Below are 72,089 nucleotides of genomic sequence, written 5' to 3' on the forward strand. Positions count from 1 at the left end.
AGTAGGTGTTCCAGAAACACCCACTGGTTGGAAAAAAATAAATGAACAGACCAATGAATCAGAAACACCTAAGTGCAACCATTATATTCATCAGAAATGCCTAACTCAACCCACTGGGTTGTGTTCAAACCAATCAGATTGTAACGACTTTCCAGCTGCCAGTGTTGAGCTCTTCACACTGGGCTTGTGGGCTTACCTGTAATCTGCCCTTCAGCTCCCACTCCTCCTAGGAGGTAACTCAGGCTGAGAGAGAGGATCAGGAGAGGTTAAAAGAACAACTCTTAACATCCCCACCCTTTGTAGTGTCGTCCTAATCCTACCCTCCCTGCCTTTTAATCATGTAGGTCCCGCAGTCGCGCAGGTTTTTGTGGTCCTGGTGGGCAGCATTCAAGGCGCCAAGACTGAGGAAGTCAGCCAGCCGACCTTGCATTGAATCGGCCTCCTCCTCCACCTCTTTGTCCTGGGCCAAGGCTGGTGTATTCTGGTTCCCGTGCGCCACCTGCTGGTCTCCCAAGTCCCTGCTTCCACAGTGCCTCGGCAGTGCCATGTTGTGCCGGGAGAAAGGGAAGGAGGAGCCCTGTCACAGCAGGGGCTCCAAGCCACCCAGGAATCTATTCTAGGGTGTGAATCAGTTCATTCTTACTACACGTCATGGTGTAGTAAGTGGTGATGAGGGGGCTGAGGACGGAGGAGAGAAGTCTCTCCCCAAGGCCAAGATCTGTGTGTGGGACTGCTCAGTCCTTCTCAAAACATTCTTTAACTATGCATCCTTCGAACATCCACGAAAGGATGCTTAGAAGAAAGCAGGAGAAATCTCTGTACCCATAATGAACACATGTCTGGGATGAATGGGTCAGATCAAGTGAGAAAGGGTGATGTGGGTGTTTGGGCAAATGTCTGCCTTTCCTTCTAGCAGAAAATAAACAGAGGAGGAAGGGAGGGAGAAAAAGGACAAAAGAAGAGAAAAATATACTTTCATTTTTTAAAAATTGCTTAATATACATTTAATGATTTCTAAACACTCTCTGAGCTGAAAATGTTGAGGATTTATTTTTTACTTCTTTTATTTCTGGAGTTTTATATGAAAGTAATAAACCATAAAAATCATTGATCACAAGCTTATTCCAATTAGAAGCACTCACCAAGGCAGAAGGTGACGACCTACAGAGGCCGTGGTATTGATCTGGGGGCAGCAACTCTAGGCTCAGAGATGTGATCCAGTGGGCTTCTTTGGAAGTTCCCAGAGTTTGCATTATGACCTCTGCTAGTTTGGGTTTCAGAGCTAACATTCAGCATGAATGGTTCTGTAAAGAGTATTCTCACGTCTCCTCCCATAGATTCTTCATCTAGATCAATGTTAGGAACATTTCAGAATTTCCAGAGACATGTGCCTTCGCCTTCTGTTTTAAGAAGTATTTATTTCTTGCACACTGTGATAGCTGCCAAACATTACTTTTATGTAAAAATCCTTTCCCTCCTGAATGTCTTCCCCTGCTCTTTTCTCCTGGGCCCCAGGCTCGAAGATGTTGTATATGGAAGCCCTGTCAAAGACGATTCAAGAGTGTTTCTCATTTCTTTCTCAAAGGCCAGAAGAGCTGCTTCCTCAGCATCTCAGACCATTCTTCCCCACTCTCCTCCTGCCTGAGCCCCAGCCAAACTCTGCCCGCTGAACAATAGGTCTGAACGAAGTCTGAAGCCCCATCCCCCACAGAAGCCTCAGAAATGCTGCCGTTAAAAATCTGAAGAGGAAATCAAGATGTTGGCTCTTTTCTTGGCCCTCTGGGTTATCGTGAAGGCAAGCCATTTTCCTCTGTGTCTCAGTTTCTCTGGTTTTAAAATGAGGACACCAGTACTGAAATTGCAGTGTTGCTGATATTCTACAGTGATGGTTAATATTTACAGAGTGATGACCATGTGCTGGGCGCTGTGCTAACGAGGGTTATCTCAATTAGTTCTCATAGAACTGTGCAAGATAAATAGTCTGATTATCTCCACGTCACAGGTGAGGACAGAGGAACTACAGTGGGTTAAAGCACCTTGTTTATTGTTTCTACAGCATCCATCCTTCAATATAAATAAACACTTCCTATGTGCCAGCCAATAAGCTGGATTCTGGGAGCCCAGTACTAAATACAAACAGAATTCCTTCCTTTTCAGTTTCTCACAGGCTAGAAGGGGGACCAGAAAGGTAAACTCTCAGGTGCCAAGGTTTGAAAGAAGTACACGTCACATGGAGCCGGGACTGGTGAATGGCCTCTTACGGGAAGTCCTCAGCAGAGAGAGAAGAGGAACCGTAGAATCCTGGTGACTACAGGGGACCTCTAAAGACATCTACGCCCATTTTCCATTTTCAGATGACAACTCTGAGATCCTGTATTGGGGGTGCTGACCTGCCCCAGTGCATACAACCATATCACCTACAGAAGGGGCCCTTGCCTGGGGAGCAATCAGGAAAAGCTGGATGCATATTTGTGAAATTCAAGTGAGTGGTAGGTACCTCTCTCACTATTTCTGCAAATAATTCAGATCTCAAAGGCTTTTCAATACTTAATGAAAGGATTTCCTCACCTAGTTTGACTCCTGCTTGAGTTCCGATTGACTTACTGATTGAATTCCTTCTAACGACCAGACTTTTCTATCTTCCAACTCAGCTTTGTGTGGAGGGTCATCTAAGTGCCTTAAGGTGTCGTGTCGTCCTCATCAAGGACCAGAAACAGGTTTGGAGAAGTCTGGGGGACACTCATCTGTGGCCTGGTCTGGGAAGCTTGGTGGTTAGGCCATGGCGGCAGGGAGGTAATGACCATCATGCATCTTCTGGGGACGAGACAACTCTAGATACTTCAAGTGTGTGCCCTCATTTAAGATGGACGAGGACTAGGCAAAGTGGCTGTTGTGATCCTTCATTTGAGGCTCCAAGGAGAGGAAAAATTTGCACAGAGGACCCAGTTGGTGACTGGCAGAGTCAGGACTGGGAACCAGGTCAGCTGGATCTCAGAGCCTGGGATCATTTCCTACCTGACACGCCTCTCTCTGCCCAGGCCATGGCATTTCCAAATGAGTCCCCAACAGATGCCAGATTTATGAGCAAAGACGGATTGACGATATAGCATGTTCCCATGACAGGAAGAACAATTCCAATTGCACGTCTTAATGACAGTGCCTCTGTGGTGTCATCTCTGTATCCAAGGACAACATAACCCCCCCAGTAGACAACAGTTACAGGAACCTACTTGGTGCTGGGCTGGGCACTCTATATACAAGATCTCGTTTCATCTTGTTATTCTGTCTCTCTCGTACATGGTTAAGTAAGTGCCCCAAAGACACAAGTAAAACTAAGTCATTCAACCCCAGAATTCAAGTTGAATGACTGTACCCCTGGCCATTGTTGTCCCTGCCTCTTCATGAAGAAAAAAACATCAGTGGGCCCATTATCCCAAAAATGCCACCATGAGGCAGCCAATCTCCATACCTTGCGGATTTTTCTATTTCTAATTTCCAGGTCCTGCTTCAGTTACCTATATGGATGGTAACAGCCTGATGCACCGGTATGAATAAAACAGATCCCCCATCCCTAAGCAGTCCTGAGCGCTGTGATGAACTCCAGGTAAATGAGGAGAGCTGGAGCATTTTGAAGTGGAGCCTATGAAACTGATTGGGTTTATAATCAGAAGAGAGAAAGCACAGGCTTTAGGAAGGCTCTCTTCTCACGGGCCCTTCCCATGACAATGTGCTCTCATCAGTTCCTAACGGAAAAGGTACAGATGCTGGAGTTCAAGTCCTGGCTCCACCCCTGGCCAGCTGAGCGACCCGGGTCAGCTAACTCCGTCTCCTTGAGCCTCAGTCTCCCCACTGTGCACAGCGGGCATAGGATAGTAGTACCTACTGGATGGGCGGGGACGGAGCAAACTACCCATGTGAAGGGCCTGGCATTGTGCCTGACACCCAGAAAATGATCAAATACACGTTCATTAAAAAATAAAGCAGTAGCAAGTTTCCAGGGCTGGCCAGGAGTCCTTGATCACCAGGCTGGGAGTGTCCACCCAGTGCCACCTCCTGCGCCTATGCTGGTACTGGGGGTCCCTGTGTCCATGCTGGGGCAGGTGGCTTTCCTCACATCTTCAAAATTGGGGAAATAAAGCCTGGAAGCCGACTGAGCGCTGCCTTTTTCCAGCATCAGCTTTGTCAGGCCCCCTGCTTCTGATTGAGAATCTCATTTCTCAGCTCTCAGTCAGGTGGTCTGCGGGGTGAGGGAGACGAGGGAGCCGGAAAAGCAGCAGCCCTGGTCTCAGGGTTGACGGCTTCCAATCCCACAGGGGTTCAACTACCTTCAGATTTATGGGCCCATAACCGTCCAGAACTGCCTTCTGCCTGAGTCCGGTGCCGCCTCGGGGCCCAGGGGGCTCCTGGCTGATGCTGTTTGTGAACCTCTTTGTCTCTCTAATGCCGTGTTCCCTAAATCTGCAGTATTACAATGATGAGAAAGGGCGGAGGAGGGTGATTCATGCCCTGGTTACACTGACAATGAAGTTCATCGAAATCAAATTTCTCCCAAGCATGCCAACAACATCCCGGCTGGTGCCTGTCTCAGCTCTAGGGCTGGGTTTGTTTGGTTTCTACAATGATTTTTCTTTTTAATGTCATTATTTTTATTATTTTCGCCTAATGTTTTTATAATGTGCTTACTGCGGAGGTTGCTCCGGGCCGCCAGCTTTCTGGGGTTGGGGATGGGGGATGAGGATGGGCGGTTTGTTAACTCCCAAAGCTGTTCTTTTGCACATCCCTCCAACCACCAGAAGGAACAGAGTCCCAGCCCTCTCCCCTTCCCCAGCCCTGTCCTGACAGGGAACCCAACACCAAACACGGAATCTTCTGCACACTGAGTCAAACCCCAGGATTAACTAGTGAACCCATCCGACCCTCCCCTTCACCTACCCACCTTCCATTCTTCCACTTAAATATCTCTGGATGCTTCTTTCTTTGTATGTCATGGCTTCTAGCCCCATCTTCCACCCTCCCACCCTGGAAAGCCACTCCCTCCCCTGTTTGCCAACATTCCTCTTAAAATGGGACACTGAGAAAGGCAGAATAAAGGCAGCACATCTGTATCATGGAATAGTAAGCATTATTTTTTTAATACTTTAGCTCTTTATAGATTAACCCAGAGAGGTGTCGATGTCATATCCTTAACTGAAAGAAAGTTGGAGAGTAATGAGTTTTGCAGGATCCACTTTATAAAAAAAAAAAAAATCCTTTGAAAATCTTACACACATATGGGTTTGTTTTGATATATCAGTGTGAGTAACAGTGTGGAAGGATGCGCCCCAGGCTATTAGCATGAGGTACTTGGTTTAGGGGATGTTGGAAGGAGAAATAGTGGTTTTCCAAGTACAACTAATCGTGTTTCATTAGCTGCAGCTAACCCTTGTTACTCCTGTAATTTCTGAAGAGGAATTTGGCAAAAGAATTTTCAATCAATCAACAAGTGATATAGACTTTGATTTTTAGTTTAAATGTGACAGACATCCAGAGTCCTGTGCAGGGCTCATTGGAGAGGACAGTGACTGTGCATCTATTCCTGCAGCCTAATTTGCATCCTCTTTGTGGTTAATTCATACCGGGGCTGCAGTCCTTAGTTGTTCTTGTTAGAATTGCTACAAAGATGGATCCCTTCCTTCCATCCTATAAACTTTTGAAGCAGGTTTTTTTTTTTTCATAAGTGCAGGACCTTAAATTTCTTCTTATTAAATTTTTCGTGTTGGTTTTGCCCTTTTGTTCCACTTGTCAAGATCTTTTAAAAATCTGATCTTCTTAGCTAGCCTCCTAGCCATTCTGCCCCGCTTCAGGCCACTGAGGGTTTGATCAACAGGTCTTTTATGTCTTAGTCCAAGTCCCTGATGAAAATGTCCAACAGGACAGAGCCCAGGGCACAGTCTTGCACTTGCCCATTTTAGATGAATAAATACAAATATTTTGTATTTGTCTATCAATGATTTCCGTTCATTGTGTGCAAGGCTCCTAATAGAGAGATCTGTACGGGGCAGATCAATAACCATCACTGCCATCTGACTTGGTGATGATAACAACAAACACTAATCACAGTCCAACTTGAGCCAACGTGAGAGCGCCGCAGTGTGAGTCAGAGCCGTGGAACAGATGGCTCTGTGTCCACATCTGCTCTGAGGCGTCCAGATGGGAGTAGGAGGTGGGCTGGGGGGCGGGGGTGGGGGAGCAGACTGTGGGGCAGGGGTGAGGGAGGAGGGAGCAGGCAGGTGAGGGCAGCCAGGGGAGGGCTTCGGGGACCAGGCTCCCAAATCAGTCTCCACGATTGTGTGTTTAATGTGCGAGCAGCACGCAACAGCTGCCGACGGCTCCCATCCGTGACAGTACAACTGTATGACTTAGGGAGCCGTGTCTTCTGCTTTTTGGTTAATGGACCTTGGACGTGCCTACTCAAATCACTTCTTCGCAGGCCTTACGGGTCTTTGTCACCAGTGTGTGGTCATGTTTCTCTTCTCCGCATGGTTGTTTCCTCGGTGCTGGAACTGAGCAAGAGGCCCATACTGCCCTGTCCCTCCCCGAGACCCCTCTGCAGCCTTCCAGAAGCTGCCATACTCCTGACCAGTACATTGCCTTATACAAAGGATAAGCCTTCTGCGTGATAGAAGGTGCGAATTCAAGCCGTCCTTGTTGGTGATGTAGATTGGAGCAACGTTTAAGCCTCTCTGTGTCTCAGTGTCGCTGACTAAAAAAAAGGAATTTCATGACTGCAGCTTTTTTCTCAGACTAAATGAGATAGTATGTGACAGGCAGGCAGATGCTAAATAAGCAGGAGCTGCATCTGAGGCTGGAACCTGCAGAAGACACAGGCATGACTCACTCCAAACTTCTGGCTTCAACTCTTTGCAAGCAAGGGTAGGGCTAGCATCCTCAGTGTTCTGTCATCACTCCTTTTGGCCTCCTGAGGATGTGCTGAGAACTCTGTGCAGGAATCTCACCGCTGCACTGCTTTTACTTCATTCACCCAGCATTTACTGACTATCAACTCTGCAAACACTGGACCAGGCCCAAGGCATACAAAGATGACTGAGGCAAGACCCTGGCACTCAAGTAACTCAATCTAGTGCCCAGGATCCACAATAATAAATGTTCCTAGACCCAGTACACACACACACACACACACACACACACACACACACACACACACACACACCACACACACACACACCCCCCAGCAGCAGCAGAAGCAGCAACAGCAAAAGTCTACATACTAGACCCTTATTGAATGAAATATACTTGATATTTTCTGTTCTATTTCATTTAAAAAATTGATTTCACCACCTACTAATGATATATTGACACACAGTTTTAAAAACTCCACTCTGGAGCGGGATAGATGTGCGAGGTTCTGTTATCAGTGTTTCCTAGACCGCGGTGGGAAGGCCAAGTGAGGAGGGCCTGGGGGAAGACCCAGGCCCCAGGCTTGCAGACGACTCGGAGGTGCACAGGGCCCTTGGTGTTTCTGAAGAGGCAACAGTGTGGGCAAAGGCACAGAGGAATGAAAGCAGGAGTGCTCAGGGAATTCCGACAAGATCTGAATAGGTAGAACATGGGAAGCTTTGGGGAAAATGGGAGAAACACAAAGCTGTAGAGAAATTCTTCAATAAGCAAAGGTTAAGGGACCACTGATTGAACCCTCAGGGGAAAAGATTTCTACTGCGAAGCAAGAAACCCAATCCAGCACATAGTCAAGGCTCTGGGAGATGAGATTTCAGGGGAAGAAGAAAGTGGATACATTTTTGAAAGTGAAATAGATCACAAAATATTCATGCCCTGTATTTAAAATGTAAAGTGTCTTGGGTGTTGCTGATTGTTTGGCAGGATGAGGTCATGGCGTTCCGGTGAGTGCTGGGCTGAGTGGAGGTGCCTGCTGTGTGCTGGAGCACCCACCTTGGGACTGGGGCACCCCGAGGTCCTTTTAGCAGAAGGCGTGTCTGCATCGCTGACAGCAATTTCATCAGCCCAGTCAAGTTTGTCCTAAGGAGCTTTGCGGCCTGCTAAAGCGTTTGGACATTCATCTGGCCAAGGAGGCCACTGGAAGATTCAACACAAGAGCGTACCTAAAAATCGGGAGAAGAATCAGTATTGCTGTCGTCGCAGATGGATTGGAAGGAAGGATTGGCTGGGGGCAGGTCAACCAGATGAACTTACTAGTTCACGAGCTAGTGATGGGAGCTTGAAAGAGAACAGAGTCGAGGAGTATGAAAAGGAGAAGATGACTTAGGAAATGGAAATTTGGGGACTCAACATGATTCAGGGACTGATTCACCATATGGCATGCGAGAAGGAGAATCCCAGGATGATGCAAGTACTAACTTGGGTGGCTGGGAGGATGGTGGAACTCCCCGAAGAGCAGATGTGGGGTATCTGGGGAAGAAACAGGAGGATCGGGACAGTACAAAGACACTACGGGGGACACAGGTTGGAGTCCTATGCATTACCATAGCCGGAGAAAGAATTATCTCCTACCGATAGGCCCATATATCCAGGAATTGTGAAGCTCCCCTCCCTCCTGGACACCCTAAGGTCAGAGTCAGAGCCAGGAGGAAGGGCAGGTGTCTGCTGGCCATTGTGCATAGAATAACACCAGATGCAGTGAGGATTCTTGGGGGCTTCCAAGCAATTTCTCTCTCTAGGTGATCACGGACCTAGGTGAATATAGGAGAAGAGCAGAAGGAAGCATGTGTCAGCTGCGCCTCCGGAAAAATCTCCTTATCACTGGAGACCCAGGTAGGCAGGATCTAGAGACCATTCAGCTTCTCCCCAGACCCAGAGTTGGAAGGATGACATCTGCAGTGGGTTTGAATCATGTTTCCCAAAAAGATACAACCAAGTCCTAACCCCCTGTACCTGTGAATGAGACTTTATTTGGATACAGGGTCTTTGCAAGAGGCAATTAAGGAGAGATGAGACCGTCCCAGACTTAGGGTGCCAGCCCAAATCCAATGACGAGAGTCCTTATCAGGGAAGGGAAAGGGGGGGTAAGACACACAGACACAGAGACACGGAGAGAAGCCAGCCAGGAGAAGACAGAGGCAGAGATTGGGGTGATGCATCAGCGAGCCGAGATGGGTGCCAGCTGCCCCAGATGCCAGCAGGGAGGCAGGGAACTGACTCTCCCTCTGAGCCTCAGGCTGGAACCAACCCTGTCTGCACCCTGATTTGAGGTTTCTGGTCACCAGAACTGTAAAATAATAAATGTCTGTTGTTGTTAGCCACATGTTGGTGATAATTTGTTAGCCTGGGCTCCAGGCAACCAAGATAATGTCCCAATTAGTACTTTCAAGACACTTGGGTGAAGGCTGCCCGGTGACCATCCCAAAAGTGCTTATTATTCTCTGGGAGCTTGCCTCTTCTCTCCTGTCCATGTCCCCGGCAGAGACACACCTCCTCACCCCTGGGTCTCTGTTTTCCACCTTTACTTTGCTCTTTTTCCAGAACAACAGCTCTTCTTCCCAGCTCAGATGCTATTCTGAGCTCAGGGGAACAGCCAATTAAGCTGGCCTTCGCGGAAGCCCTGTGGTGCACCAGACGCAGATCCCAAGAGTGACAAGGAAAGAACAAACATGATTTTCTTCGGCATTTGGTGAGAAGTTCGGAGAGACTTAGCCTGTATTCCTTCATTCCTACCTTCACCATTGGGCTCCTGAAGAGGTAAAAGGGATGCTATCAATCTTAAACCCTAACCTGTTTGCTCTGCACTCGAGCTGCCAGCCAGGTTCTCCTTTCTCTGGAAAAGTCTCGTAGGAAGAGGACCAAGACCCAAAGCCTTTCCTGTCCGGTCTTCAGTTTGCACTATCTGCCTCCCAGTTCCTTCCTCGGCAATCATTCTTAGAGTTCAAAAAACGGCTTCTCATCAAGGAAAAGTTGGAGACCTCAGCTCTGTTCTAAGGCTTGGCCTCAGCCTGTGGGTCAGGGAGGTCGCACGTCCTTAAGAAATCACAGCATTCTCATTTCTACTTGAAAACCTAACACTCCCCGAAGAGCAACTATCTCCTCCGATTGTCCAAGTTCATGGACTGGCCCTGATAGTATCACACTGAAGCTGCAAATTTTGATGAGCACTGAAATTAAAATCATCTTTCTTCCTGGAAATTAAAAAAAAAAAAATGAATAAAAGAACTGAACCAAATCCCCAGGCGACCCTGGCCCAGTCATTTAACCTCTGCTTGGCCCAGTTTGCTGATATATGCATTAAATGGGAATCGTGAAAAGACATCTTATGAATGAATTAATTAATGATTGAAAGACGTTTTAAAAGTGCTATGCAAATGTTGAGCATTTTCGTAGGGCCCGTGGGAATCTAAGACAAAGCAGGGAGCCAAACTCCAAATTGAGGATTATAACCAAGGAGCAAATGTAAGCACTCTGGAATGTGAAAGCACTATTAATATTGGTTACAATGATGTATTCGTTTTTTTTTTTTTTCCCTAATCCAGATCAAGGGGTGAGAAATTGTTAAAATGTGGATTCAGTTTTAAAACCCATGCGAGCCCGGACGCTCTCCAAGTGGTTACACATCAGCAAACACCTGCACATTAAAACAAAATCAAAAGCTCAAAGGAAACTGGGGCTGGAGACGAAGCAGGTGCATAAAACAAAGGCTGTCAGCATATGTGTGAGCACAAACAATGCATTGTGCCTGCAGAAGTCAGATGATTGGCATTTGCAGATGTCCGCATATATGGTTCAAATACTGCAAAAATAAAAACCTCTTGAACCCACCTAATTTTAATATTCTACTCATTAAAGGAAAACCTCTCTCAAACCACAAGCCTATGGAAGCCCTCCAGGCAAAGAGGCTTAGTTTTGTTTTCTTTTCCTCAATAAATGGACCCCTGGCTTCCTGGGGGCCCGGGGGCAGCCAGTGATCCTTATAATTATAAACAAAATGGGGCATTAATTCATCCCTTTGAAAAAATTCATTCAAGTTAAGCTATGGAGATGGGGCTGTAATGTCTTCAAAGGGACTATGAAGTCATCTTCGCAACAACCACCAGAAAAATCAAGAAACAGCCCAAACAAGTTTTTCTATTTAAACCACTTCTGGCTTCAGTAATTGGAGAAGAATGGTTTTGCCTGATGGAAAAAGCAGCTTTTAGTGTCCAGGCCTGACTTAACTTCTACTTGCATGCCTGCGTGGCACTCGACAGCTACCAGCACTGTGTGTCCCTTGGTTTACCAGGCCAGAGCAGGGTCCTCTAAACTACGCATCTTCACGATCCGTGGGGAAGCCACAGTAACCGTGGGGCTCGAGATGGCAGACTGAACGGGGAGACCGGAAAAGCAAGACACACCGGAAAATCTTTCTGCTTTTCAAAATATTTTCTCCTTAAATGAGAAAAAAATATTTGGTCTTTATTTTCCTGTGCTGCTTTTGTTGATACTGCTGGTCCAATTCAATAACCAATTACAGCCAAAGAGGCACTCAGGATCGTCTGGGCAAATGATGGTCCTCTAGTAATAGTAACTGCTTGAGCTCATGTGGTCCTTGAAGGAGCCACAGCTGCTGTTTCCACATCTCTATCATTAATTACAGGACGAAAAATGTTAAGTGCTCAAAAATTCTGTGAAACGCATTTCTAGGCATTGATTTTGAAAGAGTATTGGGATCATAATGGTAGCCAACCCAGGTGGTCTTTGGGCACAGGGGTTCAGCTGTATATGTTTGGGCCTCACTGGACCTTGTTAAGTACCAAATGTCAGTTTGTAGGATTCTGCTTCTTTGGTAAGTATGTAAGTAGATAACAAAAAAGACAGCTCTCTAATAAAAATTTGCTTTTATGTTCTTTCCCAATCTGTTCCTAATCTCCTGAGTTGGCAGAAATGTGAATAGCAGAGTCTCCTGAAAGGTTAGAATAATTAAGGGAAATTTCACCAGAAAGAAAAGAAGTTTTTAAACCTTGCACTAAACCCCAATTGTCTTATATTCCAGAATACCCAAGAAGTGAAACCCTGCATGGTGGCTATCTTGGGAAATCCTAGATTCTAACTTTTCTCCCATGTGCCCATGTCTTCCAAAGCAACTTCCTTCTAACGTGTTCCCTTGATGATCACTTTTTGAGAAACCCCATTCTCTACACAGGGGATCCCCCTTTCCTGCAGCAGTACATCCCAGGTCTGAGATAATCAGTCTGGATTAAGAACCAGGGGCCTTGAGACTAACAGAGCCCAACGGCCTCGGCACTTCACATCCCAAGGTGTGTGTTGGGACTCTGACTCAAGCCCTGCAGCAGAATGTAGCATAGATGTGGGTTCCCCTTTGAGAGGTGAGCTGAAGATACACCTTCCCCTGCTGTTAGCAGGTAACTTTCAGATCTGTCTTTGTCTGTCTCTGCCTCTCTTCCACACAAACACACATACACACACACACACACACACACACACACACCTAAAAGACAGCATTCATTCTCAGAAAATGTAAGACTCTAAGCCAATGGTGAAGAAGAGGAATATTTTCCTAATTTAATCTTCATTCACAATGCAGGCAGACTCGTATTACTATTCAGAGAAGTGTTAATTACTTTCCTTTATCTTTCCCTCTGTAGCCCTTTCCCTCATTTATAAACTATATCCTATTGGGCTTTCCTGGGATCAGAAACTGACTCATCAGGAAGCCAGAGATCTTTTAAAGATACTTAGCTACACAAAGACCCTGTGAATGTTCCATCCATTCATTCATTCAGCAGATACTCATCCACTTTCTATAGGCACCTTGCTAGACATCTGGAAAAGAATGGCCAACAAAACTCCACACAGCCCTTGTCCTGTGTAGAGTAGGACTTATAGGGGCATGGCATCCTCTTCCCCATCCTCCGGGCAGAAAAGAGTGGAGACCTTTCTTTCCATTCCATGTGTTAGAAGCCCATGTAGAAAGCACTCCCTAAATGAGTTATCATTCAATCACTGATGTAGACCAGGCTGCCTTCTAGCCAGAGTGCTACTGGTACAGAATTGCTATAACACAAGACAGTGAGCTGACCAAGCCTGGAAGGGCCATTCAGATTTTTTCTGATTCTATAGTCAAATGATCAGAGGGTCACAGCCCAGAGCCTAGAGCTGATCTAGCTCGACCTCACATACCTCCATGTCACAGAGGAAGAGACTGAGGGACGAAGATGTGAAGGGCCTTGTCTCAAGTGAAACAGTTATTAGCAGAAGGGGTGGGGGGGGCCTGCCTGCTGGTTCTCAGCTCTCTCCACCACACCCCACTGCCTTACAAGGAAAATCTGCCTTCTGGAAGGGTGACTCCCCGCTGCTCTGCTGAAGCTGCCAGTCACCACTAGCCAATCCAAGAGTAACTCAATGTTCCCTCTGTTGACTTCTCTCTAACTCTACTGATATTCAGAAACAGAATTTAATAGGGGGGAGGGTATAGCTCAGTGGTAGAGTGCATGCCTACCATGTACATGGTCCTGGTCAACGCCCAGTACTTCCATTAAAAAATAAATAAACCTAATTATCTCCCCCACCAAAAAAAAGAGACAGAATTTAATAAATCTGGCACCAACAGTCTCTCGGTGCACCATAGGAGGGGACCAGCATTTCTCTTCCAGGGGAAAATGTGAAAATGTATAAAAGGTGACCGAATGATAGGCAGCAAGAAACAGTCACTTTTATTATAAAATTGGGGGACATCTACATGTTTTGATCATTACATTGAAAACCAGATCCATGCAAAGGTTCACTAAGAAGAAATCACAGAAAAGTAGCAAGAAGACAGTGTCAGGAGGTTTTCAGAAAAGGTGTTTTTTAATCTTTTATTCATTAGCAGGTGAGGGCAATGACAGATAAATTGTACCCTGCCATAAGATTTATATCGTCCAAGGTTACAGAAGCTGACACTCTGATTTTTCTGCATGTACCACATACTTCATTCATTAAAATTAGAAGACACAGTAAACGTCTGAATGTTTACATTCTTTTACTGATTTATACAACTGGTGCCTGCATCCTGAAATACGTAAAATGGAAATTAGGTATAAGCGACATAATTAGCATCACTGCTCCATCATTCAAAAAACGATTTTGGGAAAGGAAAATAGGACAGGTTTGAAAGTGTCCTCCAATTGCGGTTTTGTAGTTCTAGTCTCATTTCTTCATCCCTGATCTCCAAAACCTAATCTTCCGGGGTGAGCGGGGTTAAGATCACACTCCCTTGGAACGTATGTGTGCACGTTTTTAAGTTTTTATTAGGTTCTCTTTTATTACCTTTATGTTCACATCCCTGGTGGGCACACTCCATTTTTAATAAGCTGGAAAATCCTGTCAAGAGATTGTTCAGTGGTCGCATTTATCTAGCAGGCCAGTCACCGAGCCAAGAGGTTGGCCTCCGGGCTCGGTGAGGACGCTGGAGAGAGCCTCAAGCTGGCTCAGCCTCCCCATTTTAAATGACAGCCTTTTCATTCTGCTGCTCATCCAGAATCAAAGGGATTTCAAAGCTCATTCACCTCCATGGAAGAAGGGGGCCAAGGGAAGAGGGCACATTCTGCTTCTTCATAGCAGGGAAACGGAAGACTTGGCTGAGTCTTTATTTTATGAGTCATTATTATTGTTGTTGTTGTTATACTTTTTGCTTATGAATATGGAGGGGTTTTTGGCTTTTTTTTAATGGAGGTACTGGGGATTGAACACAGGACCTGGTTCATGCTAAGCACACACTCTGCCTCTGAGCTATATCCACCCTCTGCTGGAGTTTTGTTAATAAAAACAAATAGGTCTCTCAGCCAGGAAGCCAGCAAAGCCTGGTAATACGTTTCCTGCTGGAAAGGCACTCTGGGCTCCATGCTGCATCCCATTCTCTCTCTCTCTTTCCTGCAGAACCATCTGGGGTCGAGAGGACACACAGGGTTCAGGGGGCCTCACAGGAACCCTGAACAATCCCAGTCATTAGTGTGTCTGCCACTAGAAAGGCAGAAAGGCAGAGACGTTTCCAATGCAGGAAATAATTTACAAGACACACAAAACTGCTAAGCTAGAGAGATATCAACCCCATTTCCAAAGATTAAGGGGAGAAGAGGTGACCTTTGGGACAATGCCAATTTGGCTAAATACGTGCCTGTGCATGTGTGTTGAAACGCATCCTCACATCTGAAAAAGACACTAACTTTGGGTCTCCTTCCCCCCAGCACTGTGCTGCTAACAACAGGACCATGTCAGCTTTTTCCACACTGGCTGGGGGATACCAGGATTTGGAAGAATTTGCAAATGTTGGCCAAGAGGTTTTGAAGGGAGTTAGATAACGTAGGTAACCATAAATTCAGAAGCATATTAGCAAGTCTGGAACAAATTGCAGGCTCTCCTCAAAGTCCATGTAGGCTTCAGGGTCTGGCAGCTTTGATGGCTTACTTAAGAATCTCAGCCCACCGCTGCTCTGAATAGCCATGGGGAAGAGAACTCTACCACAAACACAGATACATGCTTTCACCAATGCCACATGGGCCAGTCCTACTTAAGATGATAGACCATTCTCAGCTAAAATTATACAACCATCTGGTCAGCCCAATTCCTGGACTTAACTCGTGTTAAGGTTTAAGGTAGCATTTGGGTTCCTAAACCAACACTCACTCATCTTCCTCTCCACTGCTGTGGAGATGCCAGAACAGACATCTGAACAAGAATCCAAGCATCCCACATGAACTTCCAGGGATAAAGGGGGGTGGCAATTGGGATGAAAAGGAGGGACACAAAACAGCAGTTCTCCCTCACAAGATACAGGCCATGCTTCTTGCTCCCCACCCCTCCTGAGAAGCTCCCTCAGTGCATGGTAGTCTCAGTTCATAGACCAGCATCAAGGTACCACTTGCAAACACCTGTTGAGCCCAAGTTTCCTGAAGCAGAGTGATGACAAATGACCCATAAATAACTAGTTAGGCTGCTCCCCAACGCTGTGTGAGTTTGCCTGTAATCCCAGCACCGTCTGTGTCGTAGGCAGGCTTGTCAAACACAACTTCCATCATTCCACCGCTCTCCATCGACTCCTTTCCTTCCAAAAGGCTTTTCCAACCAAGGGAGTGCACTTTCCAGTCTTCAGCATCTCCTGACATCTTTTTTAAAACAACTTAAATGAGGTATTGTTTGCATGCCATCACATTCACCTGTTCTAAATGTAAAATGCATTGATTTTTAGTAAATTTTCTGAGTTGGGCACCCATCGCCACAATCCGTATATAGAGCATTTCCAGCACTCCAGTAAGATCCCTTATGCCTACTTTCCCCTCACATCTTAATGATATTGTTTGACAAGTAACGGAGAGTAAGACTAAGACACAGAGGAAGGGAGGGAAAGAGTGCACTTTAGGGGGGGTGAAACAACTCCCGAGGGAGATGTGATGGGAAATGCAGAAGGAAGGCTTCAGACAACCTCAGAAGACAACCCTAGAATGCTATGTCAGAGGTGGCAAGTTCTTCACCTTTGCTCCTCAACAAAAAGCGGTCAGATTATAAAAACATATTCTTAACACATGATCCAGCACTCATGTTCCTTGGTATTCACCCAAAGGAGTTGAAAACCTATGTCCACACAAAAACCTGCCCATGGGTGTTTATAGCCAAAACTTGGAAGCAACCAAGACACCCTTCAGTAGGTGAATGGATTAATAAACTGTGGTACATCCAGACAATGGAATAGTATTCAGCACTTTAAAAAAAAGAGCTGTCAAGCCCTGAAATGACATGGAGAAAACACACGACTAAATAAAAGAAGCCAATCTGAAACGGTTGTATACTGTACAATTCCAACTATATGATATTCTGGAAAAGGCAACACTATGGAGACAGTAAAAAGTCAGTAGTTCAGGGTTGGAGGGAGGGGAGGGGTAAATAGGTATGGAACAGAAGATTTTTAGGACACTGTAAATACCCTGTATGATACTATAAAAGTAGATACATGTTATTAGTGATTTGTTCAAACCCATAGAATATACAGCACCAAGAGTGAACCCCAATGTCAATTATAGACTCTGAGTAATTCTGGTGTGTCAACATAGGTTCATCAGCTGTAACAAATGTACCTCGCTGGTGGGGCTGCTGATAATGGGGGAGGCCATGCTTGCATGGAGGCAGGGGTTATAGGGGAAATCTCTGTACCTTCCTTTCACTTTTACTGTGAACATAAATCTGTTCTAAAAAATAGTCTTAGAAAAAGGCTGTCAGAATACATGGTCCCACTAAATGCAGTACAACTGGGAGCAAAGCATAGAAGACCCCTTTTCCCAGAATGCCCAATACCTAATCCAGCACCTTGCTCAGGGTTGATACTTAATAAATGTTTGCTAAATTGAAGTGAGTTGGAGATAGGAGGAATTGGAGGGGGAAATGCCTTCTCATGGATAGTTATCACCCAGCATCCTTTCCCACTTTCTAATGGCCCTCCAGTGTCATTTTTGGTAGTCACCTCATCCCACCATGCTTCATCTTAGAGAGACGGTAATTCTAGGGATCCAGGAAGCCATGAGATTGGACTTTCTTTATTCTCACTCCAACATATCCAGGGACAAATGTGCCATTTGGACTCTCTTTAAACCAATGATTCAAGGTCAGCAGGAAGGGCCATGCATCGTCCACGGCCACCGTAGTCCTGACCTCACTCAGTTCAACCTGCTGTGATTCCTGATTCCTGGCTGCCAGAGATGACTTGCTCCTGCTAGTCACAAGCCCAGGTGCCCACCTCCTGCTGATTCTGTCTGTCCTTCCAGTAATTCCTTTTTATCACACAGAATTAGTTTCTGTTGCTTGCAACCAAAGAGCCCTAACCACTTCAAGCCCTTTAAAAGCAATGCCAATGGTACAGGTGAGAGGTTATAAGGGCCTAAACTGGGTAACAGCGTAGCTTCCACAATAAGGAAGGTCAGGGGTAACTATTTTGTGACTAAAGAGATATTTCCAGGCATGAAAGGTCAAAGTTGACCCCAACATTTTACGCTTCATGTGTTTCTATCATGAAGTTTTGCCCATCATTTGAATTTTCACCTAGGTGGGCCGAGAAAAGTGATTGCACGTTTCTCATAAACAGATCAACAGTGCAAATTATTTTAAGCCCTAACATATGAAGATGAATAATTTTCACATGCTTTTCACTTTACGGAGAGAACAACCAACACGGCTCGTCAGGCAGTTGGTCTCACTGCTCAACCTCATGCACGTGCCGTCTGGGCAAGTGAGTCAGTCTCCTCCAAGCTCTGCTTCCTGTTGAATGGAAGAGCCAAGGTTGTGAGTCACCCCTGCTCAGAGCCAAGAGTCTCTGATTCGGTATTATTTTCTGCCTTACCACACAAGGTTCAAAATGTCCAACCTCTTTCCCTTAGCATCAGTGCCCAGTCACAGTCTAGAAGTGGCTGCATTAAAATGTCTAGAGTGGCTTCATTAAAAATGGTCGTTGTCAGAAATCATTGATCCTGTCTGTACTCCTCCAAAATAAAAATGTAAATAAATAGAAAAGAAAAAGAAAAAGCAACCAAGAGACAGCGAAGTGCTGAGGGATACAATATAACATGTTCATGCTAAATGCCAGCTTTAGTGGTTCAATGCCCAGTTGATTATGGTGAAGGCACTAGGCAGAAGACGAAATGGGGACTGAATAAATGTGCTGCCGCATGAAAACGATTTATGAATTTCCAGGCTGTTTGCCACTGAATAAAAGCTATAATCATTGGACAGATACACGCTTTGTTAGTGCTACTTCAGACTGACTCTTTACCAAATTGCTCCAATCCTTTCAGGTGAGGGAATCACAGAGCACCTTTGAGGGGAATCACGGCTTTATGCACGAGAGGTGAAAGGCCAGCAAAAATAACAGAGCAATTGCCCATTACCAAAGGGCGACGGGGTGGAAGACTTGTAGAGCACTTCAGTCGGAAGGGATCTCTGAGGTCACAGAGTCCAATGCCCCCACCCAGGACTGCAGCCTGCCAGTTAGAGCCCACGCATCAGATAATTTCCAGTGGTGCCGTATCATGTACAAATGCTATGGTGATTCTCCTCGTATCTCAAAGACTGGGAATCTGATCCAAGAGCAGGAACAGATTAGTAGAGTTTATTCAGCATCTGCATGAATCTTCTCACTGCCCTCTTCAGAATGGCAATACGTCATCACAGTTCAGTTTCCTGAGGTCACAAAGATAAGACAACATCTACTTTGATTTCAAACAGAATGCTTTATAGATAAAAGAAGCCTCCTCTATAAAATAAAACAGCTTTTCAAATAGCCTCTCACCACAGTTAGTAATAATTTATGCTTGGTGAACAGGAAAATATGCTGAATTTATTCATTTGACTGTGCACCGCCTGTCGAAAGGGCAAGCTGATAAAGAAAGAGTGGGGGTGGGTAACATCGTATCTGCAAATCTGATATAAAAGATTTTTGTAATTCCTCCTGATTTCAAAAGGAGAAGAAAATTAACCCTCAGAATGAGAGAACAAAAATTTCTGATTATTGCCAAAGCCATGGCATCTGGCATTTTACCACATAGATCGTTCTAGAGGCTGTTTTTTCTTTTGTCCTCCAATATAAATTTTTGCTACACTTTTGAGCCCACATAAAAAAATCATGTCACAACAGACAGTCTCTGGTCATGACCCTGGAGTCCAGCCCAGTTTCCCTGGCCCTGCCCGGCCCTGCCCCACTTTCAGAAGCTCCTCTAATAGCTGGAGAGCAGTTTACTCTCGTCCTCTGCCAACCAGCCCCCTGGCTTTAACCGGGGCATATTTATTTTCATTCTTAATTATTTCTGAAGTAACACAATTTTTTTGCATGATTTCAGGGTCTGTTTTAGAGCATTTTGTGTTTTCAAACTCTTATTTTGAACTAGAAGATGGTTTTTATTTGCCCAGGTGGCCTTCGCCTGTTCTCTCAGCTGAGAAGCTGTTGAAACTCCTTACCTTTAAGTAATTGTTCAGAGGACATCTGTGGTTTTACGCTTCGTGTGGCAGACAGGGCATTAGGTAAGCCTGAAATTTACAAAATTAGCCTAAATTAAAGCACAGATAACTGGAAGTCTTTTTTTTTTTTTTTCAATTAAAGTGTAGTTGATTTATAATGTTGTGCTAGTTTCAGGTATATAGCAGAGTGATTCAGTCATACGTACATGTTCATATTCTTTTTCATTATAGGCTATTACAAGCTGTTGAATATAGTTCCCTGCGCCATACAGTAGGGCCTTATTGTTTGTTTCTCTTATGTATAGTAGTGTGTGTCTGCTAATCCCAAACTCCTAACTTATCCTTCCCCCATCTTTTCACCTTTGGTGACCATAAGTTTATTTTCTATGTCTGTGATGGAAGTCTTAACTCATACTCCCTCTCATCTTATGCCAACATGTCAAACAGTAAAATCTTTATCATAAATTAAAAGTATAGCATCAAGTTTGGGGCATTTTGAAGGGGAAAAAAGTTGTAAAAGGTTCAGAATTTAGCAGGTTCATTTTATAGACCTGATATGTTTGCTTGCTTGTTTGTTTGTTTTTAGAAGCACATCACAAAATTCTAGCTAAAAACCACTACATACTATGGCTTAATGATACCATGTCTTATTTGTAAAAACTATAGCTTAATCATGAAGATACTGCATTTTCTAGACAAAAGCGTCTTTCTGAACCTACTTCTTTTCCCATTTAAGTCTACAAGGACATAGGCAATGCCACCCACTGAGAATTCTTGGAGATAGTTGAGCATAAACCTCAAATTTCACAATAACCACACTCCGGCATAATACAAACACATCCTGGATCATCAGAAGCCGAGAAAACCCAGCGATGAAAGTTTTTCTTCATCCCACAGGAATCTACGGCAGGAGGGGAGGAGGGCTGCGTTGCTCTAGCTACTGACCCCATGGGTTTTGGCATCTTTGAACTTTCTTCCCTTGGGTACTGTCTCCAAATATTGCTGCAGGAGCCTGTGGGGCTGCATGGAGAGCCAGTCCATCTGTGGGCTCAACACAAAGATACGCCCCAAGAGCCCTCCTCTCCACAGACCCAGGCCTTCTCCTCACATATGGAGACAGTTATGAAGCAGAATTAGACTCATCGTTGTGTGGCAGTTGTAAAGCCCAGAGACAGTATGGGATGCTGAATGAAATAACATTTTCCAAAGTACCATCCGATCAAGTGTTTCCACATTTGCCTAAAACTCCTTTCGTCACTACCACTCAAAGGGTTAACGGTTTGGAGTCTTTCATTTTGTGTGTTTGATTATTTATCAATAGAGATGGCGCCTGGCCAGATATTTCCACTCCTTGCCCTTGCCTCTTCATAGGTCACAGAAACCCTACTCTAAGAACGTCTTTGACTATTATCTTGACATCATTCTGAGGGATTTAGGTAAAGACTTGGAGTAAGCAAAAAAAATGGCAGGTACCCAGCTCACCCACCAGATACAATACACCACAAATTAACAGATAGCTCCTCCATCTCCAGTGGATACTTCACTCACTGAAGAAGCATCATGAGAAGCCAGGAAGTCTGGGCTTGGGGTCAGACATGTTTGGATATAAATGCCAGCTCTATGAATTGCACATCCTTGAGTAACTTACCCTCATCTTCAAGTCTTTTTCCTCAATTTTAAAAAAAACTGTTATGAAGAAGTAATGGAAAACAAGCACTTAGCACTCTATGGGGCCACAGGAAGCATGTAGAAAACATTAGCTATTATCATTGTAATTTCTTTTATAGGGATGCTGTGCAGAATTAAATGAGATAGTATCTCTGGAAGACCTAGCTTATTGGTAAGGCTCAACAAACATTAGTTCCTTTTCCCTTGAGAAAATTAAGTCCTTTCTGAATCTGCTTGGGATTTTTTTTATTGAGTTATAGCTGATGTTATATTCAACAGTGGTGTACAATATAATGGTTCACAATTTCTAAAGGTTATACTCTATTTATAGTTATTATAAAATATTGGCTACATTCCTATATTGTATAGGAATACAATACAATATATTGTGCTATACAATATATGTGCTATACAATATATCCTTATAGCTTATTTTATGCATAATAGTTTGTACCCCATATTTCTCCTCCTCGCTTCCCTCTCCCCACTGGTAACCACTAGTTTGTTCTCTGTATCTGTGAGTCTGCTTCTTTTTTATTATACCCACTAGTTTGTTGTATTTTGGGGATTCCACATATAAGGGATAATCATACAGTATTTGTCTTTCTCTGACTTATTTTACTTGGCATGTTGTTGCAACTGGCAACATTTCATTTTTTGTTTATGGCTGAGTAGTATTTCATTATATATATATAGACCACATCTTTATCCAGTCATCTGTTGATTGACACTTAGGTTGATTCTATATCTTGGCTATTTTAAATACTGCTGCTGGGAACATTGCAGTGCCTGTATCTTTTTGAATAAATGTTTTGGGTTTTTTCTTTTTAAATATATACCCAAGAGTGGAATTGCTGGGGCATATTGTAGTTCAAGATTTAGTTCTTTGGGAAACCTCCATGCCGTTTTCCACAGGGCTGTACTTTCCCAACAGCAGCATACGAGGGCTCCCTTTTCTCCACATCCTTGCCAACATCCATTATTTGTGTTCTTTTTGATGATAACCATTCTGACAGGTGTGAGGTGATACCTCACTGTGGCTTTGGTTTGCATTTCCCTGATGACTAGCGATGCTGACTTTCTTTTGAATCTGCTTGGCTTTTAAGTGATCTGAATACAAGGTGCTTCTCTGCAGCCACATAATCATACATACCCTTCCCTCTTCCTATGGAGGAGAACATCTTGAGAACATCTCTAGGCTATGTGTCCTGCTCCACACCTATGTCTAGTTTTAGCAAGTCTTCACCTCACTATCTGGCCTTCTCTTCTCCAAGTGCTGAGATGTTTGGGGTTTTTTTTCAATTTCTTCTCATCATCTGATTTCTAGGTGGGATCCCACATCCTGCCCTCAGCCCGCCCACTCCTGTTTCCTCCTCTTCAGCTCTGTGCTCTCCATCCATCCTGGAGATGCTCATTGCCCGAGCACACTTTACAAGGACAAAGCAAATACATTTGCGTCTAGATCAATTTTGTCAAACTAGGTTACATTTACAGTACAGAAACAAGAGAGGATTGGTACGTTTTATCACAAGGAATTAAAGCTAGTTTACCATAGGTCTGATCAATGTGAGCAGCCAAAACAAATACGTTGAGTAATTTCTTCCCTCAGTAACTAATTCTTTTGCCTGAATTTTCCAGACCAAAGCTTCACATGGCCAAGTTTCAAATGATATACTGTATTCCATTCCATATATAGAATGCACTTGCATTCTGTTCTGGATATAATTTTGAGAGAAGACATCTTAGAGAGTAAATTCTTGGGGAAAGATATAAAGAGATAAATACCAGGTAGACAGATATAAAGAGATAAATACCCAGCTTTTAGAAACATGGCAAAAAATAACAGCAACAACAATAGTCTAATGACTGTAATTTTTCTAGCGTCTTAGGATCACTGTAGTAATACTGGGGGAAATTGATATATTTGTCCTCCTGTTGCCTTCCGGCGGAAAGAGCAAGCCATGCGTGATTTTTATGACCTGGCTAGTGATGTGTCCCTTCAGGGGCTTATTAACTCCATCCTTGTAGATGGGGCCTGATCCCCGTTAAAATTAGAAATTGCTTAAAACCAGAAAAAAAAAAAAAGCATTTCATTCCTAAATAGGCCATTAGTGATATTGGATAGTTTGTTATGCTGTAATGTAATACTGAAATTCCTTGAGGCGACTTGACTTTCAGTAGTGAATTAAAAAGACCAAACTAAACTGAGTATTTGAGGAATGAGTGAAAAGCATCTTGGACAGCCAACTATTTTATAGGTTGTGTGTCAGCAGTTGACCTTTTGAAAATAAAATCATTAGACCTCCCAAGACAACTGAATGCAAATGAGTCCAGCCCAGTTGTGCAGTAGGTATCAAAACATTCGGATGGAAAACTAGCATCTGTTTAGATTTCAAGAGCAGAGGGTAGTATTTATGAAACAAAATGTCAAAACTATGACCATCATCCTCAAAAGGAAGGGAACTAAAAATAGCAGTGGACAGTTCGGGTCCTTAAAAATTAAAAGCACTGATGCATAGGGTAATGGCTGTAGACAGGTATGGCAGGGTTCCTACCTTGGATTTGCTGTCCCTGCCTCACTGTGTGACTAACACAACCTTCGACCACCTTTTCCCAGGGGTGCAGAATTCCAAGAATAATGCGCATAAGCAAGACAGCATCATTCCGGGTATCCTACAGGCAGAGAGAAGCTGATTTACTGGTTACACGTGACAATAGATTTAAAAAGATACCATTGTTTTCATGCCTGTATCTATCATCAGGCTTAAGATAAATACCTGTTTGAAAGACTGCAACTAAAGCAGTTAAGGTATTAGAATGATTCACCAACAGCTCTAATTATAGAAATACAAACCTATATGTGCCCATTGGCTTGCAAATGCTAATTCCCATTTCTCACCATTTGTATCCAAAAACTCCAGTTAATTTCCTTTTCCTGAATATAGTATCTGAATTACAAAAACGTGGGGAAAGTCACTAGTCTAGTAAATGTGTCTTTCAGTACATATTTAATTTCCTTTCTGAAGTTACTGTAATTCATCTCAGGCACTGAGCCTTTTTTCCAGGAGTCCTTCTTGTTCTCATCAAGACAGGACATGTTCTCCAAGGACATCCTGAGATTTCTCCTGGCTAATCTCTGGGGATGTTATCAAATTTATGGTAGAGTAAGTTAATATTTCACCAAAGGTTAAAAAAAAGAAGAGAAGAATACATGTATGTATGTATGTGTTGGGGGTGGGTGTCAAGAATCATATTCAGGTTAAAATATTATTAAATTCACAGAACTGTAAAAATTTTACATCAATATAGATGATTTCAACAAACATAAATCAAAGCCTTTCCTAATCCCTGGCCTGATGGATGAGCTTTTTCCATTAAAATTGCCCATTCCATCCTAAATATGGATAATATATAATTCAAAGTTGAAATCAGGTCCCTTGAGTTTCTTGAGATTGGATAAATGTCTCAAAACATCAGCAAATAGGCCTTAAAGGGACGCAGCGATCTATAAAGCATCCTGATGCCTTGTCAATAGCAAAAGGGAGACAGGATGAGACTGGAAACCAAGCAACCTTTGCGTGACCTCAGCCCTCCCCCAACGTCTGAAAAGTAATAAGGACTGTTCCTTGGGTCTTTGTTTCAGGAAGCTGAGAATAAGAATTGTCAGCTTCTGTGTTCCCAGAGACACTTAACGTAACCACAACTCCTTCCATTCAAAATTGCTGTGTTTGGTAACCTGAGGGTCAAATAGATGAGATTTTGTCATGTTCAAGAGTTCAGAAATAATTCACACTACCCTTACCGTGAGAGACAACCAACCAGGGCTCGTGTGACTCATGGGTGGTGGTGGAGAGGGGGTAGAGAGGGGGGTGGAGAAGGCACAGAAGGACAGATTTCAAAGTGGTAGGTGGACTGGAGAATAGGAAATAATTGAATGCCTTTCGGGGACTCTGAGAGTTTAGCTGAGATTTTTTTTAAGGTGAGAAAAGAGCACTAGATTCTGAATTAGCAAACCAGGTTTCTAATCAGTTCTACCACTAATTTATTTTGTGACCTTGGTTATGTTTCTTAATCTCTCTGGGCTGAGTTTCTCAATCTACCAGTTGGCTGAAACAATGGCTAAGTTACTGTTATCTTTCAAAAGTCTACAGTTTTGTGACTGTTACTTGTTTGGCAGAGATAAAAGAAAACTGATGTTAACGGCAATCATACAGCTGGAAGAAGAAAGAAAACAAATTGAGTTTCCTCAGTCTAGCTAATGACCCTCCGCAGCTTAGCAGTGAGGCAGGCAGAGAGAGGCATCAGAATAAATCAACATCCTTCAGCTAATTACATGTGGAAGACCTCTGGGCATCACTATGGAGCCCAAAGGGAAAGTAACCCCAGTAAAGGTCAAAGACTAGGAAAGTGAACATAGCATTAAGATAGGAATAGGTAAAACCCACCACAGCCTGTGACTTCGCCAGGTCAGTCCCAAGGCAGGGAGACCCTAATTATCTTCTAAACCAGTGTCTCAAAGTACGGTCCATACACACCAACTGCTTGAGAATCACCTCCACTTACCAATGCGGATTTCTTGAGTTGACCCAGACCCACTGAATCTCTGAGAAAAGGGAATCTACATTTCGAAGAAGTTCCCCTTTTGCACAATAAAAGTTGAGATCTACTGATCAAGCAGGTGGAAAGATAGAAGTTGGGAGAGAATTAATAACAACATGGCCAGTGTGTATTCTCAGGGAATGCGCGTCAGGAAGTGGAGGGGTAGGTGATAACAGTGGTTGCCTCCGAGGAAGTCTGAGGTACACGATAAAAGAGAAACTCATTTTTCACTATAAACTCTTTCATTCTGTTTGCATCTTTGCCATGAGCAAGAATTCAATAAACAAATATTTCTAATCCTAAAAAATAATATTTAAGAGCAAAGTCATTCTGGTATACTTTCTCAGAGATGGAAAACGTGAGCATGCTTTTCAAAGTTGAAAGATAAAAGAACAGTAGTTTAAATTGTTTTGTTTTAATCAGACTTGGAAAGGTTCTGCAAAATACAGCCTTAGTTTTGCACTTTATCAGATTAAGGATGGCAAGGAAGACTGTCAGAAGGAGACTTAGTAAAGATGCCTCCCCTCAATTCATCTTAGACACAGGTGGTAGCCTAGAATCCATACCTTGTTATTCATTACACAAATTTTTATTGTTGCTTCCTAGGTGATTAGCAGTATTTGCTAACCAACTTATGAGATCTTCATAAGCAGAGGCCAAAAGTTATGCTTCTTATTTCTCATAGCTTTTTTCACGCCACATGGACATAGTATTTTCTCAGTTAAATTCTTATGAACTATGTTCTTTTCTGTAACATATAACACTTCCTCCCTTTTCAAGAAGGCTCTGAATTTCAGTTTAACCAAATCTTCAAGATAGGCCATAAATTGTGAGGTCCAACAGTTGTAAAAGAGGATGCCTAATGAGAAGAGGGACGGGAAGATCAGGACCAGGGTCCCCATGACCATTCTCACTGGAAGTCTGCTTAAGAAAACTCCAGGACTAAGAGGCCCACATTGGTGAGCTATAACTGGAGGAAACAGGCAGAGGTCTTCTGCCAAGGCAATTGTTTTAAGTGAGGCACCATAAACTTAGGTGAAAGTCATTAGGAAGTGTCTCACCTGCAATCCCAGCCATGCGAGAACCGAAGGGATAAGCTGGACTTGTGAGAAGGAGAGGGAGGAGCAATATCTGGTATAAGGGTGAGAACTGTACCACCAGGTCCCCTTGTTACGCATCTATTAGGTCAGCTTTCTTCCCCTCTCTGCCAAAGATAGGTGGAGACAGACCTGGGAGTACGTTCGAGACATTTACCAGTTATGCGCTGGGAAGCGAAAGTTGCTTCAGTGGTTCAACAGTAATGAGATGACGGCCTGGCAGTGAGCGGCAGACAACCATCTGATGCCAGATGAGCATCTGGGCCACTGGACAACAAACGGTGCTGCCCTAGAAAAGCAACAGAGCAAACCTGGCAGCTAACTGTACCCTAAACTCAGAATCCCCTTTCTATAGTACCGAGTTGTGAGTGGCCTCTGGAGAGCGGCTGCCCAATCGAGGACTAGTTTCTGAGTCCTCTTGCATCTTAAGACAATATAATGTGAGCAGAATGATGTGCTTGTGTGTGTGTGAACAGAATAAAATGACCAAAAGATGGGCACTTCCAGACCAAGGCTTCTAAGCAGTTATTGCACCTTCAGTCCCTTTGCAATTCCATCACAGAAGATGTCAACCCATCTGGGCTGAGAGAGCCACAGGATGGAAGAAGCCTGGGTCAGAATCACTTCCTAGAGGAGACATCCATTGACGAGGACCCCTCCTTGGGACCACTCCTTAGCAAGAAATAAACCTCTGTTGGTTTGAGACATTATACACCGTGGGATCTATTTATAATGGCAGCTGGCATTACCCTAAGTCACGTATTTGGCCAGGCCAAAGGTAGACACTGTTGTTCCTGGAGCTCGGGGACAGTATCTAGATCTGAATAAGGTTCAGTCCAAGGGGCAGGAGCCTGGAGTTGCCCTGCTCTGATTAGATGTTTGCAAAAGACAGAAAGACTCTTGTGATAAGCTTCACCTGGCTAGAATGGGAAGTATTCCTTTGAGGATTTTCTTCTCTCCAGGACACACTCAAAAGAGATACAGCTCTCCTTCATTTCTCTCCCCATCATATGCCCTTTAGAGAGGGGCATGCTTCCAAGGCCTGGAACACCATTTGGCTGCAAAACATTTCAAAAGTTGATGAGTTTCCTTTTACAAAGAGAAGTCCCATAAAAAAAAAAAAAAAAAAAAAAAAGGAGAGCCTCTGAATTCCCTTAAGAATGTTGACTGACTTGTGTTTTCATGCCATAAAAGGTCCTAGAAAATTCTAATAGGGTCTTATAGTTCACTAAAACACACACACACACACACACACACACACACACACCTGAAAATATCTACCCCTTGAATCCCAGACTCAGGTTATATCTATCAGAGAAAAAGCCACAGATAAGGTTTCTCAAGTGGCTAAAAAGAAATAAGGCACCATCTCTGACATCCAGGTACTGCCAGTTAGAATATAACTCTAACCTAAGTGGTACAAAAGAGAAGGATGCAGAATGTGCTAGAAGAACAAAAGATGGGAAAGGAAATGGGGCACCCAGGAAGTCTTCTTGGGGGTAATGGAATGAGTGCTGTGTGTGTAGGAGGGCCACCCAGAAAGGCAGGCAGAGAGAATAGCTCAAGGACAGGCCCTGAGATAGGAGAGGACAGGAGGCTTACTTTCATTGCATTCTCTTGCTTACAAGAGCTTTTGGTACCATAATCCCAAGGCAAGGGAGTAATACAATCTTAGTTACTAAGCTTCTCAACATTTTTCTTCCAATAAGATAAAAATGTAATTTTTAAGCAATAATCTGCCACTAAGAACTCTCTGGGATATTGGGTAGATGGTGGGAGGGGCATATTCCAAAGCAGCAGAGAACTAGGATACAGGGGAACCCAACGCACAGTCTGCCAAGATTATGTAATGCTCAGGTTTCCGGTGACAGCTAAGACACTGAGAGAGGCTGGAAAATCCATATTGCATTTGGATAAATGACCTATGAAATGGGATGAGGCCATACCTCAGTAGTGCCAGACACCCAGTAGGCGTTCGTGAAACGCCTGTTGAACGAATAGCCACTACATCTCGCATAAGCTTTGCCGTGATAACCTGTGCCAAGAATATTGTTAAAAATTCATTGGTTCTTTTGCCCTAATTTAGTGACTCATCCTCTGTCCTTACCACCCACATGCAATTAGAGCCCAGAAACTTCTCAGGGCTAAGCTAGGAAAAAAAAAATACATACACATATAATTGTATTAAATAGATACATGATTTATGTAAGAAATACAATGTATGACTCCATCAGAAAACAGAATATGTGTATGTATTCAGATGGGAGCCATACATTATAATTCTTGCATAAAACATGTATATGTCTATTTAATATTTAAAGGACTTTCCAAGTTGGGAGTCTTATAAATACCAACACGGCCCTCCATTCAGGCCCCAGCTCTGTCTTGCGCTCTCGGTCACAGAAGGAACAGGAGAGGCACAACCATCTAGCTAGCGACAGACCTTTCAGTAAGGACAGTTTTAAAGTGTCTGACACGGTGAAGGCTATGAAATTAGTCTCCACGTGTGCATCTTTAAAGGTCTATATGCATAAATTAGTTTCCCATAGTGCGGCAGAGCTCTAATTATTTTTTAATTTATACAAATACATGCAATTAAAGTGCAATTACAATGCAATTAAAATGCCAGTATAATTAAAATGCAGAAAGAAGAAAATTTATAAATCTGTTCATGAATCTGCTTGATTTCTTCTTGGGTTCAATTAATGCCATTTATGATTTAAAGATTGTGAAAAATCTTATATTGGTTAATAAGACCATCCCATCAATCCATGTACCTTAGAATGTGAAGTCTCGTCTAGATCCACAGGGTATATCTTTATGATGAGTGCAGAATCAGAACTGGCCAAATGAGAGCTGTTTGACAGAGATATAGCCAAAAGAAGGAGGGAGAGGAATTTAGGGTGCCTGCCCTACAGAGGAGTAAAGAATGCGTGCGAGATTCAGGTCTTCCAGTATTTCTCAAGTGTTGGCCAGACATATTTACATATTTCCCTAACAAGAGCTATTACCCTCTTTACCCTCATTTCTCTGTAGATGAAGACATTGAGTTAATAGGGACTGACCTGAGGTGCCAGCAGTATGCAATAGACTAAAAAAAAAAACAGAAAAACTGAGGATGCCTTCCGCAAAAGGAGTCTCTCTTTTTCAGCCCTTTATGGATAAAAACTTTCATTGGGAAGGGGGATAAAAAGACAGGTAGCCAGCAGTCCAGTGACAAGCTAGAAACTCACACCTAAAAGGCTAGATTTGATTTAATTATATTTCATACAACCAGCATTTATTGAGCACTTGTAGGCCCTGGGTACACAAAATAGCATATAGTCCCAGTCCTCTGGGAAGCTGTGGTTTGGAGGAGAGATCAGGTAGGTAAAAAGCTCATTGTTATACAATAGGATCAATGTTATAATGGTCACGTGCACTGCGGGCACAGAGAAACTAACAATAAAGAGCTCTCCAGGGAGAAGAAAATGCTTGCTCCGGATCTAGAACGAACAGTGGTTCTCATCCCCCCGGGGCTTTCCTGTCTCAGGACTGGGGCACAACTGGCACTTAGTGAGTAGAAGTCAGGGAAGCTGAGCGTTCTCACCCTCGGTCCATTCCCTACACCAAGCGTTACGCTGCTTCCACCGTGACTCAAATGTCAAATGTCGTGACAGGCACTTAGGAGCTAAAAAACCTGTTTATAATTACCTGAGCCTAGATGCTAACTCAGTTTTACATATAAACCACAAAGGATATGTTTCAATTTCTTTTTTCTTTTTTTCTTTTGGTACTGTTCAAATATCCAGGAATATCTTTAAATTTTTCAGGTTGCAATTACCTTGTAAAAGAAAGGAAAGTTGCATTTTGTTTTGTTCAGAACTTTTGCATTCGTATTTAAACATATCAAGGCATAATTATCCTTCAATCTTTTGATTTAGGGCAAAAAACTTTTTTCTTCAGTGTATGTCATTTGATAGGAGTCATACATTTTATTTCTTACCTAAATCTCAATATGTGTCTAAAGTTTCCAGTTTTAAACTCTTGAAACTGGAGTGGGAGCAGAAGGGCAATTTCTAATGAGTATGAGATCCAAACCCCTAGTTTTTCATCCAGTTTTTTAGAATGGTCTCTGTGCACATGTGTGGGAGCTGCTCTGATGTGAAAGGCTGTGCACTGCCCAGGTCCAAGGTTTCTGTCACGCAGTGGCCTTCGTGCACACCTAGAGGTGGAATTGCTGAGTCAGAGTTTGCACAGTTCCTGTTTTTCTTAATATTACCAGATAGTTCTTCAAAGTAACTGTCCCGTTTGTGGTTCCTCTAGCAATGTTTCCACAACCTCACTAAATACTTCGAGCTAACAGACTTCTTAATTGTTGCTAATCTCACTGATAACATAATGGTGTATCACTGTTGTATTAAAGTTCTCAGATAATCAGAGAAGTTGGGCATTTCTTGTATGTTTATGAGCCAGTCAGTTTTCACCCTCTGAGAATTACATATTATGTTTTTTTCTCCATGTTTCTCATAGCTATTTTCTGTCTTTTTCTTACTGGGTTATAAGTGTTCTTAATATACTTTAGATCCTAATTTTTATGTGCATTGCAAATATCTTCTAGACGGTGGGTTGCCTTTTCAATTTCGTTTTAGGTTTTAATGTAGTCAGTTTTAAGCATCTTTTCTTTTTTGGCTTGTATTTTTTGTCTTATTCAAGAAATCTGTCCTATACCAAAGTTATGAAGCTCTTCTTTTACATGTTTTTCTTAAAGTGTCTAATATTTGCTTTTCTACTTTTGGTCTTTAACCCATCTGTGTGTGTACATGTGAGTGTGTGTGTGCACCTGTGTGTGTGTTATGAGACAGAGATGTAATTTTTTTCCTATAGCTATCTAGTTGTCCTAGCATCACTTTTTTCAAGAATTAACATTTTCTCAATTATTTGCAATGCTGCTAATGTCAATGACCAAACTCCCATATCTACGTGAGTCTATTTCTAGGTCTAATGGTCTAATTTGTTTATCTGTAAATCAATACCACTCTTCATTACTAGACTTTGCAATAAATCTTGATAACAGACAACAGCACTCCCTCTACGTAATCCTCGTCCTCAGAATCGTCTTAACTTTCCTTGTTCATTTATTCTTCTGTCACCATGTTCTCTGAAAAATCTTGCTCGTGTTTTGATTGTGATCATGTTAAATGTAAGTATTAACTGGAGGAGAATTTATCGCACCAAATCTGTTCATTCAGAAACATGACATGGTTCTTCATTCATCTAGGCTCCCTTGTTGTCTTTTAATAAAATTTATAATTTTTTTAATAGAAGTCTTAAACAGCTTTTCTTGTATTGATTCTTAGGTACCTTAGAGTGTTTCTTGCAATTACAAATAATGTATTTCTAAAATTATATTTTCTAATTATTATAAAGAGATTACTTCTGATGTTTTGCTATTGTTGATAAATCAAGAAGTATTACTTGCCATACTGATTAATTCTAATGGTTTGTAAAATCTTACATTTTCTAAACAGACCCAGCAAACAATAACAAATGCCAATAAATCTTCTTCTTCTCTTATTGTGCTGACTAGGACTTCTAAGACAATGTTGAATATGAGCAAGTTCTTACCCAAAATATTTCTAAGAATTATATTCATTATATATTTTTGTGAAGTACATTTATCCATTTAAAGAAGTTTTGTTCTATTCTGGTTTGCTAAGAGATTTTACCATAAATGAGTATTGATACTTTTCCAGAAATTTTTTACAAATATTGAGGTACTAAATGGTTGTTTCCCTTAATAGTGTAGTAAAATTTTTATATATTGAATATTCCTGAGATAATCATACTTGATTATTACTTATTATATATTTTATATTCATCTCTGTTCATAAGTGAGCATAACCTATAATTTCCTATTTACATGCTGTCCTTTTCCAATTTTGCTATCAAAATTATATGAGCCTCAAAAAATGAGTTGAGGATTTTTCCCCCATTTTTATGATATTGAGTACATACTAGACTTAAATTGACCTATTTTGCTAGTGAAATGTTCTTCCTTATCATCATGTAAAATGCTTTTAATTCTTAATAACTAAAGAATAATGTTCTTATTTCTTAAAGGGTAATTGTTATTAACATATCTATATTAACTTTATTTTTTTTAGTATGGTCTAGAATACATTTTTTTACCATTTAATTTTAGTCCTCTGTGTCAAGTTTTAGTGAGTCTATTTTAAATATTACAAAGCTGTATTTTTTTTAAATCTAACCCAAGATTTTCTGCTTTTAGCTACTAAATTAGTTAATTTATGTTTCTTGTAACATTGAAATATTTCCATTTATTTCTACTTTATTATTTTGAAACTTCTATTAAACAAGCTTTTGATGCACTTTCTTTTTTTCCTTTCTAACTTCTGTTGCATTGGTTATTTGTTTTATTCTTTATATTAGTTTGGAAGCTATACAATTGCTATTTTTAATAATTATTTATATTTTGATGTACATTGGAATATGAATTATAAAATTAGTCAATATACCTTCACTCATCCTAAACAGAGAAAGAAACTTTGAATATTTTAACTCTGAGATTTCTTTCAACCTTACTTGTTATTTTTGCCCAGTATTTAAATTCCACCTTGCTTTTAAACTCTGATCTCCACCCGAATCTTTTATCTGGAACATTATTATTATAGTCTTATATAGTAGATACTTGTTTAGATTTATTCACAGTGTACCGACTTCTGGGGTCATCGTTGCTTCTTGTTTCCCACCCTTTCCTTTGGGTTAAATTTCCTTCTTACTAAAATATACCCTTAATAAGTTCCTGTAGTGAGGCTCTGTGAGAGCTAGATTCACTCCATCTTGTTTTCCTGAAAATATCTTAGTTATATCCTCACTCCTGAATGATAGTTTAGTGTGGTCATTAAATACAATTATTTTCTTTCAGCATTTAATATATCATTCTACTGACTTCAGACTTCAGTTGCTGGTGTTCAAAATTCAGCTGTCTGGGGGGAGGGAAATAGCTTAGTGGTAGAGCACATTCTTGGCATGCAAAAAGTCCTGGGTTCAATCCCCCGGGTACCTCCATAAAAAATAAGTTAAAAAATAAAATAAAATAAATTATTTTATAAATGAGCTGTCTATTTCATGGTCATTCCTTTAGTAAGCTGACTTTTTTCTCTAGTTGTTTATAAAATATCCACTTTTCTTTGCATGGTTAAGTTTCATTATAATGTGTATGGTTGTGAATTTATTTGTATTTATTCTGTCTTGCATTCATTGTGCTTCTGACTTATTCTTGTTCTGATATCAATTTCAAAAAATTCTCCGCCATCATGTCTTTATGTATTGCCTTTTCATTATTCTCCCTTTTTTTTTCTTTCCAGAACTCTTATTAGACCTATGTTGGAACTTCTCATTTTGTCTTCAATATTTTAAAGTTTATTTTTCATATTTTCTATTTGAAACATTTTGCTTAGTTACTATAACTAATTCTATGTTGTTTACATTCAGGTTCTCAGCCATTGGCATTTGAGAATGACAAGTAAAGATTTGGTGCTTCATTCAGTGCTATCGAGTTATGGTAAACTCTTTTTTGTTGGAATTCTGTGCACCTTGTGAGAAAAAGCCAATTATTTAAACATTGCATTGCACAAAAATCCCTCAAGTTCTCATACGAAACAGCTGGCGCATTTTCTCAAAAACTTTTCCAAACAACAGTACTCTGATGAGATGAGATGTCATGTCTGGACTTTCATTGTCTTCTCCAAGTTGCAGAGCTAGGTTGGACAGAGTACAGGTCAGACTTTTCACTCACTGTCTTATTGTAGGCAAACCAATAGTCTTGGGTCTCACCATGTATGTCTTTATCAACTAAAGACTTCACATTGCAGTGATCCCAGTCATGGTACAACCTATATGAGCATGAATATCTCTATGCTTTTCAATACTACTGGACTCCATGAATGGGAAAATAACTCTCTCCTTCTCAGCTAGCATGCATCTTCTGATGTTTGGGTCCCAAAGGCTAAGGAACCAAGCTTAAAAACCTAAATAACATATTCTATGTGGAATAATCTTTATACTCTTGTGTACTCATACCATATGAGGAACATGAAAAGAGCAGAAGGCAAAAGTTGCCACTTGGGGGTTCACTAACCAACACACCTGTCCCGGCACACAATCCACATATTCTGCACCACACTAAGCATTCCCTTCACAATTCATCCACTGGGTTTCTCATTTCAGTGACCATAGTAGTCATTACTAGGAGTTCTATTTGATTTATTTTCAAACATGTCTAGTCTTTTCTTTGTATCTTACTTTTTGTAATTTTAATGAATTCTTTCACATTTTAAATTCTTTTATTATTTCTATTATAGGTTTGGGAGATTCATTCTCTTATTTATTGTGCCAGGTGGCTCTCATTCATGGTATGTTGTTTTCTCATCTGTTTTGTAATCTTGGATTGTGACTTCATCTTCAGCAAGTTCTGCTGAAATCTCCTGCCACAGGGGTGAAGGTATGTTTCTCCAAAGTGGTTTTGTGTTTGCTTCTGTAAAGTATCCCAGGGACATCGTCAGCTCACAGCAATTTTCTTGAAATTTCTACAGAATTTCTTGGCTTGGCAGTCCCTAGAACATGTGGATATTACCATTTTAAACCTTGGAAACAGGTTCTCAGAGGAGATTTTCCTTTTTTTTTTTTCCTTTACTCCAGACAGATAAGCTTTCTCATCATCTCCTTACGTCAATGTGGGGATTGTTTTTTAGCCCACATTTACACAGAAGGTACAAGCTTTCAAAATCTAGGCTTTATACAATAGTTTTATTTTGAACTCTCTGACAATATAGAACCAGCCTCATTTCCTCTCCCTTGAAGGCATTAAAGCCATCCTGCCCCAACCTCCAAGGAAGACTAAACATCAGTTCAGACTCACCTTCTTTAATTTACAGTTTCTTCTTTATCCTTGGGAGCTGAGGGGTTCCATTTTCTTATAAACACTGTTACACATGTCTAATAATCTTTCTTGTATTATCCAGCATGTATAGAACCTGTTAGAAGGAGAATTTCCAGATTGTTTTGTCGGCCAGCTTGCTGGAACCAGAAATTCTCAATTGTATTTCTTACATGCAACTCTCTTTTTGTACTAATATTAGCAGTACTTTACATTCACTTAGATTATATAACCATAAATTTAACTTCAATAAACAAATTTGAGAGCACACATACACTCTCACCTGATTCTTTGTGAGTGTACAATTCCACTGGTAGAAGCAAGCGTTTAGGGCACACCAGAGAGCGTCCCACTAGCCAGGTATGTTTTGCTGGCTATAGACATCAGTTAGCGTGGGGATTACTGTAGAATGGGGAATACTATAAATCCAACGAGGGGGGTTAAATGGAGATTAAGAAACCACCCATTGATATTGACAAGAAATGAATCTAGAGAACTATGTTAGATTCATGTTCTAAAATCATATTAATCATTCTGAGAAATTTGGCCTTAATCCTTAGGAAAAGATGGGGGAGGGCATATCAAAGTCTGTAGACCTGAGGGTTTTGAATAAGAAGACATACATGCAACAATCTGAATCAAGCTTTACACAAATGTGAGACATTTTTCCTATTATTGCAATATCAATAAAAGCTCCCCCAAACTCCTAGATGTTAGTGAAGTAGTCTGAGTCTTCCAATATTTATATGACTACACATTGTCAAGCCACTTTGGAATTTTTGCAGACATTCTTGCATGGAACCATCACTGCACTTACCTCAGTGAATTTCCCCACCATCCAATGGAGCTCAGTTACGCCCTCTCCAAAGAGGTCTGACTCTCAGCCTTAGTGATGGGGGAACGTGTTCACTCCCTGTGTGCGCTGCCTCCCCACTAGAACTGGTGGCTGCTCCCTGTATTTGCCATTCTCATTTTCTTTAGAGTTCTTTTCACCCCTTAGTAGCTATTTCCCATTACTAGTTAATCATTCTTTATACTAAACACTCTCTGTTTGAATTAATGTGTTGTTTCTCTCTCCAAACTGGACCCTGATTAATATACACATTGAATTTGAGAACCAACACCCTGGATCACAAATTATGCCAGTTTCCAGCTATTTTCACCAAAAGTAAGCGAATGACTCCAATGACCATCTAAATACCTATGCCTAAAAGATCGAGGGTCATAAGTACCATAAACTTACTCTAATAAATATCATTTAGAGAAATTCTGACATAAATCACATATTGTGTACTTTTATAGGCTAGGTATGTAATCTGTACATGTGTGTTGATGCTTTTCTGATCATAAAGCCTATAAAAGACTGGTTTAATTTTTTTTAATTCCAGGTCACAGTTATTCAAGGCAAGATTAATCATCTGTGGAATGAAGAGATAATATTCATAATTATATTTTAAAGTTGTTTGAAATATGTTATAATTATTCATTTATAGAATTCTATTTCAGTCATGAAATGAGTACAAAGGTCAAGAAAAGAAAATATAGTTTTAATGGGGCTCTTTTTTTTTTAAAAGAAGCCCAAGCTCTCACCTATAACATATTACACCTATTATTACAATGAGATGAACATTGCTCACAGCAAGGAATCCAGCTTTAATTTACTTATTGAGTTAAAATAAAAACACCTACTCAATCACAGTGACCTGTTGGTGCTGTCGTTTCTACTGGTTCAGTGAATACATTTCTTATAAAAGATCAGGCTGTTGAAGGAAAGGTCCAGATAAGAAAGTGAAAATTGCACATCTCAAAGCAATAGGTCACAACGTTTCAGAACTGTAGCTTTTATTTCCAAGCTAACTTTAATGTACGAATCTAAATTTTCACAAGGCTCTTATCAATCCCTCTTCCCCAAAAGTGAGTTCATTGTAAAAATCATTCTTGACCCAGAGCCTTAAAAGATTTTATATTCTTCAAGGCACATTCTTAACAACAGACTCGTCAAAAACACAAAAATCAGAAAGGTACTCCCATCGTTTAAGATGTTTTTCTGACAGCATGACATTTATGCAAATGTCCTTAGGCTTGACATTATCCTGTATGAAAAAATGACTTTAAAAAGTGAGTTTGCTCCTGGCAGAACCACAGCAGCTCGTCCAGAAGACTGAGGGTCCCCACAAGTCTCATGGTCAGATCCAAAGTTCAAATTCTTCCCATCTTCTTGGTTGGTAGATTTTGATTAATGTTGTGAAAAGAGCTACTTTACGATTTTAATTCCTGCTTCCAGATTCCTTTAAATTTTATTGTCCTTGATTGTCTTCTGTGTAGAACTATCATAACAGAATCTCAGTCTTTGTTTTTTCCAGTGATGTTCACATGAAACCCACTTTCCTGGTCAATTCTAGAAGTGTATCTGGAGCCCCCAAAAAATCATACTTGTTTTCAATCATTACATTTATTTCAATTACTTAATAGAACACAGCCTTTTTTTTCCTCCCAAAGACAATCTGCCCTTGGTTTTAAGAAACACCTGGGAACTCTGGTAGAATTTTAGACACATGTATTTGAATAGGAAACAACAACTCTGAATATCCTGTTCACATCCTCAAAATGCAAACCTCATTTTTAATTATTTGCTTGTATAGAGGGCTTCATAAGTTTCTGCTTGTGATTATCTTGTCTTAAAAGGTGAGGGGAATGTACATTGATATTTTTATGCCTAGAAAAGCCAGTGATTAAATAAAAGTTAACAAGCTTGTGTTGGTCACTCCTGATCGCTAGAATGCATTAATTTTTCCTATTTCTGAACTTGGATTCTTGTCTACTGTTAATGTGCCTCCTAACCCCCTGAGATCATTTTAAGGCAGATTCTGATTCAACAAGTCTCGGGTGGAGCCTGTGATTCTGCATTTCTAACAAGTTCCCAGGTAATAGTGATGCTGTGGCCTGGGGCCCCACTCTGAGTAGCTCAGTCCCTCCACTACAGAAAGCAATTGAATCACAAGAAGGTGCGTGTGCACTTCCAACAAGTGGACCTTGGGAGTAAATAAAGTTGTATGAAGAAAGCCCTCTTTTCTGACAGATCGACTTCCAGGCCCCATTTCTGAATATAGGAGTTGGGAAAAAGATCATTAGAAGGTTTGACTCCCAAGGGAGAGTTGCTACAATATGCATCTGAATCTGCTTATTTGGACGATGACAGTTGGAGACTAACTTGACCTTTTCGCGCCTCTTGAACCGTCAGGGGGAGCATTTTCTATCATGTGTATTACCAGCTGCATCCACGCTGATCAAAGGTGTGCAGAGAGTACCCTCACATCAAAGGTATTGTACCTTCATATCAAAGGTGAAAGATTGAAAGGGGCAAAAATTTGGTGCCACTGTTTTTTTTTCCTTTTGGCCCACTGCATCCCTAATAAATAGGCCCTTTTAAAAGAATGTGGTACTGTGTGTTTAATTCCATTGACCCACATAGATGGGTTAAGGAATGGAGGAATAGAGGTCAAGCAGGCCCCCCTGGGCCTTCTAGGGGATTGCACACCACGAAAACTGACCTGGAAAACCTACTTTCCATTTTTCCACTCTCCAGAAAAGAGCTAGGGTTATTGACTGCTGCTTTCCCTGGGACCACAGCAGGGGGTGAGGATGGCAAGATCGCACACACCGCTCCATGGGAATTACAAAGGGAATCTCGGAGGACTCAGCGCCCAGAGGAATCCCCACCCCGTTAGTTGGAACCATCTTCACTGGAGGCTTCTGTGAGATGCTGGGGCCAGGGAGACATGTCCCTCCAACAGGCTGCTGTGTCTCCTACTCCTCGTAGGAGCAGCTGACCCTGTCTTCTCACTAGTGGTTCCTGTTGTTTGCTGGTGTCTTTCAATCAACTGTGCAACCCTCTTCTTCCTGCTGTCTCACCTAGTGGCACCCAGAGCCTCGTTCAGTTATGTAGCAGACATTTATGGATTCCCATCCACGGACAGGCACTGCATGGCCTCATCTGGCTGACAGTCTCACAGACATGCGTGCAGTGGTGGTGACAGAGGGAGGGATTGAGAACACAGGCAGAAGCCGGTTGGAATCCCAGTTTTGCTCCCTATCAGCTGTGTGACCACTGTGAGTTTTTGCATCTATAAAAAGAAGATAATCCTTCACTGGATTACTGAAGGAACTAAATGAAATAATGGACACAAGAGACGAGCAGCAGTGTCTGGCACATCATAATAAGAGTTCAATAAATTGTTGAGATTATTTTATTGGTATTGGTATAATTATTTCTAAATATCCCTTCTGAGCTTCTGTCCAATACTTCCAACTGCCTATAGTGCTCTCTCCCTAGGTAGCCTTTGTAAGTATCAAACTCAGCATTTCCTAAACTGAACCCATTAGCATTCTCAGGAAACTCATTACTCTTTTTTCTTATCTCCATCTCTCCATCTGCCATTATCTTTATGGACAAGCGAAATATCTTGGAGGCCACCTTTGATTCCTGTTTATCCTTCACTCCCATATTAAATACGTCATCTCTTCCGTCCTTTTTAACTCATAAATGCCTCCCTTTCTCTCCATCCCAACTGGCACTGCCCTGGTTTACACTTTCATTCTCTTTCCTGCATTGCCCACCCCTAAGTACAGCTTCTGTAAATGTTTCTAAATAACCTTGATTTTAAACACTTTGTCCTGTTGCGTCCACAACCACATTAGTACTTGTTGAACCATATTCCAATTTTTTAATTCAAGAAATACAGCCTCCTTACGGGTCTCCATCCTCCAGGCTCTGCCCTTTCTAGTTCATGTGTCACTCTGCCCCCAGAGCAATCGTTTTAAAAAAACAAATCTAATGCTATTGCTGCAAAATGTAAATACCTTCAGTGGTTTCCTGGCACTTCAAGTTCCACACAAAATGTGGGGAACCATCCACTCCTGATGCCCCACCTTCGCTTTTGAGCCCCACGTCCTACTAAATCTGTATCTATGCGTCCTATGTACACTCCAGCCACATACAGCCAGGCTTTTTCAAGGTATGGAGCCTTCCAGATGTCACCTCACCTAGGATCCCTTCCCCATCTGGTGCCCCATCCTATCTTACCCCCAATTACCATCAATTCTTTCCTCATTCTACAGAAGTCACTTCCTCTGTGAAGAATTCCAAAACTTTTCTCCCAAGGATATTTACCCACCTTTGCCACCAGCCTCATATGGTAAATACTCTACCAGGGGCTTGTTACAGAACAGCTCCTTCCATGTCTGACTCTCCTGCAAGACTTTGAGTGTTTCTCCTACTAGACTGCGAGCTCTGCAGGGGCAAGTCAACAGCTGACGTCTTTATATTGACAACATGCAGTTGGTCTCTGATGAATGTTTGCAGTGAAAAAGATGAATGAAAGTTTAATCAGGGAGGGAGCTCTTGGCTCATTTTGGAAGGGAGATGAAGGACACTCATTGGTCCTTTTTAGTAGGGAGAAAATTAGCATCTCAAATAGTAACAGATTTTACAAATCCAAGCAGAGCCTTCTCTTTTCTCCTATGAGAAGCACACTGAGAATTACATAATCACCATTAAATATTCAAATAGCCAAAGGCCTGTGGAGTCCGAGCATAGCAGAAGGGCCTTCGTGAACACTCTGTGCAGGCCTCAGGAAGACGTGTGAGAGGAAGTGAGGGCCAGTACTCCGAGGCATTTGCTTAAGTCATTGGGCAACTATTTGGTCACTTGAAGAAGACTGATTGACCGTGTAGAAAGGTATGAGTGGGCATTCTACGAGTGGGTAATTCTTCTATGAATGGTGAGAATTAAAGGAGATAACATCTTGAGCCAAGAAAAGTGCTTTCCCTCCAAGCCGGTTATTGTATGATGGGTGTATTGCTCTGCCAGGGCTGCTGTGAAAAAGTACCGCAGTCTGAATGGCTTAAACCACGGAAATCTATGTTCTCACAGTTCTGAAGGCTGGGTGCCTGAAATCAAAGTTCATTCTGAGGCTGCAAGGCAAAATCTGTGTCGTGCCTCTCTCCCAGCTTCTCACGCTGGCTGGCCGTCTTTGGTATTCATTGTCTTCCGCTGCTTTACCTTGATTTCTTCACATGACGTTCTCCCTGATTATGTCTCCCAGGTCCCCCATTTGTAAGGAAACCGTCTTATTGGATTAGGGACCCATCTTACTGTAATATGACCTCATCCTCACTTAACTAGCTACAATTGCACTGACCCTATTTCCAAATGTGATCACGTTCTAGGGTGTTGGGGAATAGGGCTTCAACAGATAAAGTTTTGAATGAATGCAATTCAACCTATAACAAGAGGTTAGATGGCGTTCATCCCAGGAGATGCTCTTCTCCCAGCATCCAGGGGTGGTTTCTGAGAAACCCACAAGGAAGAGAGCGGTGATTCTGATGGCTCAGGAAGAGAAGTGCTAGGAGATCCACAGCAAACACCATCAACTAACCACCCAACCACTGGGGCCCGGGAAGGGACAGACTATAAAGGGAAGGGAAGGAAGTGTCTTTAGAACGGACCCTCCTCTGAGAACACTTCTGGAAGGTCATGGGAGACTAGCACCGAGAAGCTCTCAGGGACGAAATAGCCACGAGACTGGAAGAAGCCCAGGCTCGGGAAAGCGCCGGCTTACTGAAATCCCAGCGTTGAGTAGGGTGGTAAGTCACTGAAACGGAAGTCCTGTCTAATTCTTTGATCCAAGTACTGCATGAAACAGAATATTCGGAGACAGAAGATAATTTGAAAAAACAGTCTCTCTGTCTTAATTTATGGAAGAAGAAATCAAGACTCAGAGGGGAAATATATGCCATAATGAGAAGAGAGAGCACCAGACCGAGAAGCAGAACTCTAAGTCTGTATTTTGACACTAACTAACGAACCTCAGACAAACTACATCAACACACTGGGCTGTGCTGTCCTTATCTTAAACTATGCTACACCCTTCAGAGAATGCTCAGTTGATTAAAGGAGATAATGGATGTGAAAGTACCGCTCAACACTAAGAGACAGTTCAATAAATTCCTAAGCACAGAGATCAAATCCTATTCCTATTTGAATCTGCACTTTCTGGCACACAGCAGATATTCAGCGATGTTTGTTGAATGAATTCAATCTGGCCCTTAAAAAGGAAAAACAAAAAACAAAAAAACAGAATATGACATCCACATCTCAACCCTGAATTCTAACTTCCTGAGGCCTTGAAAATAAAGCTTCCCAGATGTCTTTATTAATAACCAGGCCACCCCGGAATCAAAGGGACAATAGATTTCCTGAAGGCAGCATCGCAATTATCCAAAAGGAACTCTCTTTCTAGGGTTGCTACTTGTGTTCTCAGCAGGCTATTGGAAAGACCACATCCCCCGGCAAAACACAGGAGGGATCTCTGGACTCAGAGAAATCTCCCGGTAAGGACTGCACATCTGGGACATTCCTCAAGGGGTGAGCCAGCAAACCCAGAAAACAAATCTGTAACAGCCAGCATAAACCTCCAGCAGTTATTATCCTGGAGTCCCTGGCCATGGGGTAGACCTTTGTGCAGGTCATTGTGGCCGAGTGTTATTACTGTATATTGCGAGTTCTGACCTGGGGCTTCTTTCTCTCCCTGGTGACTCACTCTTTTGCTTAGTACCATCTACATTGTTTCTTGTAGATTGATCAAAATGTTCACAGAAATTCTCTTACTTTAGTACCTAACTAATGATGAGGGGTAGGGAAAAGGAAAATTAATTTCCATGCAAACAACTGAAACTGGCCTGGTTGGAAGACTTAATGAAAAATCCACGTTGTATATTGCAAGGCGACATTTTTTCCGGGGAATTAGCCTTTAAAATATAGATGGTACTCACCGCTCTGAATCTGTGGCTTCAGTCTTTAAGGTGATTAGACCACAATGCTTCACCCAAACAAGTGATGTTTAGGAATCATTAGATCCTAGGGGATATACTTTATGGCATTTAAATAAACCTCAGTAACTGGGTCCTAAAGAGCATAATTGATCATCATTTTATATTTGATCAAAATGGTTTGCAATTATTCCTGCTGGGAGATTTATCCATTTGCATCTTGCAGTCAGTTTGAGAATTTTATCCCTTTGATCTTGCAGTAATATCATGATTAATTGATTGATCCAAGGGTTCAGGAGTCAATAAACCCTGTATTTGTTACTATTTATTATTTAACTGCCCCCAGTGTGCTGGCTGGCATTCAGAGAGTAAAGAAAATACAGTCCAGCTCTAACAGCTTCTTAAAGAATTGATTATGCAGAAGGAAAAAAAAGGAAAAGAAAATCTCTTTTTCATTCAATTGTGTGAGTATTAATGGGAAAGAGGTAACAAAGAAAATGCATTTTGTACCTACATTGGCCATTATTTAAACATGTTCTGAACATCTGGATTGTTGCTCACTTTTAATTTAATTTACATATTTATATATATATTTATATCTGTATCTAAAAATAAAGCTCCCAGCTTAGTCATTCCTCACATTGTAAAAATGATTCTACTTGAGCATTATTCAAGAAATACACAGGCTTAGGAAAAAATGAGCAAAAATATTGTCCTCAGTTCAGAAGAGTATAAAATATGTGAGTCCAGAGATATTGATTGTATCATGGTGACCCGTGTGCTTTCCCTAGATTAGGACTAAGGCTTCCTCACCTAAATCAACACTCCTTCACAGGGTGGATTTAGCCGAGGCAAAGAATGAGTCACTGATCCCAAGAAACTATAAACTCATAGTGCCCAGATTTGCTGTCAAAGTCCTGGGCAAGTAAGAATATGACCAAATTGGCCAAACGGGAGGTAGCACAGTGATTAAATACATTACCAAACTTGTGCTGTAATTCTCAAGTCATGCTTTTTAAGATACTCATTCAAATAAGCACCCTAAAAAAAGGTGATCGGCTTTGTACATAATAACGTGCGTGGGTATTACAGCCTCCATCTGGTGATTAACACAGTGGCAGGACGATCATCTGGTGACTATCTTGCATTTCACAAGGGGTTAAAGAAAGATATACAGAGCTTAGTGACTTTTCCCCAAGGGTGCTGAAATAAAGTCGATATTAACGCCAAGATATTGAAATCCTAACTCAAGATTTCCGGAATACTGTCTCTTCCTAGGCCACATTTCTACCCATAAACTGTCAAATTATACAGGCATGCTGTTACACAGATACACCACTTCCACTTGAAGCTTCAGGAGAGAGATGTTTGCATAATCCAAAAATGGAATTTATCACCAAAAGCCAAAAAAAACTCAAAGGTGTAAGGATGCTACTGAGCTAAGATTGATGGTATGTCCTAAGTGCACCAGCTGTGGAAAATATGAAACCGTCCTCCGTACCAACGTCCCGAAGGAACCCGGTGCGAAGCACACGCAATGCCACATGTCCTGCATGACAGGAGAGACAACAATGGTTGACCAGATGTTCTTTTTCTTCTCATTTGCACAGTTAAGACATATGGTAACTGGGGGAAATGAAGTCATCTCTTAAGCACTGATGTGAGTGGCTTGAAATATAATTGTTTTAAATCACAGGCCCCACACCTGTCATGGATTAATGTTGTTGAACCTCTGAAAATAAACATGTTAACTATAACCTAAACACCTTATGTCATGTGGTGTTTTTTATGCCTTACCACACATTTACAATTCCTGTAATAAAGCATAGCACTTTGGATAGTTGGAGATTGCACAGTTAAATCTGGAGAAAGGTTTGGTTTCTTTACTCATGTTAAACTTGGGAGTATTTCAGCACTTGCAATAGCAATATTTGGATGTCAGAAGATCTAGATTTCAGCACCCAGAGATAATTTGGTATATAAAACATCTGGTGTGTTTGTGAGGGAGTATCAGATTTAAATCAGTGGTTTCCATGTTCCTTTTAGTTTCAATATGCCTTTTGGTAGCAAGTTCAGTTCCTGATTTATGTACTTGTCTTTTCAGTGGCTAAAGTAACACACATTTTTAAAGGTTGCCTTAAGTAAAATAATCACAAAGAAGAAAGTAAATGGTGCTCGCCATCTTGGGAACACGAGCAGCCAGACCACACAGCTCCAAGCTACCGCGGCTGATTCTCACACTAGGGGATACTGAGGACAAAATCTTGCTAGTGACTTACGGAGCACAAAGAAAACCAAAGGCCTGAAATTCCATCATGCCAATTACTCCCAAAGAGTATGCAGAGTTGAGACTCTGTCTTCTTAAATTTGGAAGAGACGGGAAAAAGCCATCCACTCTTTCCTCTTGCAACATAATTGATTTCCGACAAGGAAACTTTGCTCTACCTATGGTTTTTATGCTTATATTTTGGCAGATCTCCTAAAATTCTGGTAATGTTAATACTCCCTGTGTACCCTGATGCAATACTATAAACAAGACACACTAAAGGCGTCTACCCTGCTGTAAAACATACTATAATTGATTTTTATGAAGCCTTCTTTGCTATAAGTCTTTACACAGCAGTATCTTGAAGCCAGCATATGAATCACACCAAAAAGGAGAATAAGTAAGGTTTGATGTGATATTCTCACATAAGAACAGAGCTTCTGATTTGGAAACATCTCTTTGGAACAATGAGGATGAGATTTTAGAAGGGTGGACCAAGAGATATATTTAGCAAAATCCAGAGAAAATACTCAATAGCTTCTGTAACAGAAACCATAAAAGGGGAAGGACTTAACTATACCAGATGTATCACAATTGAACATTATTAGGCCAATATCTGCTGGTATCAGTGTCACACGCTGAGTATGTAATCTCTACTATTTTCAAGTTGGTGCTTATGAAAGTTGACAACATAGGCAAAATCTGCTAAGTCAATCCTGAAAATGGACAGTTAAATAGACCTAGGAGACTGACTAGCCATCCACTTCATAGGTTTATTGGCATCGTTTCTTCCTGTCTAGGCGTGGATATGTCTATAACCCAGAGGGCAACACCATCACAACCTTGCCAAGTGGCTCTTGGCAAATCCTGAGTCTTGTGTGGCTTTGACCCAATGATCACCTTCACTGTCTCAGAGTCTCCCCAAAACAATGCTCAGTGCTTTCCCTACCCTCCCCCTGGTACCATGATGCCAACACACTATTCTCCTGATGGAACAGCTAGCACTGCCAGCCCATGAACCACACTGTTTCACACTGGAGGTTTCTTGTAGATGTTCTTTATCAAATTGAGGAAGTTCCCCTCTATTCTTAATTTGGTGAGGGAGTCTTTTCTCATGATGGGTGTTGGATTTTGTCAAATGTGTTTTCCTATCAGTGGATATGATCACATGATTTTTCTTCTTTAGCTTATTGATATGGTGAATTATTCCGATTTTTGAATGTAGGATCAGCTTTTATTTGCTTTTTTAAACATAAATTAGGAAACAAAATTCTATTCAGTGAGTCCAATAAGTAATAAAAGCCACATCAACATTTTCTGACATGAGACAAAGATTAAACACGTTTAATAATATTGTCATTATTTTAATGTGGAGAAGGCATAGAGCTGTTTGGGTCTATAAAAACAAAATAATTACTAGACATTGTTATAAAGGATACTTTAATTCTTACCTAATGTATGAAAGCTCTAAAATTCTTTAAAATTCTCTTTTCTTGGAGAAATCCTGTACCTTCCAAAACTAGAATATCGAGAGAATAAAATAGCATTTTTATTTGGGAAAAATCACAGAAAACAGTTTGGCTTTTTTTTTTTTTTAATTTTCACCAGGAAAAGGCCTACTTGATGGAGCTGCATCACCAATTTGTAATTAAATGACATACTTCTACAACTTTTAAGTCTTGGTCTATTTCCCACCTATACATAAACCGGATCATATTGTGGTGTCTACTCCACAGGACAGATAAAGTGGAGCCCGTATCTGGGTTTGTTCACAGGACTCAAGTCCCCTCTGCTGAACTAACTTATAATGAAATATTAATAAAAGCGTCCAGAGGAGTTAACTTTCCAGGGAATATTGGCATTGTGTTTCCTCATACCCAGAAGTTAGCCTCCCAGACAGGTTTTCAGGAACTGGACAGAAAACCTGTAGATCAGGTCAGTAGGGCTGTAGAGTATTTGGTGTCCCTCTTCGATCACACCAGGTAGCTGACTGCCAAGTTCAAATACCTATAAGGCTTTCAGAGTCTTCAGGTAGCTATTTTTAAATTTTGTCCTGAGGTTTTAGCTGCAATCATTGGAAGAGTTAAGCTATGTGGTGGGCTTAAACCACCAGAACAGAACGATGACTCTCAACAACCCATCTCCTAGACAAGCAAACTGAGGCCCAGAGAGATGGGCAATGACAGTGGCAATCTCTTACATTTGCTACAGACCAAGCACTTCCTCCTATTATTCATGTCAACCTCACGGTAATCCATTGTGAAGGCACACAGCCTTCTAATGCCATAGATTCTAGCAAGTTGCAATTTACATTATAAAATTATGACTGTGTTTAACATTTCATTTTTATTTCTCTCTACTGATTCCTTGATTTATACGAGTAATATAACCCAACAGACAATGTAGGAGGACGTGGATTTACAGTGTTAGAACATAAATTTGAATTAAATAGAAAAAATTTTCAGCGAGGGCTCAAACTGGGACCAAAGAACACTGGAGACATCCTGTAACTTCTTTGGGGTATTCCAGGATGATGGAGAGGATGAAACCAAAAGGCATGCTAAGGTGAGTTTTGCCAAAGTGAGGGGAAAGGGATTTGGGTCAAAACAAATAGGCTATTAGCTGAACACCACTATGCAAATGCTGCGCACATCCACACAGGGGAAGATATCCCAGAGGAAGGGGCTCTTTGCCATCTGTAAAAAGAGGTTCTCTCTGTTTCTTAGCTTTACTCCTGATGTTTTAAATTTTCATTCCACTTTTGTTTTTCATCCCAGAGCACTCCCACATACCCAGTCTCATTCCAGCCACACATCAACACATAACTGACAAAAGAGGCTCTTGCTTTGTTGTTTACAAGTTTTTATTGCTGCCTTGACAGGTGAGAAGCTGAAGCCCGGAGAGTCTGAGTGCTTCGCTCAAGGCCACACGGTAAGGTTCAAAGTGAGCAGCAACTTGGACTCTAACAGAACATGAGTCAAAAGTTGTCTCCAAAGTGCAGAAGAGCAGACTAAACACAGCAGATGGATACATACATATGACTGGATCCTAAATTCCATCAAATGACAGTCAAGGAATTTAAAAGACTTCAGCCCAAAAGAGCAAATGACCAGTTCAAGAGATGTCAGCAGATAAGATTTCAACAGATGTTTGAAACATGGTCAAAGGAAGGATGTGTGGTTTTGATTCCACAGAGAGGAGGACAGTACAGCTGAGCTTCCACGGAGAGGAATAGTGAAGTGAGCTCACCTGATACACAGAACTACAGAAATGTGTGACATGGGGCACAAGGCATAGCAGGCAGGAGGGCATGTCAGGAGAGGAAACAAGATCTGCGGCCAAATCTATACACAACCTGATTTGCATCACATATCATTCTCCCACCCCCTGCAACCTGTCAACTCTACCCTCCTCTGTGCCCCGACTTCTGCTGCACACAGAGTCCAGAGGTTCTCTTCTGGGGATATCGAACCCAAGTCTCAGCGGTCACCACAACATGTATTGGGGGTTGAGGGCAGCTGTGAAGAAGTGTGAGGCAATTAAGTGACAACCTGCATTGTGAACAGTGGGGCCCTTAGTTTCTCTTCCCAGCTCTGCTTCTAAAAATCAGGAGCCCCGTTCAACTCCCCGGCTGGGAAACACAAGGATCCATCTCTGGAGAAACCCAAATGGCCAGAAACAAAAAACAAGCAAACAAACAAAAAACAACAGCAAAAGCAATGAACAACAACAACAATTTGCAGCAGCAAAGAAATGCAAAAAGATCTTGGTGGGGGAAAACCTGAATGTTAGGTCTCGAGGATCAGAGCTGACTCTCCTTCTGGTCACCCTACACAGGATGCCCACAGGTCTACCACCCTTCCCCCACCATGCACACAGGGATTTCAGTCTCCTTTTAAGTGTCTCATTCTGCATATGAAAGGACAGCCTAGGATGACCAGACTTTAGAGGAAGACTTTCAATATGAAAGGGACCAAAATAGACAAAGAGAACACACAAACAAGGACAAAAACACAGAAATTATGAATACTAGCCTCAGAAAGATAAACGAAGATACTCAATCCTTGAAACAAGATCAAGCTGCAACAACAACAAAAAATTCCAAGTGTGTGTTTGGGTTGGGGTTGGCAAATTGGGACAATATAGAGAATTCCTAGGAGGGGAGGGTATAGCTCAGTGGGAGAGCCCATCCTAACATGCAAAAGGTCCTGGGTTCAATCCCCAGTACCTCCATTAAAAATAAATAAATAAATAAATAAATAAATAAATAAATAAATAAATAAATACCTAATTACCTCCTCCCCCAACATAAAAAAAAATAATAATTTTTTAAAAAAAAAGAATTCCTAGATGACTGTAGTTTTTCATTTGAAGTCTTAATACATATATTACTTTGATTGAAATATTAATTTTTAAATAATTTTCAAAAAGAAAAGTAGCCTTAGTTTTCTGTCTCTCTCAGGAAAAAAAAAAGTGAGTTCCCAGCTACGTCCTCCTCAGAGGGGCTGCCTAGTGAGCTAGGTGCATGAGGGACTGAGGAGCTTCCAGGCAGGACATCCTAACCAAGAGGGTGGGACCCGGACACGGTCAACTGCACCAATGGCAGAGCCCTCGTCCTGAGAAGGCGTGGAGAGCCCACCCAACGCACAGCACACAGAGGTCCCTCTGAACTGTCCTCACTCCAAACCCCCATTAGTCTCTGGGGGCTGAGTTGAAAGGAAGTACAAGCCAAAACCACAAGAGCTAATTCACCAAGAGCTCCACAGCAGCACACAGCCCAAGGAGGGTCCTGTCTTGGAATCTTTCTAACAAAATGTGTGCAGGAAATGGAGAGGACCTGGGCACAGCCCCTCCCCGCCTGGGCACTTTGGGAGATCCAGCCCATCTGGGCACTGTCCAAAGACCGGATTGCTAGAAGAAGTGGGCATGTCTGCCCTGGTCAGAGCCAGGCAGGAGCCTGAAATGTATAAACTGAGGGATTGCTAACTGGTCTTACTCATAAGCACATGACAGGCACCTCCTGGGGACTCCCAAGGTCCCTGCCAGGCATTCGGCAGTCACCCAGTAAGCCATGTGAGCAGATGGAGTGAGACAGGCAGGTTCAGCAGACTTCTGCTTCTGTGGCCCTGTTGTCCTCAAGGGATGGTGACCTGGAAAAGCAAATCTTCTGAATGGGGTCCAAATGCACTGGCTCGGGCATCTGGCTCAGGCAGAAAGGTTCACCTGAGAAGCTTGGAGTGCCCTCGCCATGGGCAGTCTTCCCAGGTGCCAATCAGAGAACATAATGCTGAGCAAGAGCCCAAACCCCCTAGAAATCCCCAGGCCACCGCTCATGAACGGCCACTTCCCAGACAGCTCCGCTAAGTCTGAGAAAGGGGTGTGACCAGAAGACAAGGCTGCCGCTGCCAACTCCACGGTCTGAGTTTCACAGCAAGAAGAACACGGGCTCCTGGTGAAACGAGCCCTCAGCTTTGGTGTCTGCTTTTCCCTGTGACCAGATCCTCCGTCTTGGGCACCTGGGCACATCCTCATCTTCTGCAGTCAAAGCCAAAGTGCACCCTTGGTGCCTGGGTACCAAGGAGGAGACTCCCATCACCTCCTGAAAGACAGAGCAGCATTTCTGTGCCTCTTGCCTGCCTCCGATAGTTCTGCTTTTACAGTGGACAAGGGACATTTCCCCCAATAGCATCATTTCAGTTTCTAAAACAGCAGGGAGCCTCTCAGAGACCTCATCTGAGCCCTGCCCCACACTCTCTAGCCCAGATTTTCCAAACCACATATCCCACCATTCAATGGTAGTTCCTCTTCTACGCAAGGTCTCCTATTGTTTTTCACAAGTTGTTTTTTTTTTTCCTCTAGCTAAGACATTCCAAAATTGCAAGGATCAACCTTTTAGATGTTTATTCTGTAATTCCCAAAGCACCAGCCCTGGTCCAATAAATATGCTGGCACTCAAAACATATGACTTCACTAGCCATTTAAATCCAAATGGCTAGTTTCATAAGCAACCTGAAAAATGGCTTATTAGGGGGAAAAAAGGAAAAAGAAACTACAGGTCCTTCAACATGCCTTTGATATTCTCTCCTTCCTTCTCAGCCCTTTCCCCACTCCCATGCATACTAAAATACATAACTAAGATTCCACTAGAAGCCAGACATTTAGAATAACATATTTTCAGGGTTTTTTTTTTTTTTTCCAGCAGAGCTTGGATGCCTGTGGAGGTTGTAAATTTACAGCTGAAGATCCTCTGCCAGAAGTTCTTCTGGGTGTTTGCAGCTGTGAAATACAATCTTCAGGCGACTACACGTCCCCTTTGTGCTCCAGTCTGATTCCAGTAGCCGGTCTTCCTGACAACATAACTCATCACGACAATAATGAAATAACAAGAATATTTATTCTGATTTACATACCACCCTTCACCTAAGGGTCCCTGAGCAACTTCAAACGTTGTTGAAATGGTTCCAAACCATGCACCTCTCCAACTTGGATTTAGAAGCTAAAAACCAAGTCTGTCTGCTGTGTGTAATTCCTTGGCAAAAATCATACCCTTCTCCATAAATGGAAGCAGTGAGTCCCAGCTCCTCTTCTGCAATCTTCCCCCCTTCCTGACGCCTCTCTTCTTTGTTGGTATACACCCCTTGGTATAACCTAGACCCCATCCTTAAATGTTATTCTTTTGTGCTTTGAAGACTTTTTTTTTTTGCAGAGGGTTAAATATACCATAAAAATTGTCATTCTACTTTGCAAGATTATATGAAATACCTTTTAAATGGGATCCTTAATAAATGGGAAGTTCTGGGTAATCTATCATTTTTAGTTCAGTAGAAACCCTCTGTCCTCCCATACTTTATTTTTTCAACACTTGTACTTTTATTTTTCCATGATTATAGCTATTTTTTGACTTGCCTTATTCTACTCTACTAGACTGGAAGCTTTTTAAAAATAAGACCTGTGTGTTTGTATCCCTTTTCTTTGTACACCAATTTCTCTCATGCCTTGTTCAGGGAGTTTATAGGGCCATGACAAATTTATTTATCTCTGAACTGTACCCATGATTTAAATTTTTTCCTAAAATATATGATGAACCCATTGCACCCCATCTACATTAGGGTGCAAATGAGAGAGTAAAAACTGTAAATGCCCAAACTCTATCTTTTACTCCATTGGACCTAAACAAACAGCTCCCAATAGCGCCAACAACCCTTATCACTGGAAAACAGGTTACTAGAGTCATTAGCACAGGACCCAGATCTCTTGCTTCAGCCCAACACAGCAATGGAAGAAAATTCTTATGAGATACTATTTCATCCCCACTGCTGGGCGGATAAAGTGTTGACCCTCTTGGAAAACCTTGGCTCTGAGTCATTCATTAAATCTAGATAAGGAATCTACTCGGTGTCAGACACTGTGTGAAGAGCTGAGGATGTGAGAATGTACATTGCTCTGTCCCTGAGGAACTGGTAGTCCAGGGAGGGAGATCATTAGAGAAACAGATAAGAGCAGGAAGACACTTTAAGTGATGTGACATTATGACGCATGAGGTGGAAGCCACGAGGTGGCTCCATCTGAACCCAACTTGACTGATGCTTCCACCCAACCGCAGGCTGGACTGCAGGCATACTTTAAAGCCTGGGCTCTGAACCCACCTGCCCTCCTCTGGCTTGTCCCATTATCATCGCAGCTGGGGCCACGCCTGGTGTCTTGGCATCCGGAGAGTGGTGCTTTTGTTGTGTCCTCTGGGAGCTTTCTGGCTTCTCCCCTGAATCACATCTTTCTGTCCTCTCTTGCTTCTGCACTGTAGCCTACCTGCTTGTTTTCTCCTTTTACGTTAACACTGTGATTTGATAATATTTTTAGGTATTAACCCTTTTTCTCTCTGTCTCTGTATTTGTTTGTTTCCATCCTCCAACTCAGGCTGGTAGCAGTCTTGATACCCCATGACTTCCAAAAGGCATACACTGGGGCCAAAAGCAGAAACAGCCAGCAAGTCCTTCTGGCTTCCCCACAACACACAAGAACAGCCTGCAAGAGAACTTGGTGACTGAGGGAGTAGATGGGAGGGCATGTGAAAAGCAAGAGGGAGGGGCTTCAGCCTTCCTTCCTTCTCTGCCCTAGGCAGAGATGTCCCTGGGCTAGGGGGAGGAGAGGAAGGAAGATGCTAAAGGGTCCCAGAGCAGCCAGGCAAACCTCATACTCCCACAATATTGACAGCAGGACTCCAAGTGGAAGGGCTGGGTCAGACAAAACCACAGGTAGCATTACGTGGCATCACCATGGCAGAGAAAAAAGGATGTAGTAGGAATGATGGCGGCCTCAGCAGTAACCTACCTGATAGAGGACAAAGGACCAGGTCACAGGAGGAAGGGAAACTCAAATAAATGCAAGTGAGATTCCCCCAGACTAAAAGGAGGAGTGCTCAGTATAGAATGAAGTTGCCTTACAAATTATAAAAACACATGACATTTCTAACGTATGTGAGTAGTGTGGGCTGATTCATTCTCGTGCCACACTCTTCCTCGGTGCTTTTGTCCAGGTCTTTATACAATGTCGTGCTCTAGATCTAAATCTCAGATTTCATTCTCTTCCTTTGTAATTTGGACTGATATTTCAAGCTGCTTTCTAAACATTTCACTTCAAATGTATCATGTCCTAAATTGACTTCTGTCTTTTTGACTCTCCTGCAAACCCACTCTACCAACCCAGTTCTCTCCTCTGATAATAGCACGAGAGTCCACCTCTACCAGAAAGCTCATCTATAACCTTGGTTTCTGTATCTTCCTTACCACCCAGACTGGTCAGTTCACCTCAGGAATCCCCTCCATTACCTCGCCCATATCCATTTCCCAGACCCTCATCATCTGCCCACCGTGTTCATGTAACAGCATCCTCACAGGTGTCTGGCTTACCAGACTCTCCTACCCTGGCCAAGGCATTCAAGAGCTTCAGTTCCACTGGCTTCCTATTGGAGGAAATCCACATTCCTCAGCAGGGAACACGGGACACTGACTAAATATAGTCTCTGACTCCTTCATCCCCCACCAAGTCCTATGTGTTTGCACACACATGCACTCACACACGTTCCCTGGAATCTTACCACCCCTCATAGTCCAAGAGGCTTCTATTGCTAAGCAATGGACTAGGAAGCAGTGAGCTTGTGACTGAGTCTAGATGCTAAGTGGGTTGAACAGAACTAAGCATGAAGGAAGTAAGAACAAATGAGAGAAAAACCTCATTGTGATTTCCTTCTAGAATTTTCTTATGGTACAAGAAAGCAATCGCAGGAGAGCCTGTCACTTTGGATAGCAGTGGAGGTGAATGACAAATGAAACTTCTGAATTCTGTGAGGCCACTCTGGCCAGCTTTCCAAGGGTCCTTGGCCCATTTGGGGTGCCTGTCATACCGGCATTCACACAGGATTTTTGTTTAAGTACAAAAGTGATAGTTGAGCGGAGAAGTGTTTCTCTGTAAACTGCAAAGTGTTGTACGAGATGTAGGAACTATTTTTCCACTAAGTAAACAGTCATTCATTTCTCTCTTACAATTCAAAATTCCTTAAAAAACTACAACTCAAAGAGGGTCTGTCTCATGCAGAAAGGAAAAGCCACACACCATGACAATCCAAATAGTTTTTTAATGAAAGAGGATTGGGGAACAGAGGTGTTATCTCTTTCTGAGACCAGTATGAATTGAGAAATGTTACACCATAGTGGTTACCATCAGCGCAGCCCTGGTGTGTCTTGGCTGAATTTTTAATATTCTGTCTTTTTAATCTTACACAACTCTCCCCAGTAAAGTCACTCCAGAAAGAACAGACGCTTAGTAAACGTTTGAGGCTGGGGACTAGCTGTGTGTGGAACTCACCAGTCATTAAATAATTGTAGGCTAGGCTAAATAAAATATTTTATGGAGACAAATACATCCATGGTGAGGCCTCATTAAGCATGTTACTGTTTTTATGGCCCCTTCAGCATGACAAACAAATAACCTATCCTTTTTCTCCAGAGACTACTCTGATCCCACAATCTGCTTTGCACTTGCCTCACATGTAGATAATGCATCAGGGCTGGTTTTACAAAATAAAAGAGGGGAACCTGTTCTTTGCTGCTTATAAAGCACTGATAATATATGATGAGAAATAAAGCTTTATTTCAGAATTCTCCAAACAGTGTTCCATGGAACATTAGTTCTGTAAGCGGGTAACATGTATTCTGAAAAGATGAAAAAGAAAGAGGCAGCCACAATTACCAGCTCCATGAGCAAATAGGTTAGGGAAAGGATCAGTTAAGTAAAGGGTAACAGTTTTCTTCCCTGCAGGAGATGTAGAGCCTTCAATAGGCCAAAGTGCTTTGCGAATCTCCTAGAGAAACTCGCCTCCAAAATTATTTGACCATAGAACTTATTTCCTATAGAACATAGCGCAAGAGACACTAGTATTCCACAGAATATAGTTTAGAAGAGGCTGCTTTATTTAATAAAGCCAAGTAACCAATGACAACCAGTTCAATAGTCTCCAGAACAACATATTTCTCATTGAACGTCCTAAACAAAGCAACATCCCCCACAAGCAATATCATTACAAGAAGCATGAGACAGACTCATCTGCAAATGAAGTTTGGAGTAAAACACATTAAGATTTCACTGCAGCCTAAGGAGCCATAATTCAATATTTGAAGTCATTGTTTCTTTTATTGAGAAGAGGGAACAAAATTGACAAAGGAGGTTGCCATATTTTCCACACTTCCCTGCGGGATGACAATTTTTACTAAAGCACAAGAAGGAAGATATTACCAAACAAAAAGCCAAGTATACCTGCTGTCCATGTTTTTCCTTGTCATTATAAAAAAGCATCTTCAGAGCAGCAAGCTTATAAAGTAAGACAGCAAGAGCGGCCAGGGCGGCCAGGAACAGGAACATCATGTGAAAAGCCTCTCATGGGATTCACATTATCATAATGCAATGGATGCTGTTGTTACCCTTCCTGGATCCATCCCCCAGTTGCCATCAGTATTGGTTGCTAATGGCTCCAGAGGCTTCCTCCCTGGAGAACTGCCCTCTGCAGAATAGAAGTCACCTGATCCAGGAGATTCTATCACCCATCCCAGAGTAACTCACAACCAGTGTGGTTGACAAGGGGTACAGGAAGCTAGCCTTCTTTCCTCAAGATGGGGTCAGCTCTGTGATGCAGTTCATACCTGGAGCCCCTGTGGGATCAGGTTAAAGCTGGCCTCCAGCTGAGACACATCCTTGCTCAGCACCTTGCCTTACCCCACCCTACTTCCCTTATTCTCTTTTTCCTGAGACCAGTCCAATGAATCACACACCCCAATGTTGGTGTCAGGCTTTCCTCCTAGGAATCCACCTAAGAAACACATTTTACAACTTTAGATCTAAAAAGACATTTTTTCTCTTCAGTACAATGTTAATGTCATTCACAATGGCCAGTCTTCTCACCGGCTTCAGGAACCATACATCGTGTTCTGAGAAGAGGCCCTAGGTCAGTGTTCCACATCATGTGGTCTTCAACCATGCACATTGGAGTTATTGGGGTGCTTGCTAAAAAATGTAGATTGCCAAGGCCCACCCCAAACCTACTAAATCAGAATCTCTAGAGGTGAGACCCACGATTTATATTTTATATACCAGGTACTTTTCATGCACACAGGAGTTTGAGACCCACCATCAAGAGGCCATGGTTTAACCAGTAACCCCCACACCAACCCCCCCACCGCCAACAGGAACTGAGAGGCGCTCCCAGCATAAGCTAACTTGTTGTCTTCTTACCTTCTGCCTACTGATAAACTGCTCTGAAAGGAAACTGTGTGAATTTCCAAGTGGAAATTTTCAGTGTAGTCTAGAGTGAGAAAAAATGTAACCCAAGAAGACTATTGTTTTGGCTAATGACAAAGTACTTCAAAATGTAAATTTTGTTTTATTTCTTTGAAAGTGAAATATGTGATTTATTTAGACACCCTCTAAATAAATTAGTCAGAGAAGTTATGTTTAATCATCTAAAATCAATTATTTCCAAGTATTTAAGGAGCTATGGGAAGGAAGAAAATCTGAAAACATTTTTTCAAAGCACAATGCAGGAAAGATTTACAGGAGCTCATAAACATCTAAATTGCCATCTTTAGTCATCTCACAAAAGTTGTCTGTTGCTTGAGAATTATTTCCCTAAGAAGTCTCAGCTCTCTGAATCCACAGTGGAAACCACCACTAAATGCCGAGTTTTTGCATGCCTCGGACAAGCATGTGACTACCGCAGCTGGGCACAAGTACCCCAACCAGCAGGACAATCAAAATTAACCACAGGAGTGAGTTAGTAACAGGAGATCAAACTGAGCTCTAATAGCAAACCTACTGTCTTCCGTGGAACCAAGATAGGTCAAGAGAATCCGAGGGTGATGGATGGCTTCTAGGGCATGGAGTTTATGGAGAAGCAGTTGAGCCAAGTCTAGACTGCGTGGCAGGCAGACTCCTCTCTTTATTGTTGTTTTTGGTGTGTGTGTATGTGTGTTTGTATACACCACATGTGTGGTTTTAGTTTTTTGGTCCAAGAGAAATAAAGCGATCTTGATTCCATGCCAAACAGAGCAGTTCCTCACTGGCTGGCACTTCTTAATGACCATCTCAGCGGGGGACCCCCAAAACGAATCAGCCACCCCTAGAAACTCACTCACCCCTAGAAGATGTGCCTAATAATTATCTGGTGCTTGGTTAATAGAGAACAGAAGAACACACTTCTAATCAAAGTGAAGTACAGGTTCAAATCCCAGACATCCAAAAAGCTACCTCAAAGGAAGACATTGGGTTGTTCAATTTGTTGTTTTCTCCCAAAAGTTAAAAACATGGACTCTGTGATAACAAACCTAAACACAAAACTCAAAGAGAAGTCTAAACTTGCAACTTACGAAAATACATTAAGACCAGTATTTTTAATAAGTGATATTCCAAATATAAAGCATTGAAAAATGACACATTTTTTAAGGAAGACAACTTTACAGGTTTGAACATGTAATTTCCAAAGTCCAAGGTGATTCCAATGTGTCATTTTCAAATTAACTCAAATTTCCCTGGAAAATATGTTTTTAGGGTGGCTTCTTTTGGGAAGAAAGTTAGACATCACTCCATGGGATTGCCATGCAGACACCCGAGGCCACATCTGACATGAGTTAGCATCTTTGCTTTGAATTTCATAATCAACTCTGTTGGTCCACCACAGAAAACTGACCACACCAAGAGGATGCTGGTCATCTGAAAAACTCGGGACTTTCAAAGAGACACAACGAAAAGGAGAAAGAACTATTTTAGAGGAAGGATGCAGGCAATGGCAACAGTAAAAGCAGTTAATGCTCTAGGCTTCTATCAACTGTCTTCCTGCCCTGACAGTTCCAGGGAAGATTGGAAGAAACATGACAATTATAAACTCATCTCCCCAACAATGACTCCTGTAGAACACTAGGAAAAATGATCCAACTATCTACTTAAAAGGCACCCAGAGAAGCACCAGGTTCAAATAACCTTACATGCCTCCATGAAAAACCAGGATGGGAGGACCAATATAGCTACTCAACCACAGTATTGATCTACATGGTATGTGGATAAAGCAAAATTACAGCTAATTTTCTCAAGAAATTCAGTTCTGGTCTACATGATATTCTTAGCAATTACCTATCAAGATATGGTTTAGCACCTAAATGGTCAAAAGCCAGGCTCAAAACCTAATTATCGGTGGATTAGTGCTAGTGCAAGCACCATAGAGTATCATCAAAATGAAAGCTGGAATTAAAATTACTCACCTTAGTCCTTCAGATGACACAAGTTGAGTTGGGCTGCTCAAAAGTCATGGAATCCTAATTAAAAGCAACTGTAATAAAAAAAAAAATAAGAAAAGATGCTCAACTTCATTGGCCATCAGGGAACGACAAATTAAAACCATATATGATACCATTATATGCCCCACCAGAATGGCTAGAATGAAAAAGACTGACAGTCTGAAATGTTGCTGAGGATAAGGACCAATAAGAACTCTCATACTGATGGGGATGTAAATTGGTTCGACCAGTTTGGAAAATTGTTTGGCAGTAGAGCTGAGCATACAAATACTTGACATCTCAGTGATCCTACATCCAGGTCTGTAGCCAATGGGTACATATGTCCACCCAGTTACTTCTACTGTTAGGCTATTGTGAAGAGTGCTGCTATGAATAGTCTTCACTGAGTAATTAAAAGTTCAAAAACAGGCAAAACTAATTGATGGCATCAGAGGTCAGGATAATGCTACCCTTAAGGCAGGAGAAGTGCTGGTGATACTCTGTTTCTTGATCTAGACACTGGTTACACAGGCCTGGCCACTTGGTGAAAATATTTTGAGTTGCGTACTTATGATTTATTTACTTATAATTATGTACCTATGATAGTGTGGTATGTTATATGCTATGGATTGAACTGTGTCCCCCTAAATTCATATGCTGAAGTCCTAACCCCATATGTGCTGGAACTTAGAGATGGGGCCTTTGGGAAGTGCTTAGACTTAGATGAATTCATGTGGATGGGGCCCTTGTGATGAGATTAGTGCTCTTATAAGAAGAGATACCAGAGAGCTTGGACGTGCTCTCTCGCTACCATGTAAGGACATAGTAAGAGGGTGGCTATCTACAAGCTAAGAAGAGGGCTTTCACCAGGAACTGAATGAGTCAGTGCCTTGATCTTGGACTTCCAAGCCCTCAGAATTATGAGAAATAAATGTTTGTTGTTTAAGCCAGCAGTCTACAGTATTTTGTTATAGCATCCTGCTCATATTAACATACTCTACTTCAGTAAAATTTACTCATACAAAAACAATAACAAAAAATGGTAAATATTAGAAAAATAGACCATTAAAAACAAAATAGACTTGAAACTGTGATTTCAGTACAGTATCTTATAATATTAGTGAGGGATGATTGTTGAGACCTTCTCAAAGTCCCAAATTTGCAAATACTCCTTTAGACAAACAAAACCCCACTGGTGTATGGTTCTAGGACAGGACAGGCATTTCCTACATAACTGGTTCTGGACTCCAGCCTTGCAGTCTCTGAAACTCAAATATTTGCTTCAGTAAAATAACAAATGACTACCTATTTGGGTCACTCACACACACACACACAAAATCTCACTACTATAATGTCCACAAATGCCAAGACCACCATACAAGGTTTGGAGATATGAAGCAAAACTAAAAATAACAAGACCAGATTGGGCAGACAGGGTCGTCATGGGTCACAAACTAACAGTGGGATATGAAATGCCTTTTCTGAAAAGTTAAAAATTGGATCTGTCATCTGTTTCTAGTCAATAGAACTCAGGCTTCCGCATGAGAAAAATTCAATCAATGACCGAGGCTCTAGTAATGGGAGTTGACATACAAGGGCTGAGGACTAATCCTTTGGCTATTCTAGACTATATACTCACTATAGGATGATATTTGGTTGGGGTGAAAAACACTTTTAAAATGATGGAAATCATGCAACATAATAAAAATAACACTTGTGAGCAAAAACTAAAGTATCAGAGTAGTCAGCTACCAGAACACAGGGAGCAATGCCAAGTGTTCAGGAGAGCTACAGGCTGTCGGGTCGGAACCTGGCTCCACCCATGTGTAGCTCCACCCACTTGTAGCTCCACCCACTTGGCCTTGGACAAGTTAATTAACCTCTTCATGCCTCAATTTCCTCATCTGTACGTGGGGTGATAATACTTATTCTCCCCGGGACCACCGTGAGTCCATCGAGTTAACTCAGTGTGCCTGCCATGTAGGTAACAGTACACACACGCCCAGACTATGGCTACAGAGAAAGAAATAGCTTTGAGATTCTTTGAGTTAGTAAGTAGGGCTCAACAAATAGTGCTCCCTTCCTGGCTTAAAGTAGAAGAAAAGAAAGGGGAAAGCAAGGCCAGTTGTGGGATGGGATTTCCAGAGTCCCCAGCCCCCAGAGCACTTCCTTCATTTGCTCAGAGACACCAGAAATGCCTAAACATTCCACAAACAGAAAGGCTTGAAATAGCAACAGCCCCATAAAGCAGCTCTTGTATTTCTCCTTATTTACACTATGATGTAAATGACTGCTGGCAGGACCCTTTCCAGAGAGTCTCCAGAATCTGCCCAGAGGAGAGGAGGCTAGGGAGGCTGGAGGCCAACATCATTTTTTTTTTTCTATAATCATATTGGACACAGAGAACTATTTCCTTATTTTTAAAAAAAGATTTAAAGACATTTTCTAGGAACTACAAGTTCCCCCAAGTCGTTTCTCCTCAATTATTTGTGTTTGTCAAGTGAAGTGCTTCTAAGCTTGAATTACCCAACAGTGGTTCCTTTACAGGTGCTCTGCCTGTGTAAATTCAAGCTTTGTAGTAAACACTAAGAAAGCTATAGAAAAATGTATATGTGCAACTTTAACTCTAATAAAGATGCAACTCTTTGGAAACATGAATATATGGTTTTATGTACTTTAAGTGTATATCAAAAAGTAGAACGTGATTAAAAACAACCACCGTGTTGGATCTCTAGAAATGGATCTGTGACGAGCTTTTAAGGGTGATTTAGTAACCGGCTATAAAAGTTGACAGCAAAAGTTAGCAGACCACCTCTAACAGAGCTTTTGAAATTTATGAACAATAACAAATTTTTTGGAGCCTTTCCTGGGGTGGTTGTTCAGGCCGAGAATCTAACTTCACACCACTCCTGGGGTCTGTGCCCACCTGAGGCAACAAGCCATCCCAACAGATTCTCTGGAGACCCTTTCAAGGTCTGTGGTTCTGCAATAAAGAGGTCACTTACAAGAAGGGAAATCAACAAGCAGAGAAGACATCTCCATTGGAACACTTCTTCAAGTCCAGATGCTCCAAATTACCTTCTCCTGGGAATTTAGGACCATCGTTCCCTCTCAAGTCAGGAAAAAAGAGTATGCAGGTGAAAATCTTCTACCCTTCCTGATTTCCACAAAGAGAAAAAAAGTTAAACAAGTTCCCTCTCTGTATTGAATTAAAAGTAGTAGATTGGTAGAAATTATTGAGTATCCAAAGCCACACGAAAATAACTAGCAGGATAAGAAAAGTGAGAAAGAAAAGAAGCAAAAGAGAGTAAACTAAAGAGATTCCAGGTAAATAATTCACATTTTGTAGGATCCTGGCCTGAGGCTTTTCTAGGATTTTAGATAAAGATATTCAGCCACTGCAGAAATCTTTAATAAAATAACCAACCCAACAATAATGCATTTTCCTGCTGCGACAGAAGACTGCAGTTTAGTTTCCAGCACTCATGATCTATATTGCCATGCAAGAAAGAGGGCCAGGCAAAAAGGATTTTTCCATAAGGCAATTAACATATAACGTGGATTAGGAGGAAAATAAAGTGACTCTTTACCTTCTTCTATGTAAATATTTTTCCCAATATACCACCTGCTGAAAGCCTCTGGCAGAATATGATTGCAAGAACAGAACCTCTGTGAAACAATTTTCTGAATTCTTGAGTAATTGAGTCAAAAGTGGGACAGCTCCTGTGTTAGCCAAGATATTATCTCAATTCAAGTCACTGCTTTGCTCTCCTTTTACCAACGTGACCCAGAAATCTCCATTTATCAGTTTTTTTGTTTAGTGAGATGAATTCCTTTAGCTTTCTCCTTGAGTCTGAAATCTAACCAGTTAACAAATAACCTTTCCACCTCCAATCTGGGAGTCATCTTGGATATCCTCACCTTCTCACCTTCACAGAAGCCTGCCCCACTGATCCTCCTAACACACACACACACACACACACGCGCGCGCGCGCGCACACACGCGCACAAACACACACGAGCTCACAGTGACTAAAATATGTGGTTGAATTTCTGATTCTCCCTGTGGGTAGTACCTTTTTTCCTCCTCTGCCTTCACTCACCCGACCTTTAAGCCTGAACTCCAATTCCTCTTCTCCAGGCAACTTTGCTAAATGAAACCTACTGAAGGTCCTTAACACTGAGGTATCGAAGTCAAATCCTGTGCAAACAAATTCCAGGTCTTTAGATGTGATGGACTTTGGTTCTTTTAACATTGCTTAAAATAACACAGCTCTTTAGTATTTGGTCCTGGTTCTCCCAGCCCCAACCCCTACTTCCGCCCACCCTCCGCTCCCGCCACACACACACACACACACACACACACACACCCCAGACTGATTAAGGGCAGGAATCTGTTTAACTATTTTGTACCATTAGTCCCTTGCCTTTCCCTCCATTCTTCCTGGAGCACCAAAAATACAGTATTGTCAGCACCATAGTTATTAAACACATAAATATTTGTTCATCATTTTTTTCGATAGCCAGAGACAGAGGACATGGAAACTAAACTGCCAGTTGAATATGTGACCCAGCAGGCACCCTACATGTCAGCACCAGGTTTTCTCAAGGCTTGTCTTTGGTGGTGGGAGCTAGAGCAGAAAGGGTTATAATTAATCTATATATGGGATTACACAGTGCCTTCACAACACTGTTTGGTTTCCCCTATCCCTCCAGGATCAGACTGTGACAATCCTAGCTCTCTGACTCATCAACCTGGAAACATACCCTATTGCCAGGCTGCCTCTCCGTTCCCTGCCAGAATTTCTCCTCTGCAAACACCAGAGGTAACTGCTGGAATGTTTAGAGCATCCCAGTTGTAACATTCATCCCACTGTCAGATGATGATTTATTTATATGTCAGTTTCCCACAATTAAGGTGATCAGGTCTAGTGAATTATAATACAGAATATCTGTTAAATTTAAATTTCAGATAAATAGTAAATAACTTTCTAGTATAAGTATGTCCCAAATTTTGTATGGGACACATTATACTTAAAAAAGTATTTGTTGTCTATCTGAAATTCAGATTTAATATGTGGAATCTAAAGAAATCATATAAGTTGTATTTAAAACCAAAAACAGACTCACAGACATAGAAAACAAACTACGGTTACCAAAAGGGAAAGGGTGGGGAGGGATAAATTAGGGGTTGGGGATTAACAGACACACGTTACTATATATAAAATAAACAACAAAGACCTACTGTTTAGCACAGGGAACTATATTCAATTCTTGTAATATCATGTAGTGGAAAAAATATGAAAAGAAAAAATATAGATAAATGTATGTATATGTATAACTGAATGACTTTCCTGTACATCTGAAACTAACATTATAAATCAAGTACACTTCAATTTTTAAAAATTCAAATTTAATTCAGCATCCTGTGCTTTCACTGGCAATCCGACCCAAAATAGACTGGGACCATCCCTCTATGCCACACCCATCTCACCCCATGCTATGTACCCAGCAGGCCAGTAAAAGTTTTTCGGACAGATACACCAAGTTGCACTGAAAGTTAAACTTTCACAATAGGAAGGACAAAAATGTTAAATGTTCATCCTTTAGCCCAAACAACATGGCTAGATCATCTAAAAGGAAGGAAGATGTTGTTGAGAAAGAGTAAATGAAAACACGTCCACAGTGAACAGCAGCATCACACAAGTGACTCCCTCAAACGGCCCTCATGAGGCCGTGATGACCGCTGGTCCAGTTTAGAGTCAAGGCCACTGTCAGGCATGCAGCTGCCCACACGGGTAGTTTACCAAAAGGCAAGGCTGCTTTTCCCCCAAGGCTGCCTTATCTTCCTTCCTTCTACCCCAAAACCTATCCTACAAGTCATATTTCTCAAAAAAAAGAGATAAGAAACGAGAAAATCTACCACCATGGAGTTAGAAAGAGATAAGAGAAATAAGCTGTCTAGATTCCAGCTTAGCAATGGAGAAAGAAATTAAGGACCTGATATGTTTCATAGGCGGAAAGATGAATACAGAGGATAAAGAAAATAGGAAGGTTTCTTTAGGGCTGAAGTACACACTGAGAAAAATACATAACAGACAGTGGAACATTCAAGGCTACGGAGAAGATCGGCAAAGCACTTCCCCATCCTGACAGTCCGTTTGTACAGAACTGCAGATCAAAGGTTTCTCATGAGGACTTTCCTATTAATTCTTCAGATACCCAAACCCTGCTAGTAAATGCATCCTCCTAACAAGCCATCTTTTGTATTGTTGCTCAGCAAAGCTACTCTTAAAATCCAAATGCAAATAGACTGAAAAAGGAATAGAAAGCAGAAAGAATGAACCTATTTAACTCACGGCTCAGAACGTCATCAAAACATTGCTTACTTCCCTAGAAAAAGGATTTTTTAATTTAATTTTTTATTTTTATTTGGAGGGGGGCAAGTATTTAGGTTTATTTATTTTTAATGGAGTTGCTGGGGATTGAACCCAGGACCTTTTGCCTGCTAGACACGCACTCTACCACTGAGCTATACCCTCCCCTAAAAAAAAGTTTTATTGTACATATCTAGGAAAGGAACACCAGCTCACGTGAGGAGGAGCATGGCTTGTGGACTAGCCCTGCGCTTTAGAAGCTTTGAATTCTTGAACAAGTTATTTAGCCTCTCTGGCTTTGTCTTTAAATGAAGGTATGATGCTTACTATATGGAGTGAACGTCAATTAACATCTATAGAACACCCAGCACAGTCCTCAGGGCATATCTGTTTCCTTATTCATTCACGTGGAGTGAAACACTCACATCATCATCACCAGTGTTAATTCCAGTTACAGATGGCCAGCCACGTGCAAATGGCTTTACATGCAGCCTTTATAAAGCACGGCCAATCCAGGATTCCAGTCCTCATTCTGCACTGTTTACTACACCATACTGCCTCGAAGAATAAAAATTCTTTCCTGTAAATCCCTTCACTTCAGCCTCACACTGCTGGGACTTTGAAGAGTCAGAAGATTGATTGATCTTTAATAGCAGCAAAACTGAGACCTTCAGAAGTCTGAGAATGAACCACACCTTCTCAGGGAAATCAGGTGAAAAATTCTAATTCTTCTGAACTTCAGGAAATAAGAATCTCCCCAAGAACAAGGCAGCGCTGCAGGAGTTCTAGGACCCTGCTGACACGGACAACTCTGGGAGTGGTAAGAACAATTCTGGAGGTGGTGAGGCAGGCTGAAGAGAGAAAAGGCACCGACTGGGGATGATTAAGGCCCAAGAGAGGAAAGCAGACACTTCCCTTGGCAGCTGGAAGTCAATCACCAGGGCTGATAATGGATGAGAATTTGAAATATTGTTTACAAAAATTAAAGAAGAAGCATCTCAGGAGTTCAGGCCTTTTTAAATCAATGGATTTTGCTTCTTTGAAACCACATGTTTCCAAATCTCAAAAATGGTTTACCCAAACTGACTCCTCAGATGTGCTCACACAGGTGCACAAAAATGTTTAGACAAAGAAATTCGTTGTAGCATTTTTTTTTCTAAAAGCAAAGGATTAGAAAGAACCCAGATGTCCACCAACAGGAAACTGGTTAAAGAATTGTTCGTCCACTACTACAAAATTCTCTGCCATGGTGACAAAGAGTGAAGTAGGGCTGTGTGTGCTGATCTAGACAAACTCCAGAGCCCAAGATAGGACCTGCATGTGAATTAAGGAAAGAGTTCCTCTCCAGGCAGCCTCAGCCTCCTGCCAGAGAACACAGTTTATTGAATTCCAGCCCCCACCCTCCCCTTGGCCAAGTGCCTTGTGCGCCACTATATATGGTAGCTCTGCCAAGAGGTATCAAGGGGAGAAAAGGGAGGTGGGTGTAATTTGATAACAAGAATGTGCGTTTCGAACAGCATATACAAATACTAAATATATACTTTTATGCCTGAAATATTTCTGCAAGAATGCTTAAGAAATTGGTAACAATGGTTGCCTCTGAGGGAGAAGAAATAAGGGCTGTGGGTAGGGGGTGATGTTTCACTGTATTTTCTTTTGTACATTTTTTTTAACCTTGTGCATGTAACTTTCCAATTGATTAAAAAAAAAAAAAAAAAAGAGGAAAATTCTATTCTTTTGAATGGCATGCCCAGAGACTGCCGAGGCGAAGGGTCACGGCTGCTGCTGCTCTGCTGCCCCTCCTCCCACACATCTGGACCTCCCAGCAGCCCGCATGTGGCGTTCTGGCCCAGTTCAGCCCATGTGGCTTCCATTTCTCTGTGTGCAGTGCAGATTTTTAAAGTACATTTTTGGTCTTATACATTCCTCTGCAGTGACAGCTCTTCAGATCATTTTCACTGAGTGCTTCTCATTTGAGCCCAGTACCCAGCCTGATCCAAACCATCCGTTAACACTTTCGTCACTTCTGCCGACCACGGTGGGAAAACAACACACCTGCAGCAAGGTGTGCAGCAGCCCGGAAACTCCTGCCACAGTGGGTTCCTGGGTAGAGTTTGTAGACTATATTTGGCATCGTGCTTCTGCACATAGGATAAACTACTCGGGAGGGGTGCTAACTGATAAAAAGCCATGATTCCAAGCGCTCCGGTTAAGAACTGGATCTGGACCATTTACTAGCAGTGGGATCCTGAGCAAGCTCCATACACACTCTATGCCTCAGTTTTCTCACCTGAAAATTGGGAATAATCATACTTCCCTTAAAGGATTAGTGTGATGGTTGAATAAGATAATGCATGCGCCACACATGTTACCACTCAATAAATAAATATTTGTTTTTGTGACTATTGTCTTGTGGTAGAAGATGAGACTTGAGCAGTTACAAGGACAGGTAATGATAAATCCATTATCCTCTGAACAATCAATCTGCACTGATCAAGTGATCTTACCCAGTATGTTATCTTCAATAAGTACATTAATATTTGCTATTTGAGCCTGACAGTAAGGCACACTGATCTACTAAGCCATGTCCTTTACGTTGTTGCTTGGATTTTATTTTTGTTTAAACATTAAACATTTTGTTTAATGTTTATTAAAGACTGGCAAAATAGTTAAACACACACACACACACACACAGAGACAAAAAGAAAGTAGTCATCATTTACAATCCCACTCCGGAGAACTGCTGTTAACATTTCAACATATTTCCTTCTGGTCTTTTTTCTATGCATTGTAATAGCTGAGATCATATGAAGTATGTAACTTTCTAACCTTTTTCCTATTTAGGCTTTAATCAAAGCATTTCCCATTATTATTGAAAACTCTCCATAAAGATCTTCATTTAAATAGGTGGTTAATTTTCCATTATAGTCATCATCTCTTTAACAAATACCTATTGAGAGCTTGTCATGTGTTAGGCACTGTCCTTAGTGCTGGCCCTACAGTGGGGAACAAAGCAGACCCGTCCCTGTTCCTGTGAAGTTGCTGCGCCGTGCTAAGTGTTGTGGTGCAAATTAGGGTGATCTGAGGAGAAAAACAGGAGGTAGAGAAGTGGAGGCAGTGCCTAGAGACAACTCTTTTCATGAGTTTAGCTGTGAAGTGGCAGTCGCTGGAGGGTGAGGTAGGGTTGATGCGCTACCTTATTTTATTTATTTATTGCACCAGTGTGGAAATGCAAATGTGCATCTTCCGTGAGCTCTTGGACGTGTGTTAGTACATTAAAAAGACTACTTAATGAAAGTTGTTAATGTAGTTCCTAAACTGTTACTGGTGAGTCTTTTTTGGTTCTCATGTGTATCTGCACTGATTTCATGGTCTTTCAAAGGGCACAGACAGAGAGCTGAATCTCAGGGCCATGGCTCTGATGCTAAGTTCTAATGCAGGATTCTACTTTGGCTCTCGTGTTATCCCCTCAGAAGAAGCATCCATCTCACTTTAACAACAGGTTTGACAGAAACCATCTCTGCTCTGGATCCATCACTGTTTTGTTTGTTTTTTTTAAGGCAGAGGTGGAGGGAGTATTGTTCTTATTATGGGTTTTGTACTGGAAATGTTGCACGGTTCCTCCCCATACCCTCTTCTGTGGGAAACCATCCGCCCACAACCCTGTCAAGGCATGGCGGCCATGTTTTGTAACACAGGACCGTCCCACTGTCCCACCCACTCCCCCCAACCCCCACACATACTGACCACACCTGACAGAAACCAGGGTGGACTCTGACCCAACAGCAGTGACCAAAGACCTAGGAATCTGAATGGCTCAACTTGAAAATTAGATTCCTTTCCTAATTTTCATCTGGGAATTGGAGTGACAGGGGCAAATAGCAGTGAGGGCAGAAACTGAAGTAGCATCACAACTAAAGAAGCCTTGGTTATCCAAGGCACAACAAGCTGGAACACTGGGAGACTGAAAACTCTGAATAAACAGAAGCAGTTGGCCTAATAGAGAGGGATCACGGAGAGGTATTCACAGAGAAGTAGAGATGCTGTGAGGTTAATTTCTGATCTTCCAAAACAAAACAAAACAAAAACCCCCTGACTGAGACAATGGAAATATCAGCTAAAAATTTTTTTTTAATTTCTTAAATGAGCTGACATAAAATAAAAAGTCTTCTGTAGATCCCCAAAAAGCAATCAGTGCAGAGACTCTGGTTGGTAAATGAATAACAAAGCTGGCTGTCACCCTGAAAGCTTCTGCCAAACCCTAGAGCATTTGAGCTTCTGCAGTGGGGACTGCGCAGGGCAGAGGACCCACCTAAGATGGGCAATCTGATTGAAGACCCCGCACATAATGTTGGAACCGCGCAGGGCTACAGCTTCCGTGTATATATGGACGAGTGAGAAATAAACCTTGTTCTACAGAAAGTGGCAGCAAGGATCACGTCTCTCCGGATCTTGGTGCTGAACGGATGGTTGAGCAATCTCCCCTGAGTGTTCATAGCCATATAGGCCACATGGCTTCCTCACATGGCTTGCAGTCCAGATTCATGCTAGCTGTGCAGTCTGAAAAGCTTCAAACAGAGAATGCAACCCCCAGAGTGCCTGCATTGGGAGTCCCAACTTCAAACCAGGTCTCAAAGGGTTCCCACAGATCAAGTTTCAGAAAAATATGCAATTCTCAGGCAAAAATTACAAAACACACAAGGAGACACCACGAGGGGAAAAGGCCATGCAGCGGTTGAAAAAGAACTGCACTCCCCGCCCTTGGATAGCCAAAAGATTCTCTTTAACGTGGCAATAAAGTCTTCTTTTATTTGATCAAATTTTAAAGAGACTTTTTTCTTTGGGAAAAAAAAAAAATCACAGCTCCCTTGTTATCAGTTTTTGTCCCTAAACAGAGGGCTGACAGCATGGACCATAAGGACAGCAGTAGGGAGGGCTCGGTCGCCTCTCCTGCCGTTATCTTTACTGTTACTGCATTCGATTCTGAACCGGATCCTGCAGCCTCACTCCTTTGTCATTGCCAAGTGCCAGTGATCTTGTGCATCTCTATTTAGTATCTATTTGAATGACATCCTGGATGAACAAGAGGGGCTTACTGAGTCCAAGTGGGACTGGATTGCAGAAGAAATGTATTAGGAAACTCTTGGGGGAAATCTAGCATATGCTAATCAAACACAATTTGGATGAGAGTAAATGCCTGGGAATTAAGGAGAGTGAAACCAAAGAGGCAGAGGGATGGCTACCTAATTTCCCACAAGGTTTGAACACAAAAAAATAACTAGTCTTATCATTTTGGACACAATAGGAAATAATCCACAGCCAAGTCTGGTCTATGCAGATAAATCTTTCACAGAAAGGTGAATAAAGCAACCGTTATCCAGCTTTTAAAATGTAATACGGCACTATTATGATAGACGGCATTTTGTAAACCTGTGCTCTTCTTCTGGGAATGATCACACTGTTTCAAATCCCCAGGTCTATAGATGGGAATAAAAATGTCTTCGGTTCTCCAGAGAACTCTATATTGGCTGGCTGCCAGCTGCCGCTAAGACTGTTTTTTTG

General features: G+C 41.9%; 2 long non-coding RNA genes across 2 annotated transcripts; both read right to left on the reverse strand.

Moving 5' to 3' along the window:
- Positions 1-13,775: 13,775 nt before the first annotated feature.
- On the reverse strand, positions 13,776-31,010 carry LOC141578377 (uncharacterized). The gene is made up of 4 exons (XR_012508736.1): positions 30,077-31,010; positions 28,216-28,357; positions 19,936-20,004; positions 13,776-19,161 (listed from the first exon to the last, which is right to left on the reverse strand). It is a non-coding gene; the product is annotated as an uncharacterized LOC141578377 (long non-coding RNA).
- Positions 31,011-58,848: 27,838 nt separating this feature from the next.
- LOC141578376 (uncharacterized) lies at positions 58,849-64,377 on the reverse strand. The gene is made up of 3 exons (XR_012508735.1): positions 64,227-64,377; positions 63,156-63,307; positions 58,849-60,203 (listed from the first exon to the last, which is right to left on the reverse strand). It is a non-coding gene; the product is annotated as an uncharacterized LOC141578376 (long non-coding RNA).
- Positions 64,378-72,089: the final 7,712 nt, after the last annotated feature.

This window comes from Camelus bactrianus, chromosome 8 (genome assembly GCF_048773025.1).
Source record: "Camelus bactrianus isolate YW-2024 breed Bactrian camel chromosome 8, ASM4877302v1, whole genome shotgun sequence".
Lineage (NCBI taxonomy): Eukaryota > Metazoa > Chordata > Mammalia > Artiodactyla > Camelidae > Camelus > Camelus bactrianus.